Here is a 72,089-nt window from a genome sequence, read left to right as displayed (position 1 = left end):
TAGAAACCAATTGCAGAATGCAGCTTTGTGATTCATTTTTCAGTGGATGATGTGCTTATAAACGCATTGGACGGGATTTATTAAGGTCCGGCAGAATTGGAGAACACTTAGGCCCCATTCACACTAGAGCGTTTTGCCGGTGATTTCGGCAAAACGGTCAAACGCTAGCGTTTTTGAAAGCACTAGTGTAATAATACCCTATGGGCCCGTTATTACTTGGGCATTTTGCGCTAATCGTGGCAAATAGCTTCAAATCGTGAAACGCAAACACGTAGTCTTTTTCAGGCGATTTCCCGGCGATCGCGTTTCAGTGCTATAGAAGCACTAAACGCGATCGCGGGGAAATCGCTGCACTGTCCAGTGATTTTTCCACGTGAAAATTGCGGAAAAATCACTCCCACAAAACGCCTGCAAAAATCGCTGGCGTTTCGCCATTCTAAGTGTGAATGGGGCATTAAAGAGGAACTCCGGTAAAAATAATGTAATAAAAAAGTGCTTCATTTTTACAATAATTATGTATAAATTATTTAGTTAGTGTTTGCCCGTTGTAAAATCTTTCCTCTCCCTGATTTACATTCTGACATTTTTCACATAGTGACATTTTTACTGCTAGCAGGCAACATCAAGACAAATAACATTTATATCACCCTTTTCTTCTGGCGGAATCAAAGTGTCAGAGCAGCAGCCACTAGTACGCACTCTATAGGCATTAGCAGCGTTAGGGAGTCTTGCCTAAGGTCTCCTACTGAATAGGTGCTGGCTTACTGAACAGGCAGAGCCGAGATTCAAACCCTGGTCTCCTGTGTCAGAGGCAGAGCCCTTAACCATTAAACCTTCCAGCCACTGCTGGACAGAGAGACTGTTTGCTTTTTTTGGCAGTTGGAAACAGCTGTAAACAGCTATTTCCCACAATGCAATGAGGTTCACAGACAGGAAACTGTCAGGACCACAGTCCTGGCATCACACTGTGGGAGTAGGGGCGTAGCAATAGGGGTTGCAGAGGTTGCGACCGCATCGGGGCCCTTGGACCAGAGGGGCCCCGAAGGGCCCTCCCTCAACTACAGTATTAGCTCTCTATTGGTCCTGTGCTCATAACAATCACTTCTATAGATCCTTTGAATAGTGGTAATCATTAACCAAATGCTCCCCATCCTCTTCTTGCACCTCTGACACTGTAGTTGCCATTGGCAGGTTTTGGTGCGCCGTATCAATTGTTATGTATAGAATGCATGGGGGGCCCCATTGTAAAACTTGCACCAGGGCCCACAGCTCGTTAGCTACGCCACTGTGGAGGGGTTTTACCACAATATTAGCCATACAGAGCCCCCTGATGATCTGTTTGAGAAAAGAAAAAGGTTTCTCATGGCAAAGGGGGTATCAGCTACTGATTGGAATGAAGTTCAATACTTGGTTACACTTTCTCTTTAAGTGGTGCTGAAATAAACACTTCTTCTTTTATGTATGTAACACCAGTGGCTGTGTGTATATATGAATGCTTCTCGAATAGTGCAAATATCTAGCCCACACATCCAGCTCTCTATTGTTTAAGGTACATAAAGAAAGGCAGTTTATGTGGGTGCCACCAAGTGTATAATTTGGGCACTAAGACATTGGCCTCAATTCACAAAGCATTACCTCATTCGGTAATGCAGAAAACAGTTGATTTTACCAATCACCTTGCCAAATTCAAACAATTACCAACTAGTGATGTAAATTACCAACTTGTAATATCTCAAATACAAATACTTCAAGAAATGTCAAGAAATTGAAATTCACAAAGATTAAAGTATTCAGTAAATAAAGTAAAAGTGTTCAGTATTTACCTCCAGCTCTGACCAATCAGTAACTTACAATCTCCATGCGGTAACATTGACAGATGTAGCAAACAGCCAATAGGGAGAGCCACACAGCTCTGCTTCTCGCCCCATTTGATCCGATACTCTGGAGGGCGGAACTTTAGAATGGTAGTGCAGGAGAAGGAGACATTTAAAAAGGCTTTTCTGTATCCCTTTTGATGTGCATATCTATAAACTGGTATACAGAAGAGCTCCCTTGAGTGGCTGCAGCTTCTGCTCCACAGCTGGTGAGACTTACTAAGCAGGGCTTAGTGAATTGAATTTTCAGTATATTACTGAACTTCTACTACATGCAAGAAATTTTAGTACATTGGAAACAAGTGTAAAATGAGTAAAACTAAAATACGGAATGCTGTATTTTACCAACCTAAATTATTTTACCAAACTGTCCTCAGTGAGTTGAGACCATATAAGTCAGTAGCATATTGAAAAACATTTTCTCATAAGATTTCTCTTAGGTGATATTTTCACAGTTGTCAATAGAATGCATTTTAAACTACCAGCAAGCAAGAAAATAGTACAACATTTTAACAGCAGTAATGGTGGTTTATCCCTGTACAGGATTGTACCAACATCTAGAGATATGCAACAGTTCTTTTAGTTTAAGGGAAAAAAACAGAATTCCACACTCCACTAATTACACTTGGTTTTTCCAACCCTCCTGTCAGACGTCAAAATTAGCATACTTTGACTATCTATTGATATTTTATTAAAAGCATTCATTTATATTATTAAAATTACACTTTTCCTTCTACATTATCCACTTTTTAACTATTTGTTACTGATGTCATTTAAACACTTGACCACTGAGGGGTTTTTAAGGACTACTGTTGCTAAAAAAAGTAAAATTTAAAATACTGTACATGTAAACACATACAAATAAGAAGTAAATTTCTTCCAGAGTAAAAAGAGCCATAAATTACTTTTCTCCCATGTTGCTGTCACTTAAAGCGGACCCAAACCAAACATTTTTTTAATTAAAAATATTTAGTTGCACCACTCTGACACATACAAAGATAAATAAACACTCCTTCAAAACTATGATCATTTCAGTGCCTGCTTTTCACCCTTCTCTTTTCATAGCTAGGGTTTTACTGGGGGCAGCCATTAGCAATTCCTCCATTGCTGGACACCATCTACTCCACCAGTTTGCCGGAAAAATCCCAGCAATTTGAAAGGAAGGGAGGGGTTCCTCCAATAAATGTAAAATATTTGATATTGGTCATCATGCAGCTGAAAAAAGGCTGCTATTTATTATTATAATTTAGAAAATAGATTTTATTTCTGAAATCTTGTATTTTTAATTTGGGTCCACTTTAAAGTTAGCAGTAGAAATTAGATAGAACCAACAGGTTTTGAGATAGCCCATCCCTTCATGGGGGATTCTCAGCATGGCCTTTATTCTTTATGAAGACACTCCTTGAAAAGGATTAATACAAAGATGCTGGCCAGCCTCCCTGCTAGCTTCAAACTTTTTTGACAGCTGGACAGACAAACAAACCACCATTTGCAAAGTGCTTTTGAAAATAAAAAAAAACCCTGAAAACCCCCCATGAGAAGAAGGGCTTCTCCAAAAACAGTTCTGTCAGATTTCTACTACCTACTGTAAGTGACAGCAACATAGGAGAAAAGTCCTTTATGGCTCATTTTACTCTGGAAGAAATGTTTACATGTATTTTAAATTTTTAAAATTTTCGCAATAGTGATCCAAACTTAAGTTGCTTTGAACTCATTGGTTTACTTATCTCTACCGAAAAATAATACCTATGTTGGCTGATTGATGCACCTTAGTGCAATTTTTCAATTGCTATACATATCTATAGAAATAATAGAAAGTTGTGATGCACAGTGTGGACGCGCTGAAGCCAGGTAACAGTTAAACTGCACAGTAAACAAGCAGCAAGGCTTGGTTCACACATAAATCTGTACATTTTCAGTCCAGTCCAGTCCTGTCCTGTCCATTTTCCATCAGTTTTACCTGACTGGATTGGAACTGTACACACAACTACTGAAAACGAAGACAAAACTGAAAGGATAGGACAGGACTGGACGGCCTGGACCAAAAATATATGTCTTTTATGTGTGAACACAGCCATTGTAACACGAAAAACTGATACATAACATGACTGGGCTGGAAATGTACAGATGAATGTGTGAACACTGCATAGAAAAACATACAAGACTGATGCTAACTGTCAAAAACTGACAGGACATTGAAAGTACAGGACTCGACACATTTTTATGTGGGAAATAAGCCTAACTGGTCATTCAACAGCCGATCTGCCAGGAATCCTACATACTAACCGACAGTGGTAACCTATACGGTGCCACAGTTGTGGGCGGCGGCTTAGTGCGGCAGTTGTGCTGTGCGCACAGATTTTGGATGATGGGGACTCAGCTGTAACTGTGATGTTGGGCAGTGGGCACTCTGCCGTGGTGGTGGCATGTGATTCTTTTGAGAATCAGGGATTTACTGGCTAACAAAGAAAAGTAGCACTGAAAGTCTCTTTGAAGAGACAACTTTGCTTTGAAGTGCATAACTTTAGAATGTTTGAGGCTCTCTTTGTGTCTAACTTATTTGCGTATCATTTACTATGATATTTTAGAATCTGATCTGTGTGATATCAACCATCTAATTTTGTTTTGTTTTGTTTTTTTATTTTTCTTGCAGATTTTGGTGATTCAGAATGTGCCCACTCAAACTTTGCCAGCTATGCCCACTGAGGTCCCTTCCAGTGCTCCACCAGCTTATGCACAATAGGCATCAAGAACACAGAAGAGGGAGCCAGGGCTATTTCTGGACATTTTGGTTGCCCAGGCAGTGAGGCAGGGCACCTTTTGCCTCCCCCAATCTTGTAAATAGCCTAGCCTAAGCCTACATTAATTAGACATTATGTTGGTTCTCAATATAAAATGATTACCAGGCCAGATACAACTCACTGACCCAAACTCATTGAAGCCATAGCTTTCTACAATTAGCCACTTAGTAAAAATGTTATTCTGTTTATGTACGACCTGGATCTTTACAGGTCAGTATATGTCCTAGAAATCAAGATGATGTCTTAAACTGGCCCTGAAACTAGCAACAGAAAAGTATAAAACAGCCCGCCTGATCCTAAAAAATCCAAAATACAGTGGTGTGAAAAACTATTTGCCCCCTTCCTGATTTCTTATTCTTTTGCATGTTTGTCACACTTAAATGTTTCTACTCATCAAAAACCGTTAACTATTAGTCAAAGATAACATAACTGAACACAAAATGCAGTTTGAAATGATGGTTTTTATTATTTAGTGAGAAAAAAACTCCAAATCTACATGGCCCTGTGTGAAAAAGTTATTGCCCCCCCCCCCCCCTTGTTAAAAAGTAACTTAACTGTGGTTTATCACACCTGAGTTCAATTTCTGTAGTCACCCCCAGGCCTGATTACTGCCAAACCTGTTTCAATCAAGAAATCACTTAAATAGGAGCTATCTGACACGGAGAAGTAGACCAAAAGCACCTCAAAAGCTAGACATCATGCCAAGATCCAAAGAAATTCAGGAACAAATGAGAACAAAATTACTGTAATTGAGATCTATCAGTCTGGAAAAGGTTCTAAAGCCATTTCTAAAGCTTTGGGACTACAGCGAACCACAGTGAGAGCCATTATCCACAAATGGCAAAAACATGGAGCAGTGATGAACCTTCCCAGGAGTGGCCGGCCGACCAATATTACCCCAAGAGCGCAGAGAAAACTCATCCGAGAGGCCACAAAAGACCCCAGGACAACATCTAAAGAACTGCAGGCCTCACTTGCCTCAATTAAGGTCAGTGTTCACGACTCCACCATAAGAAAGAGACTGGGCAAAAACGGCCTGCATGGCAGATATCCAAGGCGCAAACCACTTTTAAGCAAAAAGAACATTAAGGCTCGTCTCAATTTTGCTAAAAAACATCTCAATGATTGCCAAGACTTTTGGGAAAATACCTTATGGACCGACGAGACAAAAGTTGAACTTTTTGGAAGGTGCGTGTCCCTTTACATCTGGAAGTAACACAGCATGTCAGCAAAAGAACATCGTACCAACAGTAAAATATGGTGGCGGTAGTGTGATGGTCTGGGGTTGTTTTGCTGCTTCAGGACCTGGAAGGCTTGCTGTGATAGATGGAACCATGAATTCTACTGTCTACCAAAAAATCCTGAAGGAGTATGTCCGGCCATCTGTTCGTCAACTCAAGCTGAAGCGATCTTGGGTGCTGCAGCAGGACAATGACCCAAAACACACCAGCAAATCCACCTCTGAATGGCTGAAGAAAAACAAAATGAAGACTTTGGAGTGGCCTAGTCAAAGTCCTGACCTGAATCCTATTGAGATGTTGTGGCATGACCTTAAAAAGGTGGTTCATGCTAGAAAACCCTTAAATAAAGCTGAATTACAACAATTCTGCAAAGATGATTGGGCCAAAATTCCTCCAGAGCGCTGTAAAAGACTCGTTGCAAGTTATCGCAAACGCTTGATTACAGTTATTGCTGCTAAGGGTGGCTCAACCAGTTATTAGGTTCAGGGGGCAATTTCTTTTTCACACAGCTCCATGTAGGTTTTGTGTTTTTTTTCTTACTAAATAATAAAAACCATCATTTAAAACTGCATTTTGTGTTCAATTATGTTATCTTTGACTAATAGTTAACGGTTTTTGATGAGCAGAAACATTTAAGTGTGACAAACATGCAAAAGAATAAGAAATCAGGAAGGGGGCAAATAGTTTTTCACACCACTGTATTTTGGATTTTTTAGGATCAGGCGGGCTGTTTTATACTTTTCTGTTGCTAGTTTTTCACACCACTGTAGATATCAATTCATCACTACAGTAATAGTAATCACCAAAGAGCAGCTGGGTATCGATAGTATATCGGAAGCATTAAAGGGAAGGTGGGTCACTAAACAAGGTATTCAGCAAAAAGTTTTATTAGAAGCAGTAGGATCATTTTTATTGGTATTCTGGCTTCATAAGTCAGCTGGGTTCAATATAAAATTCATAATATTTTCAACATAAGTATTATACACACACATTAAACACATTTCTTATGAACAGTAAAATTAAGTTATCTACATAACTGTTCATGTTTTATTTTTGTATCTGTAATTGAATAAAATAAAAGTGTGCTACCAGCCTTGATATCAGGATGCAAGTGTAAAATTTTCAAAATGACCTGCTAATAAACCATTCTTAACCCCCCTCCCTGTGCGTGCGCATATACACACACACACACACACACACACATGCATGCACGCACACGCACGCACGCACACACACTATTTTTCTATGCAAACTATTTTCAGCCTTTCTGATTTTTTATTTTGGTGGATGTTTGCCAGACTTAAGTGTGTCAGATCATCATACAAGTCTAAATATTAGACAAAGATATCCCAAGTAAACACAAAATGCATTTTTTAAGCATTGGTACCATCTATAGTCGGGAGTACAGCCGTATCATTTCCAAGCACGCTTCATCAGGCAATAAACGTGGGGACAAATAAAATTTCAGCAGTATCAGGAGTAGCGCTACTACTGCTACTGCTAAAATTCTGTTTGTCCCCACGTTTATTGCCTGATGAAGCGGGCTTGGCCTGCGAAACGCGTTGCACTTTTGGGCTATATAATAAATGTGATTACTATTATACAGACAGTCTTTCGTGTCTGCTTTATGGAGATAAGTCCACCGCTTCCTCCAAGCAAATTTTAAAGGTTTTATCCACTTTTACCCTGCTGGCGCCTCTGTTCTCCGTTTGCTGTACCGTGTCCACCCCTGGTGGAGGGGTGATCTACCCCTTTTCTGATCTACAGAGAGCGACTTCTTAATCCTGAGTGAGGACAGGTCTAATCTCCTCACCTGCCTATACAGTGGTTGCCTTTGGTAACCCACGTTTGTGAGTATACTCTTCTCACTAATTATCTTTACTAGTTATGCTGAACATACTACACTATATTGGGCTCTCGGTTTCTCTAACTTTATACAACCAAGACAATTGTTTATTTGTCCAATGGCAAATTTTTTCCAATTTGTTGCCAAACATTTTCGTTATGTTCATCATGGTGACATGTCCTCCTTTTCATTTTAAGGTGCTGAATGCATTTTTAGGCCCACTGGAGATGGTGATGTTGAGAAGTTACTATTAACCATGGAGGCTTATTGGATTTTTCTAGCTTGGGACACGCTCATCGCTTGGTCTAAATACCCGATGGGACCTTAATTATATAACCTGATTTGTTTTAGATCATTCTTCATGTGGTGCATTAATATGTAGTGGTTACTCTCTGCAATGCATCGAGTTACATTCCTGATTATAATTATGATTATACTGTTCTCTATTCTGGCTACTATGGTATGATGTGGTGCTTCTTCTTTACACTTGTGATAATCTGTGTGTTCTTCAGTTCTCTTCCCCTTTTTTTCATAGTGATTACCTGGTTTTATCTTTTTCTATGGGACACTGCCCAACGTTTAACCTTGACTTTCCCTCCTCCTCCCCTGTAGGGTGGGTCTACATGACGATTTGCATGAAGTAGAAGTGGTTTTGTGCATATATATTTTGTGTAGAGCATTGTTAATATGTACTATCACTAAGGACCAGTGTGAGTCCGAAACATGTCAGTTTCCTCGCTGAATGTTTTTCACTTGATTCAATATAGGCGGATACAATTTTGGATACGACATTGTTCGGAGCCTCCTCTTTCCACTTGTACCTCTTGGGTTGGAGTTGCCCAGGTTCCTGCACTGCCTTGGACACTGAGGTTGAGCGGAATTCACTTTTTACTTTACACATTTTTTAAGCAATGATTTTATTTAATAAGGGGGAAAGACTATGTAAGCCTGCATGGACCTATGTGAGAAAGAAAGTCCCCACCCCTCTTTTTGAATCATGAAGTAACCATGGTTAAAGGGAAGGTCAGAGGAAAAAAAATTAAGATCTTCTTATGCAGGGCTTCCTCCAGCCCCTGGCAGCCGATATGTCCTTCGCTGCAGCTGTAGTGTCCTGGGGTCCCCTCAGTTGCAGATGCCTCGGCAGGTCAGTACCTTCTGCACCTGTGCGAGTGCGCTCATGTTCATGCTCACAAGGCCTGGAGCTCTGTGCCTGCACAGAATGCTCCAGGCCACTGGATTGCATCCACGCACTTGCGCAAGCGCAGAAGATTCTGACCAACGGAGGGGACCCCATGACACCTGAGCTGTGGCGAGGGACATATAGGCTGCCAGGGGCTGGAGGAAGCCTCGGGTAAGTAGATCTTGATTTTTTATTTTCCTTGGATGGGGCCTTTAATCACATTTTTGGAAAGCTGAGTTCAGTTTTATTAGCCATACCTAGGACTGATTAAGTGTCAGACCAGTGGAATCAAGAGATCACTTAAACAGAACCTCTCAGACAACATGAAGTAGGCTAAAAGATCCCAAAAATGAAGACATCATGCAATTCAGAAAAGAAATTGAGGAAATATACATTATTGTATGGTCCTCTATTTCACTGTTTAACCACTTGCCGATGGGCGGCGGAAAATACTGGGCCTAAGCGACCGCAATACGCCCATCGACGGTGGCGGCGGGCGTGGTTATGCGCTGATGCAATCAGGCGCCGCTGACAGGCTCCGCCCCCCCTCGCGCTGTAACCCGCCGGCTGTTTGGAAGCGCCGCGGGGTTACTGGCTCCTAGATCGCCGCATACAAAGTGTATAATACGCTTTGTAATGTATACAAAGCGTATTATACAGGCTGCCTCCTGCCCTGGTGGTCCCAGTGTCCGATGGACCACCAGGGCAGGCTTCAGCCACAGAGGTAAGCACCCAAGCACACTGATTCCCCCCCCTTCCCTCTGATTGCCCACAGCACCTTTCAGACCCCCCTCGCCCACCCCTCAGACTGTTTACACCCAATCATCCCCTAATCACCCATCGATCACTCCCTGTCACTATCTGTCAACACTATTTTTTTATGCCCTAAACTGCCCCCTGGGGGCTCCTGATAACCCCCCACCCCTCAGATTCTCCCCAGACCCCCCCCCCCCCTGTGTACTGTATGCATCTATCCCCCCTGTAATAACCCACTGATCACCTGTCAATCACCCATCAATCAACCCCTGTCACTGCCACCCATCAATCAGCCCCTAACCTGCCCCTTGCGGGCAATCTTATCACCCACCCACACCATCAGATCGCCCACAGACCCGCCGTCAGATCACCTCCCAAGTGCATTGTTTACATCTGTTCTCTCCTCTAAACACCCACTAATTACCCATCAATCACCCATCAATCACCCCCTGTCACTGCTACTCATCAGATCAGACCCCTATCTGCCCCTAGGGCACCCAATCAACTGCCCAAACTCTCAGAACGACCTCAGACCCCCCAGACCCCCCCCCCCCCTGTGTACTGTATACATCTATTCTCCCCTGTAATCACCTGTCAATCACCTGTCAATCACCTGTCATTCACCTGTCAATCACCCGTCAATCACCACCTGTCACTTCCACTTATCAGATCAGACCCTAACCTGCCTCTTACGGGCATCTTATCACCCTCCCACACCATCAGATTGCCCGCAGACCTACCCTCAGATCACCTCCAAAGTGCATTGTTTACATCTGTTCTGCCATCTAATCTCCCACTGATCACCCATCAAACACCCAGCAATCACCCCCTGTCACCACCTGTCACTGCTACCCATCAGATTAGACCCCTATCTGCCCCTAGGGCACCCAATCACCCGCCCACACCCTCAGAACACCCTCAGACCCCAGCCCTGATCACCTCGCCAGTGCATTGCTTGCATCTATTCCCTCCTCTAATCACACCTTGAGACACACATCAATCACCTCCTGTCACCACCTGTCACCCCCTAGCACACCTACCCATCAGATCAGGCCCTAATTTGCCCCGTGTGGGCTCCTGATCACTCGGACAAACCCTCAGATCCCCCTCAGACCCCCTTCCGATCACCTCCCCAGTGCATTGATTGCATCTATTTTCCCCTCTAACCACCCCCTGAGACACCCATTAATCAACTCCTGTCACCCCCCTAGCACTCCTATCCATCAGATCAGGCCCAATACAACCTGTCATCTAAGAGGCCACCCGGCTTATAACCGGTTCCACAAAATTCGCCCCCTCATAGACCACCTGTCATCAAAATTTGCAGATGCTTATACCCCTGAACAGTCATTTTGAGACATTTGGTTTCCAGACTACTCACGGTTTTGGGCCCATAAAATGCCAGGGCAGTATAGGAACCCCACAAGTGACCCCAATTTTAGAAAAGAGACACCCCAAGGTATTCTGTTAGGTGTATGACGAGTTCATTATTATTTTTTGTCAAAAGTTAGCGGAAATAGATTGTTATTGTTTTTTTCACAAAGTGTCATTTTCTACTAACTTGTGACAAAAAATAAAATCTTCTATGAACTCACCATACTAATAAAGGAATACCTTGGGGTGTCTTCTTTCTAAAATGGGGTCACTTGTGGGGTTCCTATACTGCCCTCGCATTTTAGGGGCCCTAAACCGTGAGGAGTAGTCTAGAAAACAAATGCCTCAAAATGACCTGTGAATAGGACGTTGGGCCCCTTAGCGCACCTAGGCTGCAAAAAAGTGTCACACATGTGGTATCGCCGTACTCAGGAGAAGTAGTATAATGTGTTTTGGGGTGTATTTTTACACATACCCATGCTGGGTGGGAGAAATCTCTCTGTAAATGGACAATTGTGTGTAAAAAAAAAATCAAAAATTTGTCATTTACAGAGATTTTTCTCCCACCCAGCATGGGTATATGTAAAAATACACCACAAAACACATTATACTACTTCTTCTGAGCACAGAAGTACCACATGTGTGGCACTTTTTTTGCAGCCTAAATGCGCTAAGGGGCCCAAAGTCCAATGAGAACCTTTAGGATTTCACAGGTCATTTTGAGACATTTGGGTTCAAGACTACCCCACAAGTGACCCCATTTTAGAAAGAAGACACCTTAAGGTATTCTGTTAGGTGTATGACGAGTTCATAGAAGATTTTATTTTTTGTCACAAGTTAGCGGAAATTAATTTGTATTGTTTTTTTTTCACAAAGTGTCAATTTCCGCTAACTTGTGACAAAAAAAAATCTTCTATGAACTCACCATACTCCTAACATAACACCTTGGGGTGTCTTCTTTCTAAAATGGGGTGACTTGTGGGGTTCCTATACTGCCCTGGCATTTTAGGGGCCCTAAACCGTGAGGAGTAGTCTTGAAACCAAATGTCGCAAAATGACCTATGAAATCCTAAAGGTACTCATTGGACTTTGGGCCCCTTAGCGCAGTTAGGGTGCAAAAAAGTGCCACACATGTGGTATCGCCGTAGAAGTAGTATAATGTGTTTTGGGGTGTATTTTTACACATACCCATGCTGAGTGGGAGAAATATCTCTGTAAATGGACAATTGTGTGTAAAAAAAATAAGAAAATTGTCATTTACAGAAATATTTCTCCCACCCAGCATGGGTATGTGTAAAAATACACCCTAAAACACATTATGCTACTTCTCCTGAGTACGGCAATACCACATGTGTGGTTTAATGGATTGCGGAGATGCCGCTGCGCGGTCTGGCAGCGGGGCGGCTGTCTCTGCGTTCAGACCGGCGGTTTCCGCACAGCAGCGTGCGTCTGGTTTGTCTGAGCCTTCTAGTGCACACAGATGGAGAGCTACGCGTGCGCGCGCACGCTGGGAGGCAGGACCTTTATGCCAGTAGGAGAGGGATCAGCTGATCAGGTCGATCAGCTGATCCCAGCGCAGCTGTTGATTGGCTGAGTGGCGCTGGGCAGCGCTGAGGAGCGCTGCTCTGTATATAGATCTCGCTGGTCAGTCTCAGGTTGTCTGCCGTTGCGAATACTTATGTGTGAGCACTCAGACCTCAGTCAGATCCCACAGTGTGTTAGAACCAGGTGGACCTGGGAATTCACACTTAGCCAGATTATGCTTGTGTTATACTTTAGACCAGTTCCGGGGTGTTGTGACCAAGGACCTCACACCCAAGCTTAGGATTACTGTGTCATTGCTGTGTTATACTTTAGACCAGTTCCGGGTTGTTGTGACCAAGGACCTCACACCCAAGCTTAGGATTACTGTGTCATTGCTGTGTTATACTTTAGACCACTTCCGGGGTGTTGTGACTAAGGACCTCACACCCAAGCTTAGGATTACTGTGTCATTGCTGTGTTATACTTTTGACCAGTTCCGGGGTGTTGTGACCAAGGACCTCACACCCAAACTTAGGATTACTGTGTCATTACTGTGTTATACTTTAGACTAGTTCCTGGGTGTCGAGACCATGGACCTCACACCTCAGACTAGGACTCTGCTCTATTTCTGTTATGACTATTTGCTCTGTCGACTTCTCTATTGCTTTCTGATTCGGTACCTCTGCATATCTGCCTACCTGTTGCCAGACCCTGCCTGTACCCGGTTACCGAATCAGCCTTCTGTCTCTGTACCTTATCTGCTCGTGTGTTGCCGACCTGGCCTACCCGACCTTCCAGGCTGTCACTCACCCCTTGAGTGCTCAGTCTATCTGTACTAGCAGTGACACAATTCCACCAAGAGTCAGTTGCAACTAGGACTCCTGCTCATCAGGAAGTCCGGCTGGTTAGCAGCCAGTGGCCTCTTCCCTTGGAGTCCCCTGGCTGCAGTACAGTCTATATCTGATATCCAGATATCCCTGGTTGCCAGGTTCTCACTATTCCCTCTCTCAAGGAGATAGTTCCTGCACTTCCCAGATCTTCCCAGATCTTCCCATAATCAAGTATACATCTGTATTATTGATGATTGTGAAGATCATCAATGATCAGATTCTCTCTGTATGCTGACACCGATCATTACATGTGGCACTTTTTTGCAGCCTAACTGCGCTAAGGGGCCCAAAGTCCAATGAGCACCTTAAGGCTTTACAGGGGTGCTTACAATTAGGCACGCCCCAAAATGCCAGGACTAGGGTTGCTCATTCAGATATCGCGGAATTGATATTTCCGCAATTACGGCCGGAAATTACGTTTCCGCATCGGTATGCGGAACGCGGAAATTGCAGTGTGCGTAAACGGAATTCCGCGGAATTTCCGCGATACCGGCAAACGGTATTTTTAAGCCAATCGGTGCATTCGGAATGAATGAACCAATCAGCTAACTGCCGGAATGCGGAAATCCGCAGAATTGCTGAACAAATAGGGCTGCTTAAAAAAGATAGACCAATCATACGTTAGCAACCATATCCTAGCGACCTATCACAGCTTGTCCCACCCATCTTGTATAAAATAGAGGAGAGGCTGTTCTCCACCTTGTGGGTTTCAGTCTTGTGGAGCAGAGGAGATAGACAGACCCATATTTCGTTACTGTCTGTGTGTGATATACTTTACTGTATAAATAATAAAACAATAGTCTTTTTAAAGACTGTGTGTGAGTGAGCTTTAGACTAGAGTGAGGATTAGTGAGTGTAACGATCGGTGTAACACAGAGAGGATCTGATTACCGGTGATCTGCAGTATCACCGAGAATACAGATATATACCCGATTATTGATGATCTGCAGTATCACCGATAATCAGATATATCTCTAACCTCTGGACACCTGAGTAATATGAGTGTTTGGTGCAACAGTAAAACTTTGAGGAGAGCCTCTGTATAGAGGGTGCAAGGCAATAAGAGATACTGCCCAAAGAACAGGCTCCTTCCACAGGCCTGAGGCTCCCCAAGGGGAGGAGTCAGGCTGAGAGTGGGAAGGACCAGAGTGAGAGTGACACCAATGGTGGAGTGTCACTGACAGATCTGTGAACTATCTCTAAACAGAGGAGATAGTTCTCGAGGTCGGACAAGCCAGGTCGGCAACAGACAGACAGATCAGATACAGTGGAAAGAGACTGATACGGAATCCTTAGGCAAGCAAGGTTTGGCAACGGAGTATCAGATATAGCGGAGTACCAAATCAGAGATCAGAAGAGAGGTCAGGAAAAGCAGAAGGTCATAACAAATAATCAACAATTGTCTAGTCTAAAGGTGTGAGCTCCTTGATCATCAACACCCTGGAACTAGTCTGAAGATATAACAGGATGGTAAAGCTAATTCCTAGTCTTGGGTGTGAGTTCCATAGTCATCAACACCCTGGAACTAGTCTGAAGAATAACACAGATAATATACAGTATTCCTAATCTGAGGTATGAGGTCCGTGATCATCAACACCCTGGAACTGGTCTAGAGAATTATACAAATGATATACAGAATTCCTAATCTGAGGTGTGAGGTCCTTGGTCATCAACACCCAGGAACTGGTCTAGAGAACAACACAGAATCTGACAAAAAGGTCTGAGTGCTTCCACATAGTGATCGCAACGGCAGACAACCAGAGAATGACCAGCACCCAGTATATATAGCAAGGCGCTCTCCAGCGCCTTCCCTAAGTGCTGGACCAATGGGAAGTGGTGGAATTGTCAGCTGACCGGCTTGGTCAGCTGACTCCCTTCTGGCTGTCATAAAAGCTCTGCCTCTCAGCGCGCGCGTGCGTCCTTCTGAACCTGTGTGGACTATCAGTCCCAGCCACACCAGACCTGTGCTGCAAACCATCCGCTGTGCTGAGCGCGGAACCAGCCGCACCACTATCAGAGCATGCGTTCAGCCATACTGCCAGATGTAGGCCTATGCGTGCAAACCGCCGCATCAGACGCGGAATCCGCCGCCTTGTTCTCAGGACATGCGGCGGTTTCTCCGTGTTCAGTCATGCTAGCAGATGCAAGCCCACGCGCGCAAACCTGCCGTGTTGGACGCGGAATCAGCCGCCTTGTTCTGAGCACCCGCGGCGGCTTTTCCGCGTTTTCTCACAGTACCCCCCCCTGAGGAGTGGACTCCGGACAGCTCCTACCCGGCTTCTCAGGATGTAGGACGTGGAATTCCTTCTTTAATTTGTCCGCATGCATGCGACACTCAGGTACCCATGTTCTCTCCTCAATGCCATAACCCTTCCAGTGAACTAAATACTATACTGAGTTCTGTACAATACGCGAGTCTAAAATCTTTTCCACTTCATACTCAGGTTGGTCATCCACCATCACAGGGGGAGGAGGAGTGGAATCTACATGCACTGCTGGCTTAAGCAGGGACACATGGAACGATCTCACCCCACGCATACTGGCAGGAAGGTCAATGGCATAAGTAACATTGTTGATTTTCTTGGTTACTGGGAAAGGACCCACAAATCTGGGTCCTAACTTAGGCGAAGGCTGTTTTAAAGTCAAATGACGAGTGGACACCCAGACCAAGTCTCCTGGCCGGAACTTCCACTCAATGGAACGTTTCTTGTCAGCTTGACCTTTCTGACTCCAGATTCTCTTTCACGATTCCCCAAATGTTCCTAAATGACTTTTGCCAAGCCTCCAAAGCTGGAAATGGAGTAGAAGCTACTGGCAGTGGGGAGAACTTAGGCAACTTTCCGGTTACCACCTGAAATGGAGAGAATCCAGAGGAAGTACCTTTTAAATTATTGTGTGCAAATTCTGCAAACGGCAAGAACTTGACCCAATCATTTTGCGCATCCGCAACATAACACCTTAGGAACTGTTCCAGTGACTGATTAATTCTCTCGGTCTGACCATTGGTCTGTGGGTACTAGCCCGACGAAAACGACAGTTCCATGCCCAATTGATGACAGAATGCCCTCCAAAATTTAGAAACAAATTGGACTCCCCAATCTGACACTATATTTTCCGGAATGCCACGTAGCCGGAAAATGTGCATGATGAAAAGATCGGCCAACTCCTGGGCCGAGGGGAGTCCTTTCAGGGGCAGGAAATGGGCCATTTTACTGAACCTGTCGACTACCACCCAAATGACCGACATGCCCTCAGCTCAGACCTCGGGAGCTCACCCACAAAATCCATGGACAAGTGGGTCCATGGTTCATTCGGGGTGGGCAAAGGCTGCAATGTTCCCACAGGTGCCAGACGGGAGGGTTTACTTTTTGCACATACTGCACATTCTCTCACATACTCCTTGCAGTCAGTTGCCAAAGAAGGCCACCAAGCACGCCTAGCAACAAGGTCCTGTGTTCTGGAGGCCCCAGGATGTCCAGCATTTTTGTGGGAGTGGAACATCTGCAATATTTGGAGACGAAGCGGCAATGGTACAAACATGACCCCTTCAGGTTTACCCTCAGGGGCATCCTGCTGGAAGGGACTTAAAGTCTCCATCCAGTTCTTCCAGTTCTCTGTGGCAGCCAATACCACTTTCTGTGGGATGATAGTCTCTGGGTCTGAGGACTGTGCTGTCTCTGGCTCAAAGCATCTGGATAAAGCATCTGCTTTAATGTTTTTACTACCCGGAGTATACGTAATTACAAATCTGAATCTCGAGAAAAACAGTGACCACCGAGCCTGACGGGGACTCAATCTCTTAGCCCCCACAATGTATTCCAAATTTTTGTGATCAGTGTAAACTGTAATCGTATGTGCTGCTCCTTCTAGCCAATTACGCCATTCCTCAAAGGCCAATTTAATGGCCAGGAGCTCCCTATTGCCAATATCGTAGTTTTTCTCTGCTGGTGAAAACCTACGCGAAAAATAGGCACACGGGTGTAATCTTCCCAGAACGCTGAGACAGCACAGCCCCCACCCCAATCTCTGAGGCATCCACCTTTACAATAAAGGGATAGGAGGTGTCAACGTGTCTCAAAATGGGTGCAGTACAAAACAATTCTTTCAGAGTGGAGAATGCAGCCAGAGCTTCGGGGGACCAGTGGTTGGTATCTGCCCCTTTCTTTGTGAGACTGGTGAGAGGTGCAATGACTGTGGAGTACCCCTTTATGAACCTTTTATAGTAATTTGCGAACCCTAAGAATCTCTGGAGAGCCTTCAGTCCCACTGGCTGAGGCCACTCCAGGACAGCAGAGACTTTGGCGGGGTCCATAGAAAGGCCCGAGGTAGAAATTATATACCCCAGAAAGGCGACAGATGTTACCTCGAAAATGCATTTCTCCAATTTAGCATAAAGCATGTTTTGTCTTAGCTTGTGCAACACAAATCTGACATGAGCCCTGTGCTCTGTGAGGTTAGCTGAGAAGATTAGTATATCATCTAGATATACCAGGACAAATTTACCCAAAACCTCCCTGAACACCTCATTGATGAGTTCCTGAAAGACGGCCGGAGCGTTACACAACCTGAAGGGCATCACCAGGTACTCGTAATGCCCATCGGGTGTGTTAAAGGCCGTCTTCCACTCATCGCCCTCTCTGATCCGTACCAGGTTGTATGCACCCCGCAAATCCAATTTTGAGAAAATCTTAGCATTGGTGACCTGAGTAAATAAATTGTCTATCAAAGGTAATGGATAGCGATTATTTACTGTGATTTTATTCAGTCCCCGATAATCAATGCATGGTCGAAGGCCTCCGTCTTTTTTCTTTACAAAAAAGAAACCTGCTCCAGCAGGTGACTGGGAAGGGCGAATGAACCCTTTAGCTAAGTTTTCGCGGATATATTCCTGCATGGCCAATTTCTCCGGCCCAGATAAATTGTAGAGATGACCTCTAGGGGACATACAACCAGACCGGAGATCGATGAGACAATCGAAAAGGCGATGTGGAGGAAGTTTATCGGCTGATCTAGGACAAAACACGTCTGAGAATTCAGAATACTGATCTGGTACTCCCTCCATGTTAATCTTGGTCTGGCCCAAGGTTACCTTCGCTAAACAATGATGAAAGCAATGGGACGACCAGCTCGTTAGCTGACCAGTGGCCCAATTTATCTGAGGGGAGTGAAGTTGTAACCAAGGCATGCCAAGAATGATCGTGGAGGTTGTCATGTGTAACACAAAAAAAAACAAATTTTCCTTATGCAGCGCCCCGATAGTGACTACCACCTCAGGGGTCTGTAACAGAGGACTGTTGCCCTGCAGAGGGGAATCATCTACTGCCGTAACTTGAATAGGAGGTTTTACCGGGGTGACCGGAATACCCAACTTTTTTGCAAATTCATAATCCATAAAATTAGCCGCTGAGCACGAGTCAATGAAGGCTTCAGTGACTTCAGACTTATCTTCCCATGAAATAGAACAAAAAAGAAGCAAACGTTTATCATCTAGGGGTAAAAATTGCAGGCCTAGGGTATTACCCCCAACTACTCCTAGGCAGTAGCGTTTCCCGACTTCTTAGGGCAATTCTGCACTCTATGACCCCCCTCTGCACAATAAAGACAAAGCTGCTCTGCTATCCTGCGCTTCCGCTCCACTCGAGACAACTTTGACCGACCAATCTGCATTGGTTCAGGTGGAGGCGAAACGGGAGGAGGTGGAGTCACAGGGGGCGCAGCGTGGGATACCATTCTCGCATAGTTCCTACCCCGGGTCTGTCTCTGATAGCGCAGCCAGCGATCTATTCTGATGGCCGATGAAATGGCCTCATCGATGGACTTAGGTTCAGGCTGACTTAACATAAGATCGGAGACCTCATCTGACAACCCTGACAAGAAACAATCTAAAAGGGCAAAGGTATCCCACCTTGCTGATACTGACCACCTCCTAAATTCAGCAGCATACTCTTCAACCGGACTCTTGCCTTGACGTAACAGCTTGAGCTTCCGTTCAGAAGTCGAGGCAATGTCTGGATCATCATAAATTATAGCCATGGCTTTAAAAAATTCCTCTACAGAGGTTAGGGCCAAGTCTCCGTCAGGCAGACTGTACGCCCAGGTCTGAGAATCACCTGATAACAAAGTTTTAATAAATGTAACCCTTTGGGCCATAGTTCCTGAAGAACTAGGTCTCAACTCAAAGTATGATAACACTCTACTCCTAAAATTTCGGAAGTCAGATCTGTGACCGGAAAATTTTTCAGGTACAGGCATACGTATGTCTGTGCTAGGAGGAGATCGCACTTCATCCACAGCCGTGTGGAGGGTTTGTATAGACCCGGACAATGCATTAATTAACGCCCGGTGACTACCCAGCACTTGGTTGATGTTATCCACCGAAGTGGTAAGTGTGCCCAGACGGCCGGTCAGAACGTCCATTTGCATTTTTAGGTCTGCCGTTCTGTAACGAGGATTACTGTGTCATTGCTGTGTTATACTTTAGACCAGTTCCGGGTTGTTGTGACCAAGGACCTCACACCCAAGCTTAGGATTACTGTGTCATTGCTGTGTTATACTTTAGACTAGGGATGCTCAAATTCGGCTTCGGGAGATATCCGGATTTTTGCTATCCGGATATCTCCCAGTAATGCTGTGCGGGCTGGGCGGGGGGGTCAAGCTTACCTCTCTGACGTCTTCTTCGCTCGTCCCTCGGCGCCTCCCACGATGTGCTCCAAGCGGCGGTCACCTGATTACAAACACTTCCTCCTTCCGGGTTGAAGGAGGAAGTGTTTGTAATCACGTGACGCGCATGGAGCGCATCGTGGGAGGCGCCGAGGGACGAGCGAAGAAGACGTCAGAGAGGTAAGCTTGACCCCCCCGCCCAGCCCGCACAGCATTACTGGGAGATATCCGGATAGCAAAAATCCGGATATCTCCCGAAGCCGAATTTGAGCATCCCTGCTTTAGACCACTTCCGGGGTGTTGTGACCAAGGACCTCACACCCAAGCTTAGGATTACTGTGTCATTACTGTGTTATACTTTAGACTAGTTCCTGGGTGTCGAGACCACGGACCTCACACCTCAGACTAGGACTCTGCTCTATTTCTGTTATGACTATTTGCTCTGTCGACTTCTCTATTGCTTTCTGATTCGGTACCTCTGCATATCTGCCTACCTGTTGCCAGACCCTGCCTGTACCCGGTTACCGAATCAGCCTTCTGTCTCTGTACCTTATCTGCTCGTGTGTTGCCGACCTGGCCTACCCGACCTTCCAGGCTGTCACTCACCCCTTGAGTGCTCAGTCTATCTGTACTAGCAGTGACACAATTCCACCAAGAGTCAGTTGCAACTAGGACTCCTGCTCATCAGGAAGTCTGGCCGGTTAGCAGCCAGTGGCCTCTTCCCTTGGAGTCCCCTGGCTGCAGTACAGTCTATATCTGATATCCAGATATCCCTGGTTGCCAGGTTCTCACTATTCCCTCTCTCAAGGAGATAGTTCCTGCACTTCCCAGATCTTCCCAGATCTTCCCATAATCAAGTATACATCTGTATTATTGATGATTCTGCAGATCATCAATGATCAGATTCTCTCTGTATGCTGACACCGATCATTACATGTGGCACTTTTTTGCAGCCTAACTGCGCTAAGGGGCCCAAAGTCCAATGAGCACCTTAAGGCTTTACAGGGGGGCTTACAATTAGGCACGCCCCAAAATGCCAGGACTAGGATTGCTCATTCAGATATCGCGGAATTGATATTTCCGCAATTACGGCCGAAAATTACATTTCCGCATCGGTATGCGGAACGCGGAAATTGCAGTGTGCGGAAACGGAATTCCGCGGAATTTCCGCAATACCGGCAAACGGTATTTTTAAGCCAATCAGTGCATTCGGAATGAATGAACCAATCAGCTAACTGCCGGAATGCGGAAATCCGCGGAATTGCTGAACAAATAGGGCTGCTTAAAAAAGATAGACCAATCATACGTTAGCAACCATATCCTAGCGACCTATCACAGCTTGTCCCACCCATCTTGTATAAAATAGAGGAGAGGCTGTTCTCCACCTTGTGGGTTTCAGTCTTGTGGAGCAGAGGAGATAGACAGACCCATATTTCGTTACTGTCTGTGTGTGATATACTTTACTGTATAAATAATAAAACAATAGTCTTTTTAAAGACTGTGTGTGAGTGAGCTTTAGACTAGAGTGAGGATTAGTGAGTGTAACGATCGGTGTAACACAGAGAGGATCTGATTACCGGTGATCTGCAGTATCACCGAGAATACAGATATATACCCGATTATTGATGATCTGCAGTATCACCGATAATCAGATATATCTCTAACCTCTGTCTGGACACCTGAGTAATATGAGTGTTTGGTGCAACAGTAAAACTTTGAGGAGAGCCTCCGTATAGAGGGTGCAAGGCAATAAGAGATAGTGCCCAAAGAACAGGCTCCTTCCACAGGCCTGAGGCTCCCCAAGGGGAGGAGTCAGGCTGAGAGTGGGAAGGACCAGAGTGAGAGTGACACCAATGGTGGAGTGTCACTGACAGATCTGTGAACTATCTCTAAACAGAGGAGATAGTTCTCGAGGTCGGACAAGCCAGGTCGGCAACAGACAGACAGATCAGATACAGTGGAAAGAGACTGATACGGAATCCTTAGGCAAGCAAGGTTTGGCAACGGAGTATCAGATAAAGCGGAGTACCAAATCAGAGATCAGAAGAGAGGTCAGGAAAAGCAGAAGGTCATAACAAATAATCAACAATTGTCTAGTCTAAAGGTGTGAGCTCCTTGATCATCAACACCCTGGAACTAGTCTGAAGATATAACAGGATGGTAAAGCTAATTCCTAGTCTTGGGTGTGAGTTCCATAGTCATCAACACCCTGGAACTACTCTGAAGAATAACACAGATAATATACAGAATTCCTAATCTGAGGTGTGAGGTCCTTGGTCATCAACACCCAGGAACTGGTCTAGAGAATAACACAGAATCTGACAAAAAGGTCTGAGTGCTTCCACGTAGTGATCGCAACGGCAGACAACCAGAGAATGACCAGCACCTAGTATATATAGCAAGGCGCTCTCCAGCGCCTCCCCTAAGTGCTGGACCAATGGGAAGTGGTGGAATTGTCAGCTGACCGGCTTGGTCAGCTGACTCCCTTCTGGCTGTCATAAAAGCTCTGCCTCTCAGCGCGCGCGCGTCCTTCTGAACCTGTGTGGACTATCAGTCCCAGCCACACCAGACCTGTGCTGCAAACCATCCGCTGTGCTGAGCGCGGAACCAGCCGCACCACTATCAGAGCATGCGGCGGTTCCTCCGCGTTCAGCCATACTGCCAGATGTGGGCCTATGCGTGCAAACCGCCGCATTGGACGCGGAATCCGCCGCCTTGTTCTCAGGACATGCGGCGGTTTCTCCGTGTTCAGTCATGCTAGCAGATGCAGGCCCACGCACGCAACCTGCCGTGTTGGACGCGGAATCAGCCGCCTTGCTCTGAGCACCCGCGGCGGCTTTTCCGCGTTTTCTCACAGTGAGTTAGCTGGGTATTGATAGGTGTGACAGATTGTAGATTGAGAGTGTTAGAGCTAGATTGTAGTGTAGTGTGTAATATTTGCTGTGAGGAGAACCAGAGAGAGTTAGGCTTAGTTTAGTGTGATAGAGATTCAGGCTTAGGTTAGAGTGATAGAGAGAGAGAGAGTCAGGTTTAGCTTAGACTGATATAGAGAGAGAGAGTCAGGTTTAACCTAGTGTGATAGAGAGTGTACTTGCTGTAGTGTGAGAGGGTCAGCGATAGTTAGATTCAGGGGCGTAGCAATAGGGGTTGCAGGGGTAGCAACCGCATTGGGGCCCTTGGGACAGAGGGGCCCTGAAGGGCCCTCCCTCAATTACAGTTTTAGCTCCCTATTGGTCCTGTGCTCATAATAATCACTTCTATAGATACTTTGAATAGTGGTAATCATTAACAAGCTGTTCCCCATCCCCTTCTTGTACCTCTGACACTGTAGTTGTCATTGGCAGGTTCTGGTGCACTGTATCAATTGTTATGTATAGAGTGCTTGGGGGCCCCATTGTAAAACTTGCATCGGGGCCCACAGCTCCTTAGCTACGCCACTGGTTAGATTACTGTGGTGTGACAGAGAGAGTGTGTATATATATATATATATATATAGATAGATAGATAGATAGATAGATAGATAGATAGATAGATAGATAGATAGATAGATTTATAATTATATATATATATATATATATATATATATATATATATATATATATATAATTTTTTTTATCTACTCCAAAGGCAATGGATCAAAAGCAGCAGGATGCACCTTTCACTCCAAAAAGACAGTGGAGTGATGGTGAATCAAGCAAAGCACGTGATCAGGCGGAAGGTGGCAGCAGGAATAGATCCCCTTTGGTACGAAATTTGTTCCCTGTGTTTGCTCGCAAGATAAGTCTTAATGAGCAACGAGCGCAGAGTGTCCTAGAGTATTTAGAAAAGGAGCCCTGTACCCAGTCAGAGGAATTTTCAGGTAGTCTTGACAGCAGCACCAGTTGTCAGTTTCCTCGTGACGATGACAAAACCCCGGCGGCAGTTGCTGATGTATGTTGATGTGGTTGCTTCCTTCCAGTGCTCTTCTCCAGAGCTAAACTTAACATTCCATGATGAGGAGAGAGATTTGCAAAAGGATTTGGATGAGGCATTGTCAGAGACCTTGGGTCAAAGCTCGCAAGAAATTGTGGGTGATGTTTTGACAGAAATGGCCCCCATTTTTTTGTCATGCAGAAAAGCTTCACAAGCTTGTGACACCAGTGGTAGTTAACATCTCCATACAACCATTGATTTGCACGGTGGCCAGGTGGAGGGACAAGATGCTAGTTCCAGTTCTGCGGTTGAAGAAGTAGATGATGATGAGTCTAATGATCCTAACTGGACGGCATCTCATGGCTTAGGTGTCAGCAGCAGTAGGCATAATCAGCATGGTCAAAGTGATCATCCAGTTGGCCAGCAACTTGCAGCTGTGATTCCTGTTGCAGCAAGTACCCATCACAAGTCCAATGCTGGGAAACGACCAACCAAAAAAACAAGTAGGATTGCGGATAGGTCATCCCCGGCATGGTGATTCTTTACAGACCATGCAGAGGACGAGTGCAAGGTAGTCTGTACCATATGCCGCAAAGCAGTAAGCAGAGGCCAAAAGGGCAGCGGGTTTGGCACTTCTGGCATGAGAAGCCATCTGCGCGTCCATCACTACAGTGCGTTTGAGTGGGTAAAGAATTTTGAGAAGAGTGTGGCTGGGACAGCAGCAACAGCAGGCCCACCCCTTCCTCCTTCCAGCCTTCGGCCTGTCCCTATTCAGCCTGCGCAGTCCCAATCCTGTCCGATTTCCTCTGCATGTCAGGCTGGAAGAGTGCACCAATCCACCTCATCATTAGGTTTTCAGCACCAGACTTCTGTTCCTGAAATGTTGCAAAGGAAGCGTATGCTCCCTGCAAATGATAAATTCGTTTTAAAAAATAATGGGCTCCTGGCAAAAATGTTGGCCCAACAGCTCCTACCCTACAAGTTTGTAGACAGTGCCCCCTTCCACAAACTTATGAGCAGTGTGGCGCCACAATGGAGGATCCCCAGCCGACATTATTTTGCCAGGAAAGCTATACCTGCCCTACACCAGCAAATGGTGGCGTGTGTAGCCCGGTCAATGGACCATGCGGTGGGTGGAAAGGTCCATTTTGCAACAGATGCCTGGAGCAGCAGGCATGAGCAGTGGAAGTATATAACCTATACAGCCCATTGGGTCACCCTACATCGTGCTGGGGATAGTGGAAGATCTTGTCCAGTATCTCAACAACAGCTTGTGGTGCCACCTCGTGGGGTCAAGGGGAGGCCCGCTGCACTCCCCTCTGCCACCTGTTCTGTGGCAGGCCAGGTAGCTGTTGAGCCTCCCATCAAGCATTTTTGCTTGTACACTGGCATGCAGCACCATCGATGCCAAGCAATGCTGAAGCTGGTATCGATGGAAGAGAAGACAGGATCTGAAATCCTTAGTGCCTTTGAAGCTCAGATCCACCAGTGGTTGGCCCCACGTAAACTTCAGACAGGAATTGTCGTGTCTGACAATGGGTCCAATATGCTGTCTGATATTCCTCAAGGTAGCTACACCCATCTTCCATGTTTGGCCCACGTATTCAACCTCATAGTTACAAAGTTCTTAGAAACCTATGAAGGGTTAAAGGATGCTGTTTCCGCAGCACGAAAGGTGTCAGCTCACATCCGGCGCTCTGCAACCGCCTCCGCTTCCTTGAAGTTGCTGAAGCGCCGCCATAACCTTTCGCAGCACAGACTCATATCTGATTGCCCAATGCGGTGGAACTCCACCCTATACATGTTGCAGAGTTTGTGGGAGAGGCAAATGGCAGTCAGGATAAATCTATCTGAGACTGCTTCCTCAACAAATTTCTCACTGGACTACATTACTGGGGACCAGTGGAAGCAAATTGGTCAGGTTTGCCAAGTTTTGCAACCTTTTGAGCAAGCCACAAAGTTGGTCAGCATGGAGAACTGTAGCATATCACAAGTGCTCCCCCTTATCTTCATGCTTGACAAAATGCGGTTTAACCTGCTTGGACGTGGAGATCAGAGTGCACAGGCAATTGTGGGATTGTCTGATCATGCTCAGGCCCAGGAAGAGGACGAAGGAGAGGCAGAGGTTGAGGAGGAGGAGGAAGAGGCAATTGTACTGGGGTGGGAAATGATTGATGTGCTGCTGGAGCAGGATGGTGACAGCTGCGATAAAGAGGAGATTTTTGGCATGCACCTCTTTCCTATGGCTGCACACATGATCCAGTGCTTCAAGAGGGACCCCCGGATAAAGAAATTTAAAGTGAGGCTGGAAATGTGGGTGGCCACCATTTTAGATCCCCGCTGTAAAGGGAAATTGGGTCAGTTCTTACCCCCAACCCAAGCAGACACCACGATGAGAAAGATCCGGGAAAGCCTTGTTCGCTGGGTTGAAGATGCTTTTCCCGCACCTTCACCCCGGGCCACAGATTTCACTCCTCTTCAAAATACTCAGCAAAGTTTTGGTGGTCCCAGCAGTACCAAAACTAGCCAACCAGAAAATTTGCTGAGTATGTTTTATGATTTTTATCAGCCAGAGTCTTCCAATGCTCCTTGCAGCAGCACCAGCAGCAATAGTAGTCACCACCAGCGGCTGGACCATATGGTGAGTGACTATTTAGGGTCGGCCAGTGCTCCTGATAACATGGAGACTAATGACCCCATGGAGTACTGGACCAAAAAACTTGACACCTGGCCTGAACTCACTCAGTATGCGCTAGAGGTACTTGCATGCCCCGCCTCAAGTGTTCTTTCAGAGAGAGTGTTTAGTGCGGCAGGTGGCGTGGTCACTGCAGGCGCGGAGCTAGGGGGGGTCGGGGTAGGACAAGTGCCCCGGGGCGCCTGGTCCCCGAGGGCGCCCTCAGCCTGGCTGAGCTGCGGGGTTTTTGTTTTTTTTGCGGCGGAGGGGAGGGGAGCAGCGCAGAGAAGAGGGAGAGCTGTGCGGACGGTGGGGAAGGGGGGCCATATCCCCCCTCCTTCCCTCACCTTAGGTGCTCTCTCTCTCCCTCGCTGTCCCCTCCAATGTCCGGGTGGCTCAGGCTGGCAGCGGCGGGCGGAACTCACCTCCGTCGCGCTCCAGCGCCGGCCGGAAGTTCGAGTGCGCAGCCGCTGCTCTGGTCTGGACCAGACCAGAGTAGTGGCAGATCCATCCGGCGCTGCGACGAGACGGAGGTAAGTTCCGCCCGCCGCTGCCAGCCTGAGCCACCCGGACATTGGAGGGGACAGCGAGGAAGGGAGAGCAGCTCTTCTCTGCGCTGCTCCCCTCCTGCTGGGGAGGGGGACACCTGACCTGGCTACCTACTCTGGGCACATATACCCCTGGCTACATATACTGGACATATATCCCTGGCTACCTACTCTGGGCACATATACCCCTGGCTACCTACTCTGGGCACATATACCCCTGCCTATATATACTGGGCATATACCCCTGGCTACCTACTCTGGGCACATATACCCCTGGCTACCTACTCTGGGCACATATACCCCTGGCTACCTACTCTGGGCACATATACCCCTGGCTACCTACTCTGGGCATATATACCCCTGCCTACATATACTGGGCATATACCCCTGGCTACCTACTCTGGGCACATATACCCCTGGCTACCTACTCTGGGCACATATACCCCTGCCTACATATACTTGGCATATACCCCTGGCTACCTACTCTGGGCACATATACCCCTGGCTACCTACTCTGAGCACATATACCCCTGGCTACCTACTCTGAGCACATATACCCCTGGCTACCTACTCTGGGCACATATACCCCTGGCTACCTACTCTGGGCACATATACCCCTGCCTACATATACTGGGCATATACCCCTGGCTACCTACTCTGGGCACATATACCCCTGGCTACCTACTCTGGGCACATATACCCCTGGCTACCTACTCTGGGCACATATACCCCTGGCTACCTACTCTGGGCATATATACCCCTGCCTACATATACTGGGCATATACCCCTGGCTACCTACTCTGGGCACATATACCCCTGGCTACCTACTCTGGGCACATATACCCCTGCCTACATATACTGGGCATATACCCCTGGCTACCTACTCTGGGCACATATACCCCTGGCTACCTACTCTGAGCACATATACCCCTGGCTACCTACTCTGAGCACATATACCCCTGGCTACCTACTCTGGGCACATATACCCCTGGCTACCTACTCTGGGCACATATACCCCTGCCCACATATACTGGGCATATACCCCTGGCTACCTACTCTGGGCACATATACCCCTGGCTACCTACTCTGGGCACATATACCCCTGGCTACCTACTCTGGGCACATATACCCCTGGCTACCTACTCTTGGCACATATACCCCTGCCTACATATACTGGGCATATACCCCTGGCTACCTACTCTGGGCACATATACCCCTGGCTACCTACTCTGGGCACATATACCCCTGGCTACCTACTCTGGGCACATATACCCCTGGCTACCTACTCTGGGCACATATACCCCTGCCTACATATACTGGGCATATACCCCTGGCTACCTACTCTGGGCACATATACCCCTGGCTACCTACTCTGGGCACATATACCCCTGCCTACATATACTGGGCATATACCCCTGGCTACCTACTCTGGGCACATATACCCCTGGCTACCTACTCTGGGCACATATACCCCTGCCTACATATACTGGGCACATATACCCCTAACTACATATACTGGGTACATATACCCCTGGCTACATATACTGGGCATTTATACCCCTGGCTACATATACTGGGCACATATACCTCTGGCTACATATACTGGGGACACATACCCCTGCCTACATATACTGGGCACATATACCCCTGGCTACCTGTTCTGTGGACATCTCTACCCCTGGCTACCTGTTCTGGGGACATCTATACTGCTGGCCACCTATTCTGGGGACACCTATAGACCTGGGGCTACCTATTTTTGGGCAAGCATTGCTGTCAGATTGAGTGTATTTTGGGGAACTGCTGCGAGGTGAGAGGTGTCTACCATATTAAGGGGACATTCTGCCTATTTATGTGAAATGCTGTCTATTTATGTGCCTCATGACTGCTGAATTTGTCTTGTTGGGTGCCTCATGGTTACTGAATTTGTCTTGTTGGGGGCCTCATGATTTGTTGGGGGCCTCAAGATCGCTGAATTTGTCTTGTTAGGGGCCTCATGATTGCTGAATTTGTCTTGTTAGGGGCCTCATGATTGCTGAATTTGTCTTGTTGGGGGCCTCAGGATTGCTAAATTTGTCTTGTTGGGGGCCTCATGTTTGCTCATGATTGCGGAATTTGTCTTGATGGGGGTGGGGGGCTCATGATTGCTGAATTTGTCTTGGAACATGCTGGAAGGTACATACTGAGGGAGGGTGGGTGAGCGTGAGCCTGCTAACCTCCATGTACATTTGAAGGGGCGTGACCAAATGTGGAGTACCCATAACCACGCCCACATTTGGTCACGACCCTTCACCTTAGGGGGCGCATTAATAGTCTTTGTCCCCGGGCGCTGAAAACCCTAGCTACGCCTCTGGCCGGAGGCGATCGGAAGAACGCCTCCGGAGCGCCCTCTAGTGGGCTTTCATGCAGCCAACTTTCAGTTGGCTGCATGAAATAGTTTTTTTTTTATTAAAAAAAAACCCTCCCGCAGCCTCCCTGGCGATCTTATCAGAACGCCAGGCAGGTTAAGCAAAAAGAACATTAAGGCTTGTCTCAATTTTGCTAAAAAAACATCTCAATGATTGCCAAGACTTTTGGGAAAATACCTTGTGGACCGACGAGACAAAAGTTGAACTTTTTGGAAGGTGCGTGTCCCGTTACATCTGGCGTAGAAGTAACACAGCATTTCAGCAAAAGAACTTCATACCAACAGTAAAATATGGTGGTGGTAGTGTGATGGTCTGGGGTTGTTTTGCTGCTTCAGGACCTGGAAGGCTTGCTGTGATAGATGGAACCATGAATTCTACTGTCTACCAAAAAATCCTGAAGGAGAATATCCAGCCATCTGTTTGTCAACTCAAGCTGAAGCGATCTTGGGTGCTGTAGCAGGACAATGACCCAAAACACACCAGCAAATCCACCTCTGAATGGCTGAAGAAAAACAAAATGAAAACTTTGGAGTGGCCTAGTCAAAGTCCTGACCTGAATCCTATTGCGATGTTGTGGCATGACCTTAAAAAGGCGGTTCATGCTAGAAAACCCTCAAATAAACCTGAATTACAACAATTCTGCAAAGATGAGTGGGCCAAAATTCCTCCAGAGCGCTGTAAAATACTCGTTGCAAGTTATCGCAAATGCTTGATTGCAGTTATTGCTGCTAAGGGTGGCCCAACCAGTTATTAGGTTCAGGGGGCAATTTCTTTTTCACACAGGGCCATGTAGGTTTTGAATTCTTTTTCTCACTAAATAATAAAAACCATCATTTAAAACTGCATTTTGTGTTCAATTATGTTATCTTTGACTAATAGTTACCGGTTTTTGATGAGCAGAAACATTTAAGTGTGACAAACATGCAAAAGAATAAGAAATCAGGAAGGGGGCAAATAGTTTTTCACACCACTGTAGCACTGACATCTTCTGCAGCACATAACAGAGTACATAGTCATGTCACTGACTGTCCTCAGAGGAGCTCACAATCTAATCCTACCATAGGCATAGTCTAATGTCATGCCATATTATTATTATGTATTTATATAGTAATGACACCTTCTGCAGCACATTACAGAGTACATAGTCATGTCACTGACTGTCCCCAGAGGAGCTCACATTCTAATCCTACCATAGTCATAGTCTAATATCCTACCATATTATTATTATGTATTTATATAGCACTGACATCTTCTGCAGCACTTTGCAGACATCATAGTCATGTCACTGACTGTCCTCAGAGGAGCTCACAATCTAATCCTACCATAGTCATACTCTAATGTTCTACCATATTATTATTATGTATGTATATAGCACTGACATCTTCTGCAGTACTATACAGGGTACAGTCATGTCAATTTGTATTGAAATGAAACAAATCTGATTGGCTGTGGCTCCGACCCCTTTATTTAATTTGAATCCCAGTCACCCAATGACCAACTGTGGTAGGTTTGAAGCTTGTGCCATTAACAGTGCAAGAATGGCAGCAATGTAAATATTCTCCTTGAAAATCAATAGGTGAAGTTTGATTGGCTGTTGTAGGCTCCACCCATAAATAATCCCAGTGACCCACTGTGGAAAGTGTGAGAACCCTGCCAGTAACAGTGTAATAAGAAGGGCTGCAGTTACATTATCCCCAGTAACGTGTGTATGTGTCTCCGCCCACTTTGTGGTGATGGGGATACAAAGTATCCTATATGGTATTCCAGGTCATGTACTGTGTGTGTGGCTGATTCCATTCACATCCGACCAGCCATTGTTGCGTGATCTAATCACTGTCTGCACGTATAATATTACTGACAGCCAGGGCCGGATTTGTACTCTTTACCACCATAGGCCACTGTCACAAGCCGCCCCCCTTCAATATAGATTGTGAGATGACCCCTCCCCCTTCCCTCTAGTATAGGTAGCCAGATGACTCCTCCCCCTTTCCCGCCAGCATAGGTAGCCAGATGACCCCTCCCCCTTCCCTCTAGTACAGTGATAGCTAACCTTTGGCACTCCAGCTGTGGTGGAACTACAAGTCCCATGAGGCATTGCAATACTCTGACACCTCTAAGCATAATTTAGGTGAGGCAGAGGCATGATGAGATTTGTAGTTTTGTCACAGCTGGAATGCCAAGGTTAGCCATCACTGCTCTAGTATATGTAGCCAAAAGACTCCTTCCCCCTTTCCCTCCAGTATGGGTAGCCAAGTGACTCCCTTAACCCCATCTTTTCCCACCCCCCTTTCAGTATAGGCAGCAGTGTTGCCAACCTTTCACGTTATTTTTTACTGATGAATACCTACAAATTTACTGACATAATCCCCTGGGCGTGGTCATGCAACATAATGTGGGCGTGTTCATGGGTGGGGCCAAATATACATGATTTTAGTAGTGCTGTAAAAGGTCTTCCGGGGAAGTTTGAGCTCTGCCATAGAGTTTCCCCCCCCCCCCCCCCTTTCCCCAAAATACATGTAATCTTACAGCATTTCACCAAAAATCCACGTAAAAATACAGGTTCCCTAAAAATAGATGTAATCTGGCAGCAGCGATTCCCCCAACATACACATAATCTGGCAGTAGTTCCCTAAAATACAGCGGTAGTTCCCCAAAAATAGGTAGCCCCAGGTCTATAGGTGTCCCCAGAATAGGTGGCCAGCAGTATAGATGTCCCCAGAACAGGTAGCCAGGGCTAGAGATGTCCACAGAACAGGTATCCAGGGGTATATGTGCCCAGTATATGTAGGCAGGGGTATATGTCCCCAGTATATGTAGCCAGGGGTATATGTGCCCAGTATATGTAGCCAGGGGTATATGTGCCCAGTATATGTAGCCAGGGGTATATGTGCCCAGTATATGTAGTCAGGGGTATATGTGCCCAGTATATGTAGGCAGGGGCATATGTCCCCAGTATATGTAGCCAGAGGTATATGTGCCCAGTATATGTAGCCAGGGGTATATGTGCCCAGTATATGTAGTCAGATGTATATGTGCCCAGTATATGTAGTCAGGGGTATATGTGCCCAGTATATGTAGCCAGGGGTATATATACCCCGTATATGTAGTCAGGGGTATATGAGCCCAGTATATGTAGCCACTAGCCAGAGGTATATGTCCCCAGTATATGTAGCCAGCGGTATATGTTCCCATTATATGTAGCCAGGGGTATATGTTCCCAGTATATGTAGTCAGGGGTATATGTCCCCAGAATATGTAGGCAGGGGTATATGTCCTCAGTATATATAGGCAGGGGTACATGTCCCCAGAATAGGTAGCCAGGTGTTCCCCCAGCAGGAGGGGAGCAGCGCAGAGAAGAGGGAGAGCTGTGGGGACAGCAGGGAAGGGGGGCCATCTCCCCCCTCCTTCCCTCACCTTGGGGCTCTCCCTCCAGAACTAAGTCTCGTGCGGGTGGCTGGCAGTGGGCGGAACTTACCTCCATCTCGTTGCAGGCGCGGGATGGATTTTTCGCTAGTCTGGTCTGGTTCAGACCAGAGCGGCGGCACCAGAACTTCCGGCACTTGGAGTGAGACGGAGGTAAGTTCCGAACGCTGCTAGCCGCCACACAGCACTTAGTTCTGGAGGGGAGAGCGAGGGAGGGAGAGCCCTAAGGTGAGGGAAGGAGGGGGGAGATGGCCCCCCTTTCAATGGGTAGAAATACATAGGTCCGGCACTGCATCACTGGTATAAAAAGAGCTTTATTTCTAATGGCTCTTTCAATAGGTAAAAGTACATTTACATTCCATCAGGTGGCCACACTGCCTCTGAAGACGCTGTAAAGCGAAACGGACTATGGCGGGCCGTTACCACCACCACCATGCCCCACAACCTCATCTGACCACCACGGGTCGGGTATGTGCTAAACATCTGATGGAATGTAAATGTACTTTTACCTATTGAAAGAGCCATTCGAAATAAAGCTCTTTTTATACCAGTGATGCAGTGCCGGACCTATGTATTTCTACCCATTGAATGATCATGATGCTTGTCTTTCTATCTGGATCCTGAGCACGCTGTGTTGGTACGTGCGACAGGAATTGCATTATCCACTGATTCATGATATAATATTGATTGCACGCTGCCGTAGTGCCAGTCCTTGTACGCCTTTTTGTCACACGGAGATGGCCCCCCTTCCCCGCTGTCCCAACAGCTCTCTTTCTTCTCTGCGCTGCTCCCCTCCTGCTCACAGGGCGGCCGATTGCCCGCCCTTACGGAATTCACGGGCAGCTAAATTTGTATCAAAATTTACGGAATGCCTGTAAAATTTAGGGGCGGTTGGCAACACTGATAGGCAGCCAGCTCGCTTTCACACCGCAACAGCCATCAGTGTCACTCATTTCTCTTCCTCTTCCCTTCAATCACCAATGCTGCCCAAGTCCATAGCCACCGGCCACAATGCAAACGTGCACAAAGAGCAAGGTGGCCTCTGCACAGGCGGCTAGCAGCAGAGTACCACGGTCAGGCGCTGGTGCAGCATGTGCAAGCTTGCAGCATTTGCAAGCTTGCACATGCTGCACCAGATTAGCCTGCTGCTTTGGTGCCCCTGCTCCTGTGGTGCCCTAGGCCATGGCCTAAATCAGGTGCTCCAACGTTTTGTCCTACATTGTTGAAATGTCCTACGCTAATGACAGAATGATGGAAACTCCATCGAGGAGACCTACAAATCGAAATAACCTACTATGGAAATAGGCTGATTGTATATGTGTTTCACTGTATGTTATTGCTAATAAAGTAATAATGGAAATAAGTTTGAAAATGTAGCAGTTATAGATGATTAATCTGTGCTCAGGGCGGCTGCACGGCCCCTAGAAAGGGGCCTGCTCATTGGGACTACACTTGCCGCTGCACTCCCTCCAGCCACAGGCTATTACTCCGCACACCCGTAGGGTAAAACGATGAGGGGAAATGAGAAAACTTAAATGCGCATGTGCAGAGTGGGCGTGGAAAGTACTGAGCACACGCAGAAGGTAAAGTAGGCAAAATCGACGCGTAGGACAAAACGTTGGAGCACCGGTGTAATGTCTGATTGCGCTGCCCAGAAGCTCCCTTCCACACTGAGTAGCACGCATGCGCAGTGTGAAGTTAATGATGCTGCTGGAGATAAAATACGAAATATCTCCGCTCCCACACCTCTTACACTCCCAAAATTTTTAGGGTAGGGAGGGGACCCCCCAAACGACCTCTATGCCAAATTGCATCCCGCGAGCCCCGCTGGTTCAGGAGATAGATTAGAGAAACCTATCTCGGGAACCAGCGGGTCTCGGGGGCTGCAATTTGGCATTGACGTCGTTGTGGGGGTCCCCTCCCCACCCTGAAAATTTGGGGAGTGTAAGAGGTGTGGGAGCGGAGATATTTAGTATTTTACCTCCAGCGGCATCATTCTACAGGAAATGTGGCCGCATAGTCTCCTACTGCGCATGCGGGGCAGCGCAAATCCACAGGCAGCGTAATCAGACACAACACCGGCCCTGCTGACAACTTCATAGTCATAGCCTGCAGTATGTACTAGTGTTGTTCGGATCATGAACGATTCTGATCTTTGATCCGAATCTATTTTGTGAGTCGAATCATCCGAATCATCAAAATGAGTGATTCGGATCGTAAAAGGGGCGGGCCCAGGAGCGACACGCCCCCTCTCAGGGTCCTGGAAGCAGAGCAGAGATGGATTGCTCTGTTGGAGGGGAGGCAGCCTTGCAGGGACAGGTAGATGAGAGAGAGGGGACATGGGTGCCACTGCCAGATATGTGTAGAGCACACATACTGGCTATAATATGCTGCTCATTATAGGCTGTCTGTTCCGTAGTTGTGCACAGTGAACACATTGGAAACTTGGCTCAGCACAGCTCAGTAACTTTGCAGGCACTGTGATTGCTGTGCAATATGATCCTCCTGCACTCGCTCTAAACAGCTGCACTTCACTTCTGGGAATGCTTTGGGGAATGCTTTCTTTCACTGTGCGAAGTTTGCATTCAGAGTATACAGATGAACATATAGGTGAAATACATGTAAAGCATATGATTGCAGCATGTGGGTATTGTGTGCAAACAAACATTTCTGCTCTCTGCTCGTCCCTCCTCCCTTCTCTGCCCACTCCCTGCCCTCTGTCCATCTTCTCCCCTTCTCTGTGTCCACCCCCTTCTCCTGTCCTGCTAGTCATTTCACCCCCGAATGCTTCCCTAGTAAAATGATCCGAGATTCGGATCAAAGATCCGGATCTTTTCAATGATCCGATTCGAATCATCCGGATCATTGAAAAGATCCGAACTTCCCATATCTAGTATGTACACGAGCACAGCTCAGGGGGCGGGGTCAAGTGGTATGAGGTCAGTGGATATACAGGCGGGTGGGAGTCTGGGGGTGGAGTCGGGCTGGTGGGTGGATACGGTCGGGCAGTATGAAGTCTGCAGAGACACAGTCGGGTAGGCGGAGTATTGGGGTGGAGTCAGACTGGTGGGTGGATGAGGCTGGGCAGGGTTAAGTCTGCAGACACAGGCGGGTGGGCGGAGTCGGGCAGTCAGCACAGGTGCATGCCGGGAGGTGTAGTCTGGGTTGGGTGCAGCACGTGCTGCGGGTGACGTGGGTGTGCCCGCGCCATGTGCCCGGAGGTAGGAGTGTAGGGGGCGGGGGCGTGTCAGGAGGGGTATATATAGTGGGGAGAGGCGGGTAGTCCCGGCAGAGTGGTGGAGGGGAGATTGTGCTGAGCTGTGGGGGCTGGTGCATGTAAGTGTCTGTATCATACGTGTGTATATCAATGACTCGATATAACATTTGTGACTATATAATACTGTGTGTATATCAATAACTATATATAACGTGTGTGTATATGTAATTGTGTGAGTATATAGTAATGTGTATATATTAGCTGTCACTTGTGGGGTGGGGGGAGCTTGGATGGAGTTTCTATGCATATGAGCTGTATTAGGTTGGTGATACGTTAAAAGTTTTTATGCATGTATATGGGGGGAAGGGGGGACTTTGATGGAGTTGATGTGTATTGGGGGGTCTTGGATGGAGTTTGTGTGTATGGGGTGGGTTATGTGTATTATTTGATATGTGCATTTATATGAAGCGGGTGATGTGAGCCTTGGACTGATTTGCATGTATTTGCCCCTCCCTAGTTGTATGGAGTGTGATGGGGTTTTGTACTTAAAGATCATGTGTAACAAAACCTACTAATGTGTCACTGTTCCCCTGTTTGCCTTATACTGCCCCTGGTGGTATGGTCCTTGTGTATGATAGGCCAATACTGTTCCCCCTGTCTGCCTTATACTGCCTCAGTGTTTACCCCAGGTTTTTAGCTGGGTGCTGCACCCGGCTAGTTTTGGAGAGCACCTGGCTGTCAACTCCTCTTCTGCTGCAAGCAGAGTAGTGTGGAAACATGCTGGCCCTGCATTCTCTCATCATGCCCCTCCCGCCTACTTTTTCATGACACCTGGCTACTTTTTCTTTCCACCCAACTAGAAAATTTCTGGGGAGAACACTGCTGCCCCTATTGGCATTGTCCTTGTGTTACCCAAGTTCTTACTGTCTGCCTTATAATAGCCCAATAGTGTACCTCTGTCTGCCTTATCCTGTCCCTAGTGATATGATGCCCCAATGGTATGCTTCTTGTGTATGATAGCCCAATACTGTTGCCCTGTCTTCCTTATACTGCTACAGTGGTATGGTCCATGTGTATACCCCAATACTGTTCCCCTCTCTGCCTTATACCTTCCCCCCCCCCCCCCCCCCCCCGTGGTATGGTCCTCGTGTATGATGGCCCACTATTTCACCTGTTCCAGTGCTATATGTGATGGCCTAATGCTGGCCGCATGGTTTAGTCTGTCTTGACTGTTCTCTTGTAGTATAGTCCTTGGCTGTTGGCCTAATGTCCCTTCACAGAAACATTCACTATTTCTCCTATCCAATTTTCACTGCTGACAGCAGCATGATGTTTGGGTAAGGTTGCTAGGCAATTATGCAGTTTTTGGGTAAGGAGGTTGCTAGGCAGTAGTGCTTTGTTTGGGTAAAGGGGTTGCTAGGCAGCAGTGGTTTGGGATGCACAGTAGTGATGCATGGGTAAGGGTTGCTGGGCACTAGTGTGGTTAAGGGTGTTGAGCAGCATTGGTTTGAGGGTAGACAGTAGTGTGGTGATCAGGCAAAGGCCTTGGTAAGTACATGGATCACCTCTGGGATGTAGTGGTTGGGAATTTTGTTTCACATGGAAAGCAAAGCCTCTCAGAATTGGCATTTTTAGGTGGGTGGTCATTTGGTTGTGGGTTATGACAGGTCCTCTTGATGAGGCTTGAGCTGGTCAGAAGTGGTTCCTGGCAGGTCTTGGTGAAACTGGCTATGCTTCCGGACACCTCATGTTGAAGACATGTAGAGGTCTTGACAAGACCAGCTGAGGTTCTGTAGAACAGTGCTGTGTAAAGTAAGGGGGGTTGTGTGGGGGAGATGAGTCATGGCTTCCAGTTTACTTGCATTCAGCTGATGTAAAATTAGGAAATTCTGTCTGCCCATCCTCCTCCTCTTGGCAGTGCCACAGGTCCTGTCCTCAGCTGGTTAGTGAGGAATGTTTCCACAAGTTGGGAGGGGTGGTGTGCTGAGGAAGGTGTAACCAATCTGTGGCTGAATTTCAGCCCTGTAGGACTACTAGTGTGTAACGCAGATCTATGTAACACTGGGGCCTCCTCCAGCCTGCTCCCTCTAGGTAAACTGATCTCTGCTAACCTTCAGCTTGCCTTATGGGGAACTAGAACATCTGGCCACATAGTAGGGGAGATGTCAATGCTCTGTGGCCAGGGATGGGGGAACATGGGCTTCTGTAAGGAATTCATGCTTTCCCAATCTGTAGCTCTTATCCTTCCTCTGGTTGTGCACATGTGGTCATGCATGCTGTAAAGGAGTTGGGATCCATTAGGTGTAATAGGGGAGGAGTTGCATTTCTCATACAGTAGGGTTCCCCAGCCTGTGGTGGGATCCCCCTCAGATCTGCTATCAGAGCATATTACTAGTCCTTCAGAGGGTTGTGTTTAGTGATGACTTGTATGTTTTGCCATAACAGGGTTAAGTACAGCAAAGCAAGACTGGCAGTAACCACTGCTTCTAGTGCCAGGGAGGTGGTTAGCTGGCAGTGAGCTCTTACCATGTTGGTGGCTCCTCCCACAAGACATGCCAGTCTGTGCAGGAAGAATGGAGAGGGGGGGAGTGGAGCCTGATTCACCTTACTTCATACAGAAGGGCATGGAGTACCATGTTCTCATAGTAAGGAGGTGCCTTGCTTCTGGTGTGTAACAAGCCTACTGACCACTTATTCTAAAGAGTACCTGCCAGTGCTTCGCAGGCCCCTCCTCCTGTTCAGATGTCCATGCCTGTGACATGGCTCACATGACTTTAGGCTGTTCCAGGGGCCCCCATATCTCTGCTCACAGACCCCAGTGTTTTTCAGGAACTGCATGCCTGGAGACAATACTGTTTACTGTCTAGTGTATAGCCCTGTCTGCCTGTATGTGGTTGGCAGTAGAATCCATTTATAGTAAACTCCAAGGGACCAGGAAAAGTAGTTCATTATATCAGAATTGGTCATACATGGTATGGTGGCCACTAATTATCCAACCTTTGCCAAATCTATATAGTATAAGGGAAAATATAATGAATGGATACTTATATTACGTAGAAATGGTAAGATTGGATAATTAGTGGCCACTTTTATACAGACACTTGCTGTGACCAAAGGACTGACTTTACTCTGAGATTTTACTGTATCTGCTCAGCATGGAAACGAGGGAATGGGAGTTGGGTGCTGAGGAAAGGGCACAATGCAGATTTATTGCAGGACTTGTATCAGATGTCTGTCTTTAAAGGTTATTATGCTGCTGCATATCTTAGAGCTGAGAGGAAGGCCTGAGTTCAGGTCCGCTGTAATAAAACAAAGGCACTCTGGGATGCTTGTCTAGCAGGTTTCCCTTTCAGGGATCCTCTGGCTCCCAGAAGGAAGAGCTGCAGGTTGGTTTTAAGGGTTTCAATGGTAGGAAATTCCACAGTATGTCTAACAGTACTGTGGTACGACTGTATTACAGTATATGGTATCATACAATTTGGGCCCCCATCCCAGTGTGGGGTGCCCCACTCCCTCAGCATACGTATGATTAAGCTGCTGGGAAATTTGGGGTGCCGGGTAAAATTATAAAAAGGCTCGCCCTGCTCCTGCAAAAGTCCTGGTGGTGTTAGAGGTGTAGCCAGTAGTAGGTGGCCACAGCATAGATAGCCAGGGATAGGTGTAGCCAGTATTAGGTGGCCACAGCATAGGTAGCCAGGGATAGGTGTAGGTGGCCGCAGCATAGGTAGCCAGGGATAGGTGTAGCCAGTAGTAGGTGGCCACAGCATGTGTAGCCGGTAATAGGTAGGTGCAGCATAGGTAGCCAGGGATAAGTGGCTGCAGTATAGGTAGTCAGTAGTAGGTGGCCATAGTATAGATCCTATGGGGAAGCAGTGACAGGGGTTACAAATACTCACTTACCAGTGAGTCCTGCACACTCTACTGGCTTCCTGTTTTTGCGTTCCATCTCCTTGTAACAGCTGTTTCAGGGAAATGGAGGGAGGAAGGAAGAAGCCAGTACACGTGTGGAGGACCTGCCAGCAAGTGAGTATTTATCCCTGCTGTTCGTGCGCCTGCTGCTGTCACCCCACCCATCTCACCCCCAAAAACAGGTAACGTGGAAACCCTAGTTTCCCAAGAAATAGGAGGAAGGGGTGTTGAATGGTCAGGGGGCTTCTCATGCCATCAGATAAGGGTGCTGGAGAATGGTCAGACTTCCTGATATTTGTAATGTGATCTTGCACTTCAGATGTTACCAGCATATTTACTATACTGCATTACTGTACATCATGTCAGCTGAGATGTCCACTTAAAAGAGACACTGAAGCGAAAAAAAATTGATATGATTTGTATGTGTAGTACAGCTAAGAAATAAAACATTAAGATCAGATACATCAGTCTAATTGTTTCCAGTACAGGAAGAGTTAGGGCTGGTTCAGATGGACGTTTGGAGGCGTTGCGTTCGTTGGCGTCGCGTTCAGCTGCGTTCGTGTGCGTTTGGATGCGTTCGCGTTTTTTCTTCCCCTAGGGGGACATTAGCCGTCGCGGTTAACCTCCCCTGGAAGCTACATGTAGCTTCCAGGGGCTCCTTGAACGCCAGGGAAAATCGGGACCCAAACGCTGCGTTTGTGTAAACGCGCTTGAAAGCTTGGTACAAACGCTCCCATTCACTTGAATGGGAGCGTTTAAGGGCTGGTTCAGACGGACGTTTGGAGGCGTTGCGTTTGCTGGCGTCGCGTTCAGCAGCGTTCGTGTGCGTTTGGATGCGGTCGCGTTTTTTCTTCCCCTAGGGGGACATTAGCCGTCGTGGTTAACCTCCCCTGGAAGCTACATGTAGCTTCCAGGGGCTCCTTGAACGCCAGGGAAAATCGGGACCCAAACGCCGCGTTTGTGTAAACGCGCTTGAAAGCTTGGTACAAACGCTCCCATTCACTTGAATGGGAGCGTTTAACACCAAGCCCTGAACGCTGGCTGTAAACGATCTGCAAACGTCCGTCTGAACCAGCCCTAACACCAAGCCCTGAACGCTGGCTGTAAACGCTCTGCAAGCGTCCGTCTGAACCAGCCCTTAAGAAACTCCAGTTGCTATCTCTATGCAAACAAGCCATTAAGCTCTATGACTTTCAAAGTCATGGAGAGGGCTGTTATCTGACTTTAATGATCTCAACTGTTCCTGGACTATTTACTTTTTTCTCTGCCAGAGGGGATGTCATTAGTTCAGACTGCTCTGAAAGAATCATTTTGAATGCTGAGTGTTTAATCTGCACATATTATAGAATGATGCAATGTTAGAAAAAACACTAATATACCTGAAAATAAATGGGAATATTTTCTTTGCTGCTAATCTTCTAGTAATCATAGTACACAACCAATTCACTATATCATATTTTTTTTCGCTTCAGTGTCTCTAAGTGTTTTGTTTACTAGAAATACATTAACGTGTACAGAGCTACAGAAGATGGCCCTGCAGGGTGTGATGTATGCGCAGTCACCCACCAATTCCTGTTCCCTTTGCTGCAGTTTACCATAAAGCCTCAGACCCTGAGGGAATCCTGAAGGCAGTCAGAACTGCAGGCAAAGTAACCTTTTGGATTGGTTGGTGAGTCCACACACAATCCAATTTCAATTTTGTATATACAATCGAAACAATCTGTGCTCTCATATAGAGGCCAGGCCGCTGCCACCAATCCACAATAAAAGCGTGCGAATGCGCTAATTCTAACTCTAGCTAAATCCTGTAGGAAAAGGTTAATTAGACAACCTTTCTAGAGATAGCAAAACTAACAATATTTAATATCAAAACAGTTATGGTAACATGTCTCTCTGAAGATGTGAATTCTTTTGGCGGAGATTTGTTTCAGAACAGCACTTAGACGAACGATTTTTAAATTGTTTAAAGAAATAATGCAGAACAAAATATAACAATAGAAACAAATGGATACAGAAATAATAAGGGTTCAATATGAAAATAGCTGACTAGTCTGAGCAGTTTGTCAAGTTACCATGTCCTTTGCGGTAAGTCCCACAGAGATATGTAGTCCAATTCTAGAAAGTTCTGCAGAATAGGTATTAATCCTTTTTATCCAGCCCAAATCTGTGATGGTACAGGATGGCTGGGCAAAAGACTTTTTCTCTGTCCAGCATTGTTGGTTTTAACTCTTGCTCTGCCAGAGGGCGGAGTTGTAAAAGGAGATGGGTGTTGTATACCTTCTCCCGCCCTTTGTCATGACAAGCAGAAAGAATAGGAAATTACTGGAATGATCCTAGCTCGGCAACATCCGACCAAAACCTGCAGTGAGTGACACAGGCGCGCTTCTAGCGTTCTGTGTCACACAGATACCAAACATGTGCATCTTGTGGTATCCCAAGGCAAATCACACTGTTGGTGGTTTTCGGATAATGGTAGGAACGTTCTGATTGGTTCTACCACACACAAATCATTACTAATAATGGTCTGCTAATTTTTGTAATGGCTAGCCTCGACAGAAAACTGATTAATTTAGTAAAATGTCTGAATGACTTATTCCTTCATATCCAGGTAAGTCATTCTCTCTAACCCTCTAACTCAACTCAGGCTAGATGCAGGAATGTGAATGGGTCCTAATGAGTTTTCGACCTGGCCTGTTTGTCCAGGCCTAGCTAGTATCGCCTTTGAAGATTTGTGTGCTATCTAAATGGCTTTGGTTTTAGGGTTTTATTGGGGATCTTCAGGAAGTGTAAACAAGCACTCACATTCCCCCAGTGCAGGGGTTGTGAGATAGGAAAACACACATTTTCTAACAGCAGGCTAATGAATTTAAAGGGGTACTCCAGAACCGATTTTGTGCGCAATTTACATGCACTTGCCGCAATGGCATTTGCGAAATCGTGACACAGGGATCCTACATATGGGTCTGTAGTCAAGCTGCTTGTACACATGGCCATTGAGATGGTTTTGACTTGCATTCCAGTTACGCTGGTTGTTTGCCATCTGTGAGGCTGTAGCTTTACAATTGCCAACATACAACTTGTTTTTGCAGACCTCAGACTGGTGGATATATTGGCCAGTGTTGGGATACATCCTCTTGGCTATACAGACCTCAGGCTGGTGGATGTTCAAGATTAGCGATGGTGGTTAGCTGGATAAAGAGCTGTCTTGCTTGTGGTGGTGAGGTTCCTTACATTCCCCCTCTGACTGTTTTTGTTTCTCTTCCAGGTGTGGTCAGTGCTTCCTTCAGTCCTGTGATCAGTCTGGTTGAGCACCATGGCAGAAGCTGCTGTGAAAGGTAATCAAGTTCTCTTGGCCTGGAGACTTGACCTTCTCTTGCCCAGATTGACAATGAGTTTCCATATATTTCCCGCTTTCATGTAAGCCGTATTTTGCTTGTATGTGGACCTATCATATTCCACCAGATTTGGTCCACTATAGTTGGATGCAGTCTTGAGATGGCATCTCACTGACTCTGTAAGGTTTGGCACTAGGAATATGGGGTAGAAGGTGGTCCATTACTGGAGATGAGCCAGAACATCATGTGAGGTCAGAGATGGGTTTTCACAAGTCATTTAAGTGGGCCTAAATGCAGAACTTCCCCTCTGCTTTAGGGCTGGTTCACACAGGCGTCTGCTGAGCTTTTGCTTGGCATTGCGTTCAAACGCCAGCGTTTAAACGCCAGCGTTTAAAAGCTAGCTTTTGAAGGCTTTTGAAAAGCGTTCAAGGCTAGCAGTTCTGGTCTCTGCTATTGTTTCCTCGCGTGTACTGCCTCTGAAAGCAGCATGTTGCTTTTGAGACTAGACGCAACGCTGGGATCTACTGCCAGGCTTTCATGAGAGCCTGCAAAAGCCAGCTCTAAATGCTCCCATTCACTTGCATGGGATGGCAGTAGATCCCAAGAAACGCTGCGTTAAACGCCACAAAAACGCCCGTCTGAACCAGCCCTATAGATCCAGAACAGCATAACCTTTACAGAAACCTTTTTGTTACTGATGCAAATCGTATAATCTGCACTTTCTACTTCCTGATTTATGGAAGCAGACATATTAACATCCTGTGCTTTCAAGTGGGCTTATCTGCCATAGGCAGTCATGTGACACAGAAGAGATCAGATTACAACTTGTGATTAGACGGCTTAACTTTCTAAATGCATACAGGGTGTATTTCCCTATTTTCCTTCTGTCCTGTGCAAGAGTTCAGGTGCACTTTAAAGGCATCAGAACCTTTAGAGGTTTGTAAATGTGCTCTGCAGGGGGCATCATTAACTAGTTCACCTACTGGGGGGCTGCTCAGACTCCCATCTATGACTGTCAGTCTTGCTGCTGTTGGCCCAGCAGAACCAGGATAGAAGTGGCCACAATGATTGTCCCCAGCCACGTGTGTGAGATGTATTAATGTGTGCTGGTAATATTTAGTAGAGCAGAATGTGAACAGGGCAAGAAGAGATGCTCCAGGATAGCCCCTCTATACCTGGTGCTGCTAGCTGTAGCCATATAGCCCCTCTGTACCCTGCACTGCTAGCTGTAGCCATATAGCCCCTCTGTACCCTGCACTGCTAGCTGTAGCCATATAGCCCCTCTGTACCCTGCACTGCTAGCTGTAGCCATATAGCCCCTCTGTAGCCTGCACTGCTAGCTGTAGCCATATAGCCCCTCTGTAGCCTGCACTGCTAGCTGTAGCCATATAGCCCCTCTGTAGCCTGCACTGCTAGCTGTAGCCATATAGCCCCTCTGTAGCCTGCACTGCTAGCTGTAGCCATGTAGCCCCTCTGTAGCCTGCACTGCTAGCTGTAGCCATGTAGCCCCTCTGTAGCCTGCACTGCTAGCTGTAGCCATGTAGCCCCTCTGTAGCCTGCACTGCTAGCTGTAGCCATGTAGCCCCTCTGTAGCCTGCACTGCTAGCTGTAGCCATGTAGCCCCTCTGTAGCCTGCACTGCTAGCTGTAGCCATGTAGCCCCTCTGTAGCCTGCACTGCTAGCTGTAGCCATGTAGCCCCTCTGTAGCCTGCACTGCTAGCTGTAGCCATGTAGCCCCTCTGTAGCCTGCACTGCTAGCTGTAGCCATGTAGCCCCTCTGTAGCCTGCACTGCTAGCTGTAGCCATGTAGCCCCTCTGTAGCCTGCACTGCTAGCTGTAGCCATGTAGCCCCTCTGTAGCCTGCACTGCTAGCTGTAGCCATGTAGCCCCTCTGTAGCCTGCACTGCTAGCTGTAGCCATGTAGCCCCTCTGTAGCCTGCACTGCTAGCTGTAGCCATGTAGCCCCTCTGTAGCCTGCACTGCTAGCTGTAGCCATGTAGCCCCTCTGTAGCCTGCACTGCTAGCTGTAGCCATGTAGCCCCTCTGTAGCCTGCACTGCTAGCTGTAGCCATGTAGCCCCTCTGTAGCCTGCACTGCTAGCTGTAGCCATGTAGCCCCTCTGTAGCCTGCACTGCTAGCTGTAGCCATGTAGCCCCTCTGTAGCCTGCACTGCTAGCTGTAGCCATGTAGCCCCTCTGTAGCCTGCACTGCTAGCTGTAGCCATGTAGCCCCTCTGTAGCCTGCACTGCTAGCTGTAGCCATGTAGCCCCTCTGTAGCCTGCACTGCTAGCTGTAGCCATGTAGCCCCTCTGTAGCCTGCACTGCTAGCTGTAGCCATGTAGCCCCTCTGTAGCCTGCACTGCTAGCTGTAGCCATGTAGCCCCTCTGTAGCCTGCACTGCTAGCTGTAGCCATGTAGCCCCTCTGTAGCCTGCACTGCTAGCTGTAGCCATGTAGCCCCTCTGTAGCCTGCACTGCTAGCTGTAGCCATGTAGCCCCTCTGTAGCCTGCACTGCTAGCTGTAGCCATGTAGCCCCTCTGTAGCCTGCACTGCTAGCTGTAGCCATGTAGCCCCTCTGTAGCCTGCACTGCTAGCTGTAGCCATGTAGCCCCTCTGTAGCCTGCACTGCTAGCTGTAGCCATGTAGCCCCTCTGTAGCCTGCACTGCTAGCTGTAGCCATGTAGCCCCTCTGTAGCCTGCACTGCTAGCTGTAGCCATGTAGCCCCTCTGTAGCCTGCACTGCTAGCTGTAGCCATGTAGCCCCTCTGTAGCCTGCACTGCTAGCTGTAGCCATGTAGCCCCTCTGTAGCCTGCACTGCTAGCTGTAGCCATGTAGCCCCTCTGTAGCCTGCACTGCTAGCTGTAGCCATGTAGCCCCTCTGTAGCCTGCACTGCTAGCTGTAGCCATGTAGCCCCTCTGTAGCCTGCACTGCTAGCTGTAGCCCCTCTGTAGCCTGCACTGCTAGCTGTAGCCATGTAGCCCCTCTGTAGCCGCCACTGCTAGCTGTAGCCCCTCTGTAGCCGCCACTGCTAGCTGTAGCCATGTAGCCCCTCTGTAGCCGGCTCTGCCTTGTGCTTCCTCACCTCGGTTGCCTCATATGTAGACAGTAGTGACTTTGTGAAGCAAAATTTACTTGTTGCATACTCAAGTTTTTTCCAACAAAGGGTTGTTTGTTTTTTCTCCTACTTAGACTGGAAATCGAAGTTCCTGGCAGTGAAGGGTGGCCTCCAGCAGGTTGCTGGGCTGGAGAGAAGCTATCCCAGACTCCGACCCTTTCAAGTTCTTCGAGAGGAAGGCCGAACCATTCCTCATACTGGCACTCTGCTGGAACAAGCTGAAGTCAGAAAGCCCTCAGACCGATATTCCCCATCTTCTGTCCAGGACCTCTTTGTTGCAGACAGCACTGGTTTTGTCCCCAGGAACCTAGTCTTGTTTGGACCTCATGGGATAGGTAAGACAACCACCTTACAGAAGATCATGCTGGACTGGGTCTCTGGAGTCCTATATAAGGACAAGTTTAACTTTGTGTTCTATATGAGCAGCAAAGATCTCAATCAGATTGATGGTAGCATCAACATTACCAAACTAGTGTCGAAAACATGCAAGCTAGAATGTCCACAGGATGTGATGAAGTCCATTTTTGAAGAACCCACCAAGATTCTTGTCCTGATTGATGGATTTGATGAGCTCCATTGGACCCTGGAAGATGACTATGATGACTATGAAGACCCTTTCCTGGAGACACACAAAGATACTTTCCTGAGATGTTGGTTCAACAAAGATGTCCTCAGTGAGACCCCACTGATCATCTCTTCATCATCCTTGTCATTGAAAAAGCTCAAAGACGTGGTTAATGATCCTTGTTCCATTGAACTTCTGGGACTCTCAGAGAATGAGATTGAGAAATATTTTCACCAGTCTTTTCCTGAAAAAGATCAGGCAGACCAGGCTCTTTCTGTCTTAAAAGAAAATGGGGTTCTGTGGAGCTTCTGTGCTGTACCTTTGACCTGTCAGCTTGTCTGTACTGTCCTGAAGGCTGGGATGAAGGAAATTGTCTCTGCAAACTGTAAAACCCTGACTTCAGTTTATCTGCTGTATGTCCAGAGCTTGCTGAAAGGTCATGCCAGTGGCAAGCCTGTAGAGGCCTGTCTGAAGAAACTGTCTGCCTTGGCCAATGAAGGGGTCCTGAATCACAAAACATTGTTTGAAGAGGAGGATCTAACAAGGCATGGGCTGTCCATCACAGATGTAGCCTTTGTTTTTCCAAATGCCACCCTCTTTCAGCAGGATGTGGAGGCCCCATCCAAGTACAGCTTCATTCACCTGAGTCTTCAGGAGTTCTTTGCTGCCTTGTACTACGTGTTGGGACAAGAAGCTGAGGATAAGGAGACCAGTGGTGTGAAAGGTGACTCTTTCCTCCCAAGAGTATGCAAGGAAAAATCCATCAGTTATCTGGCAGAAAATCACCCATTCTTGGTTGCCCCTGTAAGGTTCCTCTTTGGTCTTCTCCACAATGGTCAGTTGAAGGAGTTGGCAAGCAGCATTGGGTGTAATGCTTCCTTGAAGGCTAAAGGTGCTGTGGAAAACTGGCTGATTGGTGGAAAGTGCTCCAGAATTCCCAGTGCTGCCCTTTCTTGTCTCTATGAAGCCCAGGATGATGGTGTATTCAGAAGATTGCTTAACATTGAAAACCCTGTGGTTGAACTAGGCTTTTACTCTAGGGCAATGGAGACCATCTGTACCAGAGAACTGCTCTACTGTTTCAAGGATGGCAAGAACTCCATGAGCCTGGAAGACTTCCTGATGAGACCCAATGACTTGCAGCTGCTGTCCACCCTCTTCCATGGTGCTCCAAAGCTCTCGTAAGTATTGTAACACTAATGGGATGAGGTGGGAGCTTTTAGGTGTAGCTTCTCAGACATGAAGAAAAGTCTGGTCTACTTCATGACACACTGCCTGATCCAGAGGCAATCCCTGTAGCCACAAGATGCAGCCCTCTCACCCCAACATGGACCAGATGTCACTGTCCACACAGACTGCAGTGATCTCCTCAACTTTTTTTCCCAGCTAGGTGGCATGAAAAAGTAGCCAGGTGGGGCAAGATAAGAGAATGCAGGGCTGGTGCTTCTGTGCAGTTCGGCTTACAGCATAGGAGGTGAACCAATGACAGCCGGGTGCTCACCAAAACTAGCCGGAGCACCTGGCTAAAAGAGCCTGGGGAGAACACTGGTCTGCAGCTACCACAGATGTGTTAGGCTGCATTTCCACTTGTGCGTTGCAAATGGGCGCAGTAAAAAATCACATGCGGATGCAAATTTTGCATGCGGGTCTATGCGAATTTTCATGTGAATTCGCATGGATGACTATGTATGCGAATTTAACCATGGCAGTGCTGGTATGCTTTCCCATTGTTTCTATGCAAATTCACATACCCAAACCTCATGTGAATTTCCTAATAAATACATTGTATGCACTTTGCATAGCAGTATGCGAATTCTGATGGCTCTGCCATGCGAATTTTTTCTGCACAGAAAAACACAAAGGAATCCTGACAAGTGAAAACCGTCCCATTCTATTGCTATGGAAATTTGCATGCGAAAAACGCATGTGAATTCGCGATAGTGGAAATGGGCCCTTACAGTAACTCACATTTCTGCTGTGGGCTTCTGCCGCTGTCCTGCCTCATTGCCACAATTTCTGGTTGGTGGGTGGCTTACATGTCAAATGCCTGCAGGTTCTTCACCATGGGGTTTATGGGGAGTACCATTGCTTTCCTACAGGGGTTGCTCAAAAAGCCTGCAGGTTCTTCACCATGGGGTACTCCACCACTAGTAGAAAAAGGCACTCCACAGGCTTCAAACTTGCGTTTGTAATTTATTGAGCAAGACACACTACATGTTACGGGTCTCCTGACCCTTCCTCACTTGAGGAAGGGTCAGGAGACCCGTAACATGTAGTGTGTCTTGCTCAATAAATTACAAACGCAAGTTTGAAGCCTGTGGAGTGCCTTTTTCTACTAGTGGTGGAGTATTCGTATTGCAGGAGTGGTGGACCTGCAGAGAAAGTGCACCGGCATCCGCTACCTGGTCAAGGTTAGCTCCAATCTGAGCTCCAAGGAGGAGATTCCATCTTCACCATGGGGTTTATGGGGAGTGCCATTGCTTTCCTACAGGGGTTGCTATAAAAAATGACAGCCTAGGGAATCTTGGGCACACCGTAGGCTGTAATGTTAGTTAACATTCTAGCAGACAGTAATTTGGGTGCCTTCAGAAGACTGAGCCCATATTACCATTAAAAAAGGTGTAGATTGGACACCAGCAATAGCTGACAGCCAAATTGCATCTTTCCTCCTGAGTCTATGGTGGCCTGGAGGGGGAATAGTAACTAACGCTGCCGGGACTTGTGCAGGAGGATGGTGAGATCTTTCAGCTTTGCTCTGCACAGTTTCTCAATGCCTGTTTAGGCATGTATCCAGGGCTGTTCTGGGTGGTCAAATTACCAATAAGGAAGTGAGGCCAGACAGAGGCAGTGGGAGCAAAGGGGGCAATGGAGACAGCCAGAGGAGCAAATGCAGCCCGGCCCATAAACTGCTCTATTGCAGCCTGGCTGTGCACAGAGACCTCATCTTGCTGTCAGCAGCGATGATGCGCCTTATCCCAACCAAAGATTTGGCTCCAGCACCCTCCTATTGGTTGCATCAGTTTGCTTATATTTATTGGTACTTAAATGAGCACTGACCTCTGGTCCTTGAGTGAGGTTTGCTTCACAGCTGGATGTTGGGACTGAAGGAATTGCCTCAGGATTGAGCACTATTCCATGACCTTGGGCAGTCTGTGGGTGCTGTGACCTGGGGCAGTCTCTATTTTTAGGCAGGAGGGTACAAGTTTGCTGCTACTTGGCTGCTGCATGGTTCTTGTTCGCTGTCTGCAGCCATGGATGTATTGTTAGACTATCAGACCAAACTCACAAGGGGGCTACCAGTCCCAGGAGAGGACGTCGGGATGTGCTGTTATCTTTAGATGGGTTTGCATGTCTGCACTATGCATGTTACAGGGCTAGTTAGGACACCTACAATTATTGGGATACCTCTGCAGTGTAGGTGACTACACAAGATAATATAATCTCTAGTACCAACCGACCCCAGTTTTCCCTTAGCTGTAGGGATAGCAGTGGTGCCTGGATGACTTCTGTGAGTGCAAAGGAATTACTCTCTTGCTGTATTGCTGGCCCCACCCCTTAAGCACCTCCCTAATAGCTTATGTACTTGTGGGGATGTGCCTGGGTTTATGTTCTACACGTCTGGCACACCATGTACTGCTCACAGGGGCAGTTAGGACTAGGGAGGAGTGCTATTTAAAGGGACCCAGAGATTAAGAGCAAACTCTTTATACATAGGGCTTCCTCCAGCCCCATACACTCCGAACACTCCCATGCCGCCATCCTCTGCTGGCTGCAGTTATGAGAACGGGTCCCCGCTCTTCTGTCTGTCAGAGCCAGTCTAAGCGTAAGAAGTGCGCTGTCTGCATATTTCTCCAGTGGCCGCAGGAGATGCGTAGAGGGCGCACTTCTCCTGCATAGCCTGGCTCCGATATTAAGTCAGTTGTGCGACCTGGTTCTTGTAGCAGGGGACGGCAGCGTGGGAGCAATCAACATGTGGGGCTGAAGGAATCCCCTGGTATGTACTAAATCTTTCTTTTTCCCATCTCTGGTTCCCTTTAAGTTTGGTAGAACATCATGTCTGAACAGAACCCAACCAACCCTGTCCTGACCCATAGTTTGCATGGTGTTAGGGTATATCTTTACTTTACACTCTCCTCATTCCTGACACCAGAAATGAGGATTGATCAGACGGCAACAAACTGATGGGTTATTAGAACCCTCAGTCTGTCCTGTTGGAATTTTTTTTTTTTTTTTTTTGGTGACTTTGCACTGATGGCTAAACTAGTGAACATAGTGATGGGGACTCTATGGTGTGGGAAAAGTTTCAGGCCTGAACTTTTACCTTTTGGTGTTGCCTATTTCTCCTAGATTTACACGCTGTGGATTTGCTGAAGACCTGGAGCTGCCAGGAAAGTCTTCATGGTTGTCCAACACAAACAGTAAAGTCAAAGAACTTGAGTAAGTTGAGCCTCCTTTCTAGCCAGTATCTCTTGGGTGGGGGAAGCCTTTTTGAAGGCACACAGCATGAACTGTCTCTTCTTCCTGCAGGTTCCATGTGTGTGTGGTCACCCCAGCCTTCTTCGCTGATCTCGCCTCTCTCCTCTCCACCAGCCGATCTCTCACTATACTTCACTTGAGTCACCACAACCTGGAGGTCTCTGCTGTGAAAGCTGTATGTGATGGTCTACGCCACAAAGACTGTATCCTGCAGGAACTGATGTGAGTAATTTTTTTTATGGTCTGGTGGAGGATGGGTTGTCATGAGACAAGTCTTGACCTTTCATTTGGGGACCCCCATCCTGTTGAGTACCTGCTAGCTTCATAAGGTGTCCACTTCCTTGGCCTTGTTCAGAATGTGGTGTTATACTGGAATATCTGTAGAGAAAGGAGCTTGCCTTAGTAACTAGAGGTCTACCCCTTTCCAGGAGAGTCCAAGATCCAATAATAGTTGGCAGGGATGTCCCAGCATGTGCAGGTATAAGCCATAATATGGGAGGGACAAATGTGCAAAGGATGCTTTTAGAATTATTTTGTGGGCACAACTCTGGCTTTTTGACTCTTGGACAGTTAGACCCTCATCTCACTTCGGCAACATTAGTGGTGCTTCATACCTTGTAGGGGACACTACATGCAGCATCCATGATCACCTGTGCTGCACCCTGTGTTGCTGACACTGGAACACATTTCCATTGAGCTGATGGTGCTGTCCATTCATTTGAATGGAGTGCACTTTAGCCACAAGGCTGTTTACCACTGGCAGAGTGCTAGTGTGATCTGGCCCTGAAGGCACTTGTGTCCAGTCTGCTTCTCATCTAACTTTTGTTATGTGGACACAATGCATTAGTGTGCTCAGGCCCTTCGCTTGCTTGTTTCCCCACATGTCTATCATTTATGCCCACAGACTGAATGACTGTAACCTGACTTCAAGCTGCTGTGAAGAGCTGGGCTCTGCTCTCAAAATCAACCGCTCTCTGCTCAAGCTGGACATGGCACTGAACAACCCAGGGGAAGCTGGTGTCAACTTCCTGTGTGAGGGGCTGAAGGAGCCAGGATGTACCCTGCAGGATCTCAGGTGAGGGCTGAGGGTTCGCAGGGGAGTGGGAGGTCAGCATGAGGTAATAAGCTTGGTTCAGGCCTTCGTATAGTCCATGCTAGGTGGAATCTGACCCTTTGTATAGCCCACACTAGGAGTCTGGCCCTTCAGGGTTATAACTTAATCACATCTGAAGACCTCCCTAGCCTGGAACTGTGGTGTCAGTGCGTGGTTACTTGCCTCGGTGAAAGTGATGCAAGAGGGATATGGAGGCTATCTAGATCGCTGGCACCCCTGCTGATCTATTTGGCTGCAGTAGTGTTTGTCAGAGCTGGCAAGATTCAATACCAGAAAAAAAGCATGCAGCCAATGTCAGAAACGCCTCATCTGCTGCATGCTTTTTCAGGGGCTATGGCTAAAAGGAGTGGCAGAGTATCAGCAGGATAGCCAGGCAACTGGTATTTGAAGGTAAATATGGCAGCCTCCATATTACACTCGCTTCAGTCGTCCCTTAATGAGTTCTGGATACTATAATTCACGTGAATGTTGGTTTTCTGCAAACATGCACGTTTTAGGGTATGGGGGGGGGGGGTGTTATATGGGAGTGGTTCAGACATACTCAAGATGACTGTAGGTGGAGCTGCAGTGCTCAGGCTCCTCCTCTTGGTGTCAGCCATCTCATGTTACATGGGAGTGGTTCAGACACACTGGAGATGACTAGGTGGAGCTGTGATGCTCGAGTTTGATTTGCTGTACAGGACTTGGGCATTGGGTCTGTCATGCATTGTCTGTCTTCTCTAGGCTGGACTTCTCTGATCTGACTTCTTCCTGCTGTGAGCACATTGGGGCTCTTCTGAAGATCAACCGCTCAATCACTGTCCTGCACATGAAGGATAATGACATTAAGGACGTTGGAGCTAAACTCTTGTGTGAGGGCCTCCTACACCCTGGGTGTCCACTAAAGGAACTTAGGTGAGGTCAATGTCATGCACTTGGGGTGGACTGGCCAATGGAATCGGGTGGGGATGCATGGTTGGTATGGAATGGGGAGTTATCTAAAGGGACTCGTATATCCTGTCTTGATCTCTGCAGGTTACATGAGAGCAACATAACATCAGATTCCTGTGAGGACTTCAAGTCTGTTCTTCTGAAGAACCACACTCTGACCGTGTTGGACCTGACTGACAACAACCTGCAGGACTCTGGAGTGAAGATCTTGTGTGAGGCCCTGAGGGACCCAGTCTGCACTCTGCAGGAACTGAAGTGAGTGGTTCAGACAGCCCCACATGAGCCTCAGTCTACACCAGGCATGGGCAAACTCTGCCCTCCAGCTGTTACAGAACTACAAGTCCCACAATGCATTGCAGGAGTCTGACAGCCACAGTCATGACTCATAAAGGCAAATGCATTGTGGGACTTGTAGTTCCATAACTGGAGGGCAGAGTTTGCCCATGCCTAGTCTACACTGTATACTGGCCAGCCTAACCTTGTCCCTCTGTCCAGCTTGCAGCACACTGACCTGTCTCCAAATGCCTGCCAAGATATTGGCTCTGTCATCACGGTCAACCGAGCTCTGCACCACCTGGATCTCACCTGGAACAGCATTAAGGACCAAGGAGTCAAAGTGTTGTGTGAGGCCCTAAAGAATCCAAACTGCACCCTAAAAGAGCTGAGGTGAGCTGCTAAATCTCCAAACTAATATCCAGAGCTCTGCTGCTCGACATTCTCCTCCCTCTGAGGGTGACACTGCTCTGGTGCTCCTCCCCTGAGGATGACACTGCTGTCTCCAACCACAGAAAGGGGGGTTAACTGACATCTAATAGCCTTGGGGTAGACTAAAACCCTCAATAAGAATTCCCCTTCCACTCCTTTGGAAGGAGCGTCCCCTGGTAATCTGCAGATCCCCCCCCTCCCCCCCTCATATGGACTTGTCATGCAGGAACCCCTATGTATAGAACCATACCTCGCAACACTGAGATAAGAGTGCTGCTGTAAGACACACCTCTGCCTCATCTGTAATTGCACCCACTGCCAAAGAGGTTTATCATCAAATGTACTAATACTCTCTAACATTCTGTTTTAAAATGAAGGGAAAACTATCAATTGAAGAATTATATATTTTTTTTTTCTCCAATGCAACACATTTTTTAGTAGATAAATACATAAACCTGTAGAGTGTTGGTTCCCAAAAGAGGGACAGGAGAGTTGCTAGAACTTCCTTCATAGCTTGGGTGGCCATAAGCAGTCTTTAAAGCAGATCCGAGGTGAAAAACTAACTATAAAAAGTAATTTGTCTTTATTTAGTTTAGATGGCTTGCACAGTAAACTAGCTGCAAACGGCTTTATCAATAAATAAATATTATTTTCCTGTTATACAATTAGAGCTGCCATTTTCTTCTTGTAATCACTACACAGGTAATCTATCTTTATTTACACACCTCGGACTGTGTAAACTCCACTCCCCCTTCCCTCCCCTACACTCCCGACTCCCTCCCCTTGCCTCCGAAATCCCGTGCATGCTCAGTATGTGCTGGGGCTCTCCTGTGTGATAAGAAGCTGTGTATTGGAACACAAACTGGAAGAATACAGGCAGCATTTACACAGCTGTCACGCCTCTCCTGTCACTACCTCTGGCTGCAGATGTGCTGTCACTCCTCACATTGCATGCAATCACATCAGACCTCATGTCGGCATGGCTGACCCCCTGAGTGAGGGGGCAGAGTGAGGGGGCAAAAGAGGAAAGGGTAAAAGAGTGAGGTGAGTGTCTTACCAAAGCAATCTACTTCCTCCACATGCTGACTCAGCCCCAGCAGCACAGCAGCTTCAAGACCTTTTGACCTCCTCTTCTGACCTGGCAGGATGCTAAGAAACTTTAGCTGCCAGAGTCACTGAAGTCTGCCGAGTGCTGAATTACAGAAGAGAGACAGATCCAGCTCACGCTGAAGTCACAGGGAATGGAGACATAATCATCTCCTGTGACTTGAGTAAAGATGAGCTAGGCAGCATTGCAGGCACAGAAGCTAGCAGCAGTGATGGATGCCTGTTTTTGTCACTCTCCCTGGGCAGAAGTGGAATCAGGGAGTAGCATACATCAGTGTGCCAATCTGCACCCAGGAAGGCAACATGTGAAAGCTAGCCTTGGTCCCCTCCTCCCTTTCAGCAGATCAGTGCGGCGTAACTTCCCTGACTCCAGCGTGGAAGTCTTCTCTTATCAGCATTCCATCCTGTAACTCTGCCTCTGTGCTCTGGTCTTCCTGCATGTCGGGTGAACTCACATGACATGCAGACCAGGAACACAGAGGCCGAGCTACAGGATCTGCGTGCAGACAAGAGAACTTCCACGCTGGAGTCAGGGGAGTTATGCCACGCTGATCTGCTGGAAGGGGGCAGCTTCTGATACAGTATACAGCTGCTCACGCTAGTATCGCGTGGGCTCCAGAATGGAAACGCCGCCTCTGCCTCCTGTAGTCAAAGCCTCCTCCTCCCGATAATTAGGTCCCATAAGTCTTTGCAGCCTGGGACTGAACACCACAGCGTTAAGAGGAGCTGAGGTGGCATGGCTTTCTGTTAGGTTTTTATTATATAATAAATATAAAGGCATTTATAGGGTGTAATGCCCTAACAAATATGTCCAAAAGGGACAAACAGGGACATCAAAACTTGGTCTCGGATCCACTTTAAGGACTTTGCCCCATCAGTGGTGGGGCTGTTGTAGCATAAATCTAACACTGGGGGGCAGTGCAAGGAGATGGAAATCAGAATGAGTTCTGTCTTCCCCAGGTTGTATGGATGTGATCTAACAGTGTGTGAGGACCTCGCCTCTGTCATCCACACAAACCACACTCTGAACAAACTGGAGCTGTCTGGAAACCAGTTTGATGACCAAGCGACAAAGGCTTTGTGTGAGGCCCTGAGGAGCCCCGGATGTTCCATGCAGGAGTTCCGGTAAGTGGCATGTGGTAGTACAGACCGGGCTGAGGGGCAGTGCTATTGCTTTCTGTCCCTGATGGAAACATGAATTGGTGTTAACCCTTCATGAAAATACTTGAACAGAGGTGCCAGGATAGAAACAGTTTAAACTGGTGGTTATATCCTATCTTGGTGCCTCTGTTCAATTTCTTTGTCGTCTCTAGTCAACCCTTGGAGGGGTGTTACCCAGTTCCATCTATATAGAGTGCACCTTCTTAACCTGAGTGGGGTCAGATCTTAATATCCCCACCTGACTTTAGTGGTTGCCTATGTGGTAACCCACTCTTGTGAGTAGAACAGTCTTGTAGCAGTAACTGGTTTACAACATGCTACACTATATATTGGGCTCCCTGTGTCGTCCTGTCTCCTTGGTGGTATTAACCCTTGATCTAGCAGCAATGCATGACTCACATCAGCAAACCATGCTGAACAAGATGGAGGCTCCAAGTTCTCATGCTGCAGCTTTATCAAATTAAGCCTAACCACCAACATAAAGATCATCTCATACTAACTTGCAAGCAGCCAGCTCATGTTTATGTTACGGCCAAAACCAGAAATCGGCCAATTCTAGAACTGGCCGATTTTACGTCGGCCAAAGTCCAAAATGCTGGGAATTTCTGACATTGGCCGGCCAGTTCTAGACTCGGCCAAAGTCCAAAGCGCAGAAATCCCAGAACATCCCGGGTCCTGTCAAGCACCATTAATGGCACTTCCTCTCTGCTCTGAAAGATACAGCATACTAATCATTTTTTTTTTTTTTTAAAGAAAAGCATTTCTTCATTACAGCTGATACAAATCCTGCAATAAATCTGCACTGTCTACATCCTGCTTTCTTGGGAGAAGACATTGTTAACATCCTGTGCTTTTAAATTACCTGCTCTGCTGTGGAAGTCAGGTGACAGAGGAGAGATCAAATTACAGTGGTGATTAGTCACAGATGAGGGGGCTGTGCAGGGCTGGGGGGAGGTGCAGGGCTGGGGGGAGGTGCAGGGCTGGGGGGAGGTGCAGGGCTGGGGGGAGGTGCAGGGCTGGGGGGAGGTGCAGGGCTGGGGGGCGGTGCAGGGCGTGCTTTGCTGGGGGTGCTTTGCTGGGGGGCTGGGGAGGGGGTGCTCTGCTGGGGGGCTGGGCTGGGGAGGGGGTGCTCTGCTGGGGGGCTGTGCATGGCTGTGGGTGTTCTGCGCATGGCTGGGGGAGTCTTTGCTGGGCTGGTTGTGGCTGGAAATGCTTTGCATGGTTGGAGGGGGGGGGGGGCTTTGCATAGCTGGGTGTGCTTTGCTGGGCTGGCGGAGCTTTGCTGGAGGAGCCGCCAGGAAGCCCCGCTCACCTCATCCCCTGCTGCCGCTAAGTACTCAGACCTCCGATCAGGGCGACCACCAGGCGGAGAAAGGCAGAGCAGCGCGCACGCTACCCGCCCGGACCCATACACTTCATATGCAGAAGTGTTCAATGACGTCACTTCTGCATTGAAGTGTTCGGGTCCAGCGGGTCTCGCGTGAGCTGGCAGCTGCTATGCCTGTCTCTGCCTCCCTGGAACGTACGGTCGCCCTGATCGGAGGTCTGAATACTTAGCGGCAGCAGGGGATGAGGTGAGCGGGGCTTCCTGGCGGCGGTGAGCGGGACTTCAGGACTTGGCCGGCCACGTGAAGTTACAACGCGTTCTGGCCGGCCAAAGTCCGAAACTGAAGCCCGTTTCTCACATTGGCCGCAGGAGCCGGCCACTTCACATACTGACCGGCCAGAACCCGAAGTGGCCAGACTTCGGGTTCTGGCCGTAACATATACAAGATACACTCATACAGCATGCATATGTCCCCCTTCCCAGGACATATAGGAGAATAGATGGTTGGCTGCAAATGGTCCCTTTTTTTTTTTTTTTTTTTTTTTTTTTTTTTTTTTTTTCACGTAGTATGCAGGAGTCTGCCTGCTGCTAGGAGTGGTGGAGCAAGCCTGAGAGGGAACCTCAGTAGCATGAATTGTCTGCTGCTAGGAGGGGACCAATCCTGAGGGAACCTGAGTAGTATGCAAGGAGTAAACCAATCCTGAGGAGGAAACCTCAGCTTTGGTGGGTTGGCTTCTCCAAAAATGCTGCAGTGTCAAATTAAGACTGTCCATTTTGTTATCCAAAGTCATCTGTAAGGGTTAATTTTGATTTGGCCCACCCAGTTGCCCCTCCATGGTCTGAGTAGGGGGAGCCCAGCTATTTTGTACAGTTGATTGAATGGTATCATGCATGGTATCATGCTGGCTCACTTGGACTAATATCTTTATATAGCGCTGACATATTCCGCAGAAAGGTACAGCGTATAGTCTTGTCACTAACTGTCCCTTGAAGGAGCTTACAATCTAGTCCATACCATACTCATATGTATATTGTGTAGTGTATGTATCATAGTCTAGGGCCAATTTCAGGGGAGGGGGGGGGAAACCAATTCCATTATCTGTTTTTGGGATGTGGGAAGAAACTAAAATGCCTGGAGGAAACCCACACAAGGGAGAACATAAACTCCTTGCAGATGTTCTGGCTGGGATTCAAACAGGGGACCCACCTATGCAAGGCCATAGCACTAACCACTGCGCCACCATGCTGCTCCTGTATTAGGCTGCTCAAGTGCTTTTCTAAGCCAAACATGAAAATTCTAAGCACAGATGGCAAAAGCTGGCCTGAAGTCTTGTGCCTGGCCAGAGCCTTGCTGCCTGTATCAGTAACCCTTGCTGGGCCCCAGCCAGAGTCTTGCTGCCTGTGTCTGTCGGTAACCCTTGCTGTTTCCTCAGGGTGGGATATTGTGCCATGACAGCTACATGTGCAGAGGAGGTCCTGTCTACCATCAATACAAACAAGACCCTGGAGGTGCTGGATGTCTCCTTCGGCTATGAGGGAGAGCCTCCTGCTGACTTAGATGACCTCTGCAAGAAGTTCCACCACCCAGCATCTACTGTGGAGAAGAACGAGTAAGTGCCATCATTGTCAATTCTCTGCCTCCAAGTGGCTCCTGCCCCAGTCTGAACACTCGACCCTCTAAACTCCACGAGCAGACCACTAGTTCGACGAAATCTTTATTCCATCTCAAGTAGTAACACAAAAATGACTCCAGTGAGAGAATATACACTGCTCATTCTAACCTCAGCACAGTTCTCTTAAGGTGGCCACACACCATACTTCCAATAATTCCAGATCGATAAAAATTCAAAAAATACGATCAGATTTCCCATTTTTCCTTCAGGCTCTCGGATCAGATTTAGTGAATTTGCGTAAAATCTGAATTGTATGGCGTGGACACCTTAGATTACCTGGCTCTTATGCTAGGTATGGTACAGAATAGCGCTGCGCCTGTAGCTGCAAACACTGTCGAAGGATCCCAATCCCTTACTAAGACAATAATAAAACAGATTGTGCTACCCAGTAGCACAATCTGTTTTATTATTTTATCTTATGCTAGGTACACACCATACAATTTTCTGTTAGAATTTTCTGATCAAAATTTTTATTTTGACTTTTGGTAAAACAACTTTCCACTTTTATAAAAATCGATCAAAATTTAAGATTCGACATGTTGGAAAAAATCCTATTTGGCAGGTAAATTTTAACCCAAAATTGTATTGTGTACCTAGCAGTATAGGCATTACACAGAAGCTTCCAGAAACGCCTGTATACCAATAGGTCTTATCAGAGGGTACAGAAGTTTCCAGCAAGTCCGTGGTTTCTTTAAGTGTATAGACACACATGTGGCAGCTCCAGCTATCTGAAGCAGCAATTAGATCTTAATTATTATAGCTGGCATCAAACAGAATAGAAAAGAAACATGATGCATTAAACTGTACAATACATGGCATAGGAATACTATAGGCTTGCCACACCTTGCTGCCACCATAGGGGGCACTAGACCCACACCTGTTAAAAGGAGCTGTGGCCAAAGATTAGCAGAAGGGGACAGTTTATTTCTTGGGCAGAGGAGGTGTTAGGAGTGCTATTCACCCTAAAGCCCCCATCTACACCATACGATTCATTGTGTGATTCTATTAAGATTCTATTTACGATCTGATTAAATCCAACATGTCCAATCGGGATTCGATTTGCGATTGTTTTGCAATGGCAAATCAAATTGCATCAAATCCCAATCGGACATGTTAGATTTAATCAGATTGTAAATAGAATTGTAATTGTACAAAGAATCGTATCGTGTAGATGGGGCATAAGCATATTGTGCAGAAGGTGAAAAGGGAGGGGCTCCAGATTGAGCAACAGCTGCCCCAGTGACTTCTCTAAGACACCCCTCACACCAGTGACCTGACCATCTCTGCAGGACACTCCCACTCCCACTAACACTGAGCACAGCTTCCTTCCTGTCTGCGGGACACACTGAATTCTGTTTCCTTTGTCTCTGCAGGACAGAGGATGGTACTTACATCTACTTCAAGTATAAGAAGCAGAAGTGATTCTTGATCTCCTGCAGGAGGAACACCTGAAGGTAATTATCCAGCCTGTCCTGCTAAGGGGTAACTCCGGCTAGTCTTTTCATTGCTGTGGAGTGGTAAAACCTGTTGCATAGGGTGAAGTTTCCTCCAGTGGGTGGATGAAATGAGGCAAACTGTCTGCTTAGACCCATCTATACAGGGCCCTGCTGGTTGGCTTGTCCCTCTCACTGTCCTGGTGCACTTTTCAGTTTTGTGGTGGTGGGACAAGACTTGGCTCCTGCAGTGGTTAGAGCAGGCTGGTGGAACTGATTGGGATTGGCCTAAACTGAACCTTGAGGACCAGTGTTTCAGGCCAGATGTTGGCACAATAACTTGTAATCTTGTTTTCCAGGGACGCCTAACTGCTGTTCCATTGGCCTCTCTCAAACTTGACGCTTTGAACACTTCCTCATTTACTTCTGCATTCTGTATGGCACCTGGGATGCAGGAAACATGGTGACTCCGGTCTGAGCTGTAAGATGTCCTGAACCCAGAAACATGTTTGCAAGATACCAACTGCCAGGAACCTCTAACCAAAGACTCCAAGCACCTTAACTTCGTAACCGGTTTCTCTGGTGGTTGTCCTGCTTCCTTATGGTTTAATCCTCCCCAGCCCCCAGTTAGGACAGGTCAGGTGACAGTGCAGGTTGTGTGATAGGATACTGGAGGCCTTACACACTCTAGGTGTTCTCTCCTGACCCTACACTAGTGGTGTAGTATTTAGGTTGGCTTTTGCACTAGAAGATGGTTCTGCCATGTCTACTTCACAATTCTGTCACCCAGCAAAGGACAGGTGACTGATGCTCACTCAATTGTCTTACTCCTCAACTTATTCTAGATTTGCGCAAGATGTTAAAGAAATAAAAAAAAAAAACTTGCAATAAATGCCTTGTCTCTAGTGTGGTCGTTGGGCTGGGAGGCTGGTCCTGAGGGGGTGTGGTCATTGGGCTGGGAGGCTCCTGCAGACTAGGATGCTGGTTCTGAGGGTGATATAATTATAATTGATGTAGAATATTGATGATTGAGGCAGCAGATTGCCCAGTAATGGGTTCTAGAGCATGCAGGGAATTGTAAGGTTTGAGGACTTCCCAGAGATCCACCAGTACTGTAAGTGGCCAGTGATGGGATTGATGATCTACCAGACCCTTCACTCATCTGTATAGGAAACCCAGGGAATTCTGGGAATAAAGACCAGTACATACAGTACTCTAATTTGGTCAAGGCAGATTACAATCTTTATGCACAAACATGTACTCAAATTTTAGTCAGGCTCAGGAGGGAGTAGGCTTGAGTCATAAACTTAAAACTCACAGTAACTGGTCACTGTGACCTAGCCGAGTAACTAGTACAAGCCACTGGGGTCACTGACCTTGCTGAGTTACTAATGCAAGGCCACACCCAGACAGTGACTTAATACTATTGGTCTAAATATCACAGGGGCATGACTCACTCATGACTGACAAAACTAAACCTCCTTTGCTCTCAGCCTGAAAAGACAAAATGGAAGCTTCACAACAAAGCAGCCTAAGGCCTTTCCTTTGCTGTGGCCTGAGGTCTCCTTACTGCTGCACACTCATGCTGGATACACAGCAGCAGTAAGAGGCCACAGCACATCCATGCTGGATACAGAGTAAGGGTTCATTGCTGTAAGAGTGATACCTTCAAGAGGTAACTGTCGGTCAACAATCCAGATGAGAACTCCAGGCCTGTGCAGCAGGAGTCAATCAACTTGGTCACCTATTCCATTTGAAAGATGAACCTCTGGCCAAGCTGGTGGCAGTGGCTCTCGCTGTAAGATAACCCTTGAAGGACTGGCTTGACATCACTGAGAACCTTGCGTTTTTTTTTTGACACGGCTCAAATTGATGGGTCTGAATCAAAAGGTGTGATCAATCGGGTAGAACACCTCCATTTCTCTGTCCATACACACTGACATTGATTTGGTTCTCAAGGCCTGGGGTTCAACACCTGTGCTGTAGGAGGAATCTCTTACATGGAAGCTAAGCTACTACTCCCAGCCTGGCCAGAGGAACATTTGGCCTGGCTGGTGGCAGTAACTCCCCTGAAGGAGGAACCTCTGGTCAGGCTGGTGGCAGTAGCTCCCCCTGCAGGAGGAACCTCTGGTCAGGCTGGTGGCAGTAGCTCCCCCTGCAGGAGGAACCTCTGGTCAGGCTGGTGGCAGTAGCTCCCCCTGCAGGAGGAACCTCTGGCCAGGCTGGTGGCAGCAGCTCCCCCTGCAGGAGGAACCTCTGGCCAGGCTGGTGGCAGCAGCTCCCCCTGCAGGAGGAACCTCTGGCTAGGCTGGTGGCAGCAGCTCCCCCTGCAGGAGGAACCTCTGGCTAGGCTGGTGGCAGCAGCTCCCCCTGCAGGAGGAACCTCTGGCTAGGCTGGTGGCAGCAGCTCCCCCTGCAGGAGGAACCTCTGGCTAGGCTGGTGGCAGCAACTCCTGTGAAGTAGTGGTAGAGCAAAAATGACCCCTCACCCCAGAGTCACCAGACACATGGCAGCCAATCAGCTAACCCATGATCCTGGACCACACCCCCATAAAACATGAGCTTGGCAGCCATTTTGCATTCTGCATTTGGCTGCTCTGCTAGGCAGATTAGGGAGAGCTGTGCTGCTGAGGGATAGCATTTATTAGCTTGCTGTTGTGAGTGCAGTATCTTGCTGTTACAGTACTACTATATAACCCAATAGCTCTTGTAAGGGTTAGGATCAGCACTTGCATTTAACTAACAAGGCAGGCTCGCCGGCCATTACTCACTCGTGTGGCTGCAATAGTCAGAGAAGGGCAAGCTGCTGCAAGACTGTTTCTCCTAGGGAAAGATCAGTTAGGCTCTTGGCTTGTTAACTTGCTCCTGGCTGATTCTTATTGCTATAATGGCACCCCACAACAGCTCTTTTGAGAGCTAATCTTATTATTATTTTTTTTTTTTTTTTTTCTGTCCCACTGACACTTGTGTTGCATAGACAGCCTTGCTAATTCATATTGTCACTGCCAGCTAGGCCCAGCACATTCAGTGACTGGTGCACATTGTAGTACCCAGTACTGCATATACCTAGTACCTGTTGTGTTGAGTGAACCCACCTCATCACAGAATATACCTAGCATCCCCCAAGATGGACAAACCAGGAAGAGGCAGATCCAGACGGCCACCTGGCACGTCTGTGCGAGGTTGTTGATGTGATTTTGTGTGGCCCTGGCCTAAAGTACAGTGCTCAAAAGAAGGCACGAGCCATCAACTCCCAAGATTGTCAGGATGTGGTTGACTATTTAACACAGAACACCATCTCCCGCAGCCACCAGCGCTACTACAAGCACCACATCCGCTGCATTTGACACTTTGCAGGAGTTATTTGGTGGTAAAATCACTGATTTCCAGCCACTACTGCAACAAGATGGAGGCGCTAAGCAAGTTACACCACCTCCTATGTGTGAGTTAGGTGACACTATGGACGTAACGTGTGAGGATGATGAAGTACCTGCTGTTGGTGCAGTTTTGGAGGTGTCTGAGGCAAGTGAAGCTGGGCAGGATGATTATGATGATATGGATCCCATGTATGTTTCCAATAGAGTAGATGAACAGGGGGACAGTTCAGAGGGGGAGTAGGAGACTAGTTGCTGAAAGAAGCAGGGGGAGCTTCACGTCAAACAGCTGGTGCAAGCGTCCAGCGCCATGTATCGCCACCTATGTACAGCCAGCCAAAGATAAGGTCGTTGCGTCATTGTGGACAGACCAAATTTGATCAGCTGGACAGTCACTGTTCTATCATTGAGCTACTACAGCCCGGCGACCATATGGGCTTGAACACCGCCACAGCCTGCACTCTCGCCATGGTGCGCACCAGTCCACCACGGCCGTCATTACGCAAACAGCTGCTTGCGGTGCGTTACAGTGAGTGTGGTGTCAGTGTGAAGCAGTACACTAATTACACTACCTGATGTATACACATGCAAGATGTTTGAAAGCACTTTAGGCCTGCAATTTAGCATTCAATGTGATTTTTGCCCTTATCCATTTTTATTTTTTTCCCTGGGACTTTTGGCATCTAACCCACTCATCCATGCCCCTCTCCAGGTGTTAGACCCCTTGAAACATCTTTTCAATGGGGAGGTGAATTTTGAAAACTAGAGAAAATTATGCTGGCCACAAGTGATGGAAGTCTACTGCGGTTTGCAAAAGTTTGCATGTTTGCAGAGGTTTGTGCCATCTCTGAGTGTCTAGGAGCATTGAGATATAGCTAGTTAAAGATATATATTCCTGTTACTGTAGAAGGCCTGTATTTTTTGAGGTGAGTGGAAAGAGTAGCAGCAATCAGTGAACACACACTAGAGACATGCTAGGCTGCCTACGGAAGAGGATCAAAGTGTGAAAGACGAGCTCCAGTCCCATAAGGAGATCAGAGGCTCAATGAAGGTGCGTACACACGCACTACTAAAGAGAAAGACTGGTCCGTCGGATCCTACCGCTGGGCGGTCGTTCTCCCGACAGTAGTGCGTGTGTAGTCTCTGCAGACTGATGAGGCTGTTTCTGAACAATCCACTGAGCGGAGCCTTATCAGTCTTTCTGACAGTCTGTACACACGCACTACTGTTGGGAGAGCGACTGCCCAGCGGGAGGGTCTGACGGACCTGTCCTCTTTAGTAGTGCGTGTGTACGCACCTTAAAGGCCCGTACACACGTCTGACTGAAGCCAACGACTGATCCGTCGACACCTCCTGCTGGGCAGGTTTTCAGCAGACTAGTGCGTGTACGCACTGTTGGCGGACTGATAAGGCTGTTCCTGAATAATCCGCCCGGCAAATCGTTCAGAAGCAGCCTTATCAGTCCGCTGACAGACTATACACACGCTGTACTTTCTGCTGAAAACCCGCCCAGCAGCAGGTGCCGTCGGACCCGTCGTTGGCTTCAGTCAGACGTGTGTCTGAGCCTTTTGGCAGTGAAAGAGATAAGCCAGATAAGGCTGATAAAGAACACTGGAAATGCATGAGACTAGAGAGCTGTGGTGTCACAAACAAGTAGAAGCTCACCAGCTCTGATCTGGTCTCCCGGAAAGCTGCAGCATGTCAGGGTTGCCGCTCTCTCCAGCACAAGCACCCCTCCTTCTCCACTGGTTAGCATTCAGGAGGAGCTATAGACTGATCTCCTGTGAGTGCTTTACAGCCAATCAAACCATGAAATGTCATGCACATGTGCAGCAGTTAATTCACGGAGAGATGGTATTTTTCTTTTACCGGCACTGAACTTTAATTATGGGTAGTGTTGGGCGAACAGTGTTCGCCACTGTTCGGGTTCTGCAGAACATCACCCTGTTCGGGTGATGTTCGAGTTCGGCCGAACACCTCATGGTGTTCGGCCTTTTTAGTTCAGGTTCGCCCGAACAGCTCAATGCCCGTCTGAACAGAGCCCTGTTCGGCCAAATACTGCCCCCCTATGGGGTCGCAGGCATAAGGGGGGAGCATGCCCTGGTCGCGGGGGGGGGGGGTCGGAAATTCTCCCCACCCCTTCCGCTAGCGCTCCCCCCTCTGCCAGCTTCCCCATCCAAAAATTTTCCGTACAGTTCAATAGTACCTTCAGTGGCTGGCCTGGCTGGCACTGTGGTGTGGTGTGGTGTGTTGTGAGTGAGGAGGAGGAGGAGTCCGAGTAGGACGCGTTGAGGCCGGGCAGCGGGCGGTTCAGCGGTAGTACCCTTGTGGTACTTCCGCCCTTTCTCTGACCTCACGTCCTCTACGTGATGACTCATACGAGGGTACGCAACACGCGTACCCTTGTATGCAGAGGACGTGAGGTCAGAGAAAGGGCGGAAGTACCACAAGGGTACTACCGCTGCCCGGCCTCAACGCGTCCTACTCGGACTCCTCCTCCTCACTCACAACACACCACAGTGCCAGCCACTGAAGGTACTATTGAACTTTACGGAAAATTTTTGTATGGGGAAGCGGGCAGAGGGGGGAGCGCTAGCGGAGGGGGTGGGGGGAATTTCCGACCCCCCCCCCGCGCGACCGGGGCATGCTTCCCCCCCCCCCTATGCCTGCGACCCCATAGGGCCTCCAAAAGCGGGATGTTTGGGGAGTTCGGGCCGAACATCTGGCCCATGTTCGGCGAACGGACCTGAACCCGAACATCCAGGTGTTCGCCCAACACTAATTATGGGTATTACAGATAGCTTAAACTGCCTGACTTTTTCACAGGCAGCCTGTAAATAAACAGGCAACACTCAGGAAGTTGACAAGCAGGCTGCACAGTGTTGGTGTCTGTATGGAAAGGGAGCAAGACAGTCGGGCAGGGGGAAGGAAAGCTGGATTTGACAGGCGGGATCAGGGGGCATAAACCGGGATAGTTCCGCCCAAATCAGGACTGTTAACTATACCCTACTGCTGCTGTCTTTTGTGAGTTGTCAGTTGGAAATGAAGTAGCTGATGATGACGATGTGTCTATGGATGTGGCACTGGCAGACAGCATGTATCGGCACCTGGGGTCAGCCAGCCAACACGCCCTTCAACGCATGCTGTTACCACCACCAGAATGCTTTCATTCTAAAGCTCACCAGTGTGGCATTTTTGTTTGTGTGCCTCTGATACAAGCAATGCCACCTGCAACCTCTGCCAAAAGAAACTGAATCGCGATGACAATGTGTCTATGGATGTAGCACTGGCAGATAGCATGTATCGGCACCTGGGGTCAGCCAGCCAACACACCCTTCAACGCATGCTATTACCACCACCAGAATGCTGTCATTCTAAAGCTCACTAGTGTGGCATTTTTTTTGTTTGTGTGCCTCTGATACCAGTAATGCCACCTGCAACCTCTGCCAAAAGAAACTGAATCCCGGGAAGCCTAACACCAACCTAGAGATAAGTGCGCTTCCAAGCAGCTCCTGCCTTCTAAATAGAGATGGCCCGAACTGTTCGTTGGCAGACAGTTCCCAGCGAAGAATGTGTTTTCACGTCAGCAGGAAACACATGGTGCATTTGACCTGCCCCCTATAGAGCCAAACTTTGACTCCCCCCCCCATAAAAAACAGCAGCCATGTACACTATCTGTGTGCTGTGTGAAGGAGACTAGGGAGAAAGCTGTGCTGCCGATGGGGATAGCAACAGTGGTGTTTCTTGCTGCTAGTACAGCGTCCTGAACACCCAAAAGCCCTTTTAAGGGCTGGTACACTAGTTTTCTTGCTATTGTTATATTGCAATTGTGTGTGTCTACTGACTGTCCACAGTGCACTGACTTTAGCTGTTGGACACAGGCGTGTACACTGCTGCTAGTGGTGGTAAAATACCTTGCATAATAGCCCTCATAAGTGCTGTTTTATTGTTGTTATTGCTATTTTTATATTGCATCCCTCTGTGTCCAGTGCACACATTTGCCATTGGAGACCAGTCTGCTGGTCCTAGTAGTGCACCGACTAGATAACCCAACAAACTTTCACCACCACTACTGGCATTATCTAGTATTTACTACTGCCCCCTGTATAGGGCCTATATTGTAAAGTGATTGTTGCAGATAGTATAAACCCATCTGTCACCTGACCTGCGTGAAGTGACATTTAGTTTCACAAAAAAAAAAAAACACAGCTGAGTATCCAGAACCACTACTGGCATCTAGTATCCACTACTGCCCCGTATAAGGCCTCACAGGCAGGGTCTATATTTTTTAAGTGATTGCTGCAGATAGTATTAGCCCATCTGTCATCTGACCTGCGTGAAGTGACAATCAGTTCCTCACTGGCAGGATATTTATTTTTGATATTTTAATATTGTGTAGTAAAAAAATGACAGGCAGGGGTCATTTGGGTCGTGCTGGTGTGAATTCCTGTGGCCCTAGAACAGGGGTATGGAAGCCATGGCTCGGGAGCCAGATGTGGCTCTTTTGATGGCTGCATCTGGCTCACAGGCAAATCAGTAGGGGTTGATTCACTAAGCTACACTGCTCAAGCAGCTCAGCTTAGTGTGGCAGCGCAAGTAACATTTTCTGCTGTAGCATGCACTACTAACTTACCGTATTTGGCGCCGTATAAGACGCACTTTTTCTCCCCCAAAAATGGGGAGAAAAAGTCCCTGCGTCTTATACGGCAAAGGCAGGGAATCCCCAAATTGCAAACGCCCGCCGATCCGAACCGCCGACCCGGCGCCATGTTGGGGATTCCCTGCCTGTGAGCCCGCAGCGTTAGACTACCCGTGCCTCAGCTTTTGTCCTCTAATTATCTCCTGCCCCCCGTGTGCGACTCCCCCGGTCCCCCCTCGTGTCTCCGATATCCCAGCGTGTCTCCGATATTCTTATTGTATGTATTTCCCCCCTCAGTGTCTGCAGCATCAGCGGCTTACCAGATCCATGCCGCCGCGAGAACTGCAGACACCCGGCATCTCCATACGCTTCCTCTATTGTGCGCTTGTACTCATGACGTCATCAGTACAAGCGCACAATAGAGGAAGCGTATGGAGATGCCGGGTGTCTGCAGTTCTCGCGGCGGCATGGATCTGGTAAGCCGCTGATGCTGCAGACACTGAGGGGGTGAAATACATACGATAGGAATATCGGAGACACGCTGGGATATCGGAGGCACGCAGGGGGGACCGGGGGAGTTGCACATGGGGGGGCAGGAGGTGATTAGAGGGCAAAAGCTGAGGCACGTGTGGGTGGGGACAGGACACAGGAGGACACATGGCGGCACACAGCAGGACACATGGGGGCACACAGCAGGACAGATGTAGGACAGATGGGGCACACAGGAGTACCATTTGGGGGATAACATGTACAAGACGCTCCTGGAACATGGACGCCCCAGGTTTAGTATATATATATATTTTTTCCCCTGGTTTTTGCCCTCTAAACCTGGGTGCGTCTTATATTCCGGAGCGTCTTATACGGCGCGAAATACGGTACTTGCGCTACCCCAAAACAAACGGCTGCTCCAATTGTTTCACTCTGGACCCTGTTCGTTCCAGTGACTTTGTAGAGCGAGATCCCCGCACTTTGGCCCAATAGCCTATTGGGGCCATAGTGCGGGGATGTCGTCCTACAAAGCGAATCAACCCCCAAGTCAGCTAGCTAATTGTACAAGCTGTTAGTCTGTATTTCTCCTGTCTGGCTCTCGGGGAAATTGCTGATGTTGCTGAAACCCAAGAGAAGCTGAAGACGTGTCGGACACTTCCGCTGCCCGGAGAATCAACTGTATACACATCACCATGGCAACAGGGATGTGAGCCCTTCTGTCCCAGTTTGAAACATATATTGTATGGCTCTTACAGAATTACATTTTAAAATATGTGGCGTTTATGGCTCTCTCAACCAAAAAGGTTCCTGACCCCTGCCCTAGAATAATGCCCAGTTTTCAAGGGGCACGCAGGCGCAGCCTGAACTCCCAAAATGCTGATGACATAGTTAATTGGCTAACACAACAGCACACCCCATTTTCTACTGCTTCCAATCAGACCTTGCCGCACCATCCTCATCCTGCTCTTATTCTGGCACCCCACGACTTACCACTCACCCCACCACCACTACCACGGGCACCCCACGACTTACCACTCACCCCACCACCACTAGCCACTACCACGGGCACCCCATGACTTACCACTCACCCCACCACCACTAGCCACTACCACGAACACCCCACGACTTGCCACTCACCCCACCACCACTACCACGGGCACCCCACGACTTACCCCTCACCCCACCACCTCTAGTCACTACCACGTTCACCCCACGGCTTACCACTCGCCCCACCTCCACTAGCCACTACCATGGGCACCCCACGACTTACCACTCGCTCCACCACCACTAGCCACTACCACGGGCACCCCACGACTTGCCACTCGCCCCAACACCATTAGCCACTACCACGGGCACACCACAACTTGCCACTCACCCCACCACCACTAGCCACTACCACGGGCACCCCACGACTTACCACTCGCGCCACCACCACTAGCCACTACCACAGACACCCCACGACTCACCACTCGCCCCACCACCACTAGCCACTACCATGGGCACACCACAACTTACCCCTCGCACCACCACCACAGTCGCTTCACTTGATGTGTCAGGAGTTATTTACACATCAGTTTGTGGAAATTAGTGATGCACAAGCATTATTGGATGGATAAGGATGGAGATAAACCTCGTTACTCTTACTGTTAACGTTATTTCTTCAAGTCCCTCAGGATGGGCACAAGAGAGAGAAATGCGATGCTCCTCCCCCAAGGAAACAAGCCGAAAGCATTGAAATATAGCCCCTCCTCTTCCCCTTACCTTCAGTTTTACCGAAAAGAGGAACACCAATAACACTAATAAGTGCTAATAAAAATCCTTAAGACAAAAAAAGCCCATAAAGGTGAGATATAGTCTGCCACCAAACAAGAGAATTCCTTATTTCTGTTCTTATCTGAATCTTGCAGTCCAATGCTTCCAATATTCTGTTCCAGTGTTTCAATATGAATAGCTGGAGGACCCCGGCATGGGATTGAGCCCATTCCAAAGCTGGAATTGCTTACGCCATCAGGCCCACAACAGATATTAAAGCTCGAATCGAAGGTCTGCTTATCCTTTGGACTTGTTCTACTGACATTAGTTTTGATACTTTCTCTTGGGTCAGAAGAATTGACTCCAGATTTGTGTCTATCCAATAACTTGGGAATTTCATCCTTTGGCATTGAACTAGATCCGATTTTTCCATCCCAGAAAATGTATCACCCTCACACAGAACCGACAATCTTTCTCGACTTGCTCCTTGTCTTGGCCTAAGATCAAGAAGTCGTCCAGATAGGGAATTATGTTCACACCTTGAAAATAAAAAAAGGCCACCATCTCTGCCACTACCTTCGTAAAAATGATTGGCGCTGAAGTCAAACCAAAAGGTAGTGCTCTGGTAGTAAACTACTGACCTTCCCTTTCTTGTGGC

The 72,089-nt window shown here is 47.7% G+C and overlaps 1 protein-coding gene across 2 annotated transcripts; it reads left to right on the top strand.

Annotated features, from left to right (window-relative positions):
- Positions 1-36,347: 36,347 nt before the first annotated feature.
- On the top strand, positions 36,348-62,069 carry LOC137534251 (NACHT, LRR and PYD domains-containing protein 14-like). 2 transcript variants are annotated; one of them, XM_068255659.1, is made up of 13 exons: positions 36,348-36,444; positions 43,500-43,569; positions 46,761-48,432; positions 51,599-51,688; positions 51,779-51,949; positions 52,632-52,802; positions 53,565-53,735; positions 53,856-54,026; positions 54,267-54,437; positions 56,544-56,708; positions 59,505-59,681; positions 61,118-61,198; positions 61,537-62,069. In XM_068255659.1, the coding sequence occupies exons 2-12, from the start codon at positions 43,548-43,550 to the stop codon at positions 61,164-61,166; spliced, it is 3,030 nt and encodes a 1,009-aa protein (XP_068111760.1). In that variant the 5' UTR covers positions 36,348-36,444; positions 43,500-43,547; the 3' UTR covers positions 61,167-61,198; positions 61,537-62,069. The 2 variants fall into 2 exon arrangements, with proteins under 2 accessions (XP_068111760.1, XP_068111759.1); XM_068255658.1 differs by lacking the exon at positions 36,348-36,444 and adding an exon at positions 43,334-43,451.
- Positions 62,070-72,089: the final 10,020 nt, after the last annotated feature.

This window comes from Hyperolius riggenbachi, chromosome 10 (assembly GCF_040937935.1).
Source record: "Hyperolius riggenbachi isolate aHypRig1 chromosome 10, aHypRig1.pri, whole genome shotgun sequence".
Classification (NCBI taxonomy): domain Eukaryota; kingdom Metazoa; phylum Chordata; class Amphibia; order Anura; family Hyperoliidae; genus Hyperolius; species Hyperolius riggenbachi.
Note: the sequence above shows the minus strand (reverse complement) of the source record. Positions and strands in the feature narration are given on the sequence as shown.

Excerpts from the sequence above, each read along its gene's own strand:
- LOC137534251 (XM_068255659.1), top strand. The coding sequence starts at position 43,548 with ATGGCAGAAGCTGCTGTGAAAG. Across the intron at positions 43,570-46,760 it reads GGCAGAAGCTGCTGTGAAAG|ACTGGAAATCGAAGTTCCTG; the intron begins GTAATCAAGTTC and ends TCTCCTACTTAG. Across the intron at positions 48,433-51,598 it reads CATGGTGCTCCAAAGCTCTC|ATTTACACGCTGTGGATTTG; the intron begins GTAAGTATTGTA and ends TATTTCTCCTAG.